The sequence below is a fragment of the Grampus griseus genome (genome assembly GCF_964374135.1).
Source record: "Grampus griseus genome assembly, chromosome: 2".
In the NCBI taxonomy this organism is placed as follows: Eukaryota; Metazoa; Chordata; class Mammalia; order Artiodactyla; family Delphinidae; genus Grampus; species Grampus griseus.
This window is the reverse complement of record NC_139018.1, coordinates 34,408,051-34,477,769: the sequence shown is the minus strand read 5'-3', so window position 1 is coordinate 34,477,769 and position 69,719 is coordinate 34,408,051. Positions and strand designations below refer to the sequence as shown.

The 69,719-nt window shown below is 49.3% G+C and overlaps 1 protein-coding gene across 2 annotated transcripts; it reads right to left on the bottom strand.

Moving 5' to 3' along the window:
* Nucleotides 1-33,072: 33,072 nt before the first annotated feature.
* Nucleotides 33,073-44,839, bottom strand: TMEM229B (transmembrane protein 229B; the record flags this gene model as incomplete). Of its 2 annotated transcripts, none has more annotated exons than XM_082648340.1 (2): nt 33,073-33,590; nt 44,713-44,839. In XM_082648340.1, the coding sequence occupies 2 exons, from the start codon at nt 44,837-44,839 to the stop codon at nt 33,073-33,075; spliced, it is 645 nt and encodes a 214-aa protein (XP_082504466.1). The 2 variants fall into 2 exon arrangements, with proteins under 2 accessions (XP_082504466.1, XP_082504467.1); XM_082648341.1 differs by having other exon boundaries at nt 33,073-33,594; nt 44,783-44,839.
* Between the last annotated feature and the right edge of the window lie 24,880 nt (nt 44,840-69,719).

Below are 69,719 nucleotides of genomic sequence, written 5' to 3'. Positions count from 1 at the left end.
ACTCAGTCTGGGGCAGACATTTACCCTACTCAGCGATGCCTGTTCCTTTGGAACTCAGACTCTGTTTTTCAGGTAGACTTCAGGGCCTGGCACTCCTTCCTTTAATATTGATTATCTACCAGGCTACTCCTACAGGCAAACTCCCCACAGCCCTTCCTGCCGCCGCCCTGGGATCTAGGCCAGGAGACAGACAGGCTTTGGTTTGAAGAAGCCTGGTAGACTTTTGGCAACCTCTCTCATCTGATCATCCTAACATTGGTCCCCGTGGCAGGTGGAATTACCCCATTAGGGTCAAAGGAATCGTAGGATCATGGGGTAGGAAGGAATACAAGGCTCAAGACCCATCCTCTCATTTTATATAAAATAAGAGCCCACAGAGGTGAAATAATTTGCTCAAGTTCACCAAGCTCAAGCTATCACTAGAAACTAAATCATTTCATTAATAACAACAACAAATTAATATTTATTAAGTGCTCACTACATGCCAGGTACCAACAGTTAGCCCTTTATATGCATTATCTCATTTCCTTCTTTTGACATCCCTGTAACCTGGCTCTATTTGATCTTCATTTTACAAATGAAGAAACTGAGATTGCAGGAGATTAAGTAACTTGCTCAAGGTTGCATGGCTTGTGAACTGTGGAGCTGGGATTGAACGAACCCAGGTTTGTCTTTGACTCCAAAGTCGTTGCTCTGAACCATTATAGTGTATAAGGGAATCACAAGCATCCTTGTTAAACTCTTACAAGAGGAGGGCAAGCCTGGCTATGTCTTGTTTAGAGCTGAGGCCCATGGAGACAGGCCACGGTCATACATGCCAGCCCCCTCTTATGCTCGACAACCCCACACCCTGGATGGCAAGGACCCAGGGCCTCCTGGGACAGAACCTGAATCCTGTACACAATCTGAGCTCACTTAGGTACAGTCAGGGCTTGGGAAAGATAGGTTGTGGGGAATAACATCAGGGCACTGCTAACGTGGGGAAGGATCCTCACCTGGTGGCTCCAACTCAAAACCAAGGCCCAAATGGTTCTGGAGAAAGGCTGCGCTGGCCCCGCAGCTGGTGCCGTCTGAAATGTCAGTGCTCCGAAGGAGAGGGCTGTGTGGCAGAGCCGAAGGAGCCTCCGTACTGGGGGCTCAAGGGACTTTGCTCTAAGCCTTATACCCCCGAAGCAGGATGAAGAGGGGGCCTTTATTGGCAGAAGGCTGACCCAAGTAGAGTGTCACATTGACCAGCTAGTGCTGATGGTGTCGAGGGGATAGAGCTTTCGAAGAGGCCAGTGGTGACAACTGGAGGAGTGGAGTCTTGGCAGCGAGCGGGCTGGTGCGAGTGTCAGGCATAGCCCTGGGACATAGAATCAGGGGGAAGGACCCGGATGAGCCCTCAGGACCTTGGAGGACCTGCTCATCACCTGGCAGGGGGTGGGCAGAGAGCTTCATTAAGTGGAGGCAAGGCTCTGCTTCCCATTCTGATGCCTCGGGGACTCTGATTAAATCACCTCTTTTTTTTTTTAAATTTTATTGAAGTATAGTTGGTTTACAATGTTGTGTTAATTTCTGCTGTACAGCAAAGTGACTCAGTTATACATATATTCTTCTTCATATTCTTTTCCATTATCGTTTATCACAGGATATTGAATATAGTTCCCTGTGTTATACAGTAGGACCTTGTTGTTTATCCATCCTATATATAATAGCTTGTATCTGCTAATCCCAACCTCCCAGTCCTTTCCTCCCCCTCCCACTTCCGCACTGGCAACCACAAGTCTGTTCTCTATGTCTGTGAGTCTGTTTTTGTTTCATAGATATGTTCATTTGTGTCATATTTTAGATTCCACATATAAGTGATATCCTGTGGCATTTGTCTTTCTCATTCTGACTTAGTGTGATAACCTCTAGGTCCATCCATGTTGCTGCAAATGGCATTATTTTATTCTTTTCAATGGCGGAGTAATACTCCATTGTACGTGTATATACCACATCTTCTTTATCCGATCATCTGTCGATGGACATTTAGGTTGTTTCCATTTCTTGGCTATTGTGAATAGTGCCGCTATGAACGTAGGGGTGCATGTATATTTAGAATTATAGTTTTGTCTGGGTATAAAGCATTTACTTCTTGCTGTGCCTTTGGGATGAGCACAAGACCTCAAAGTGCTCTGGGAAAATGCCTTCCCAAATATGCCTTTGTCTTTACACACAATTCTATAAGTTGCCCAATCACTTGGCAAGAGGGGTCCCTAGTCTCTCTAGATTTCAAAAAGGTAAATCAGACAATGTGAAATCCATGGCAGGGCTGGACACCCAATTCTATTTTCCAAACTGTGGATTAACACAAGCAAGGAAAAATGGTTCAGGAGATATGAGCTGGGTCGTGTCCCAGGAGCTCCTGCACCGGAAGCTCCGGAGAGACGGAGGTTCCTACCTGAGGGCCATTGGTGCCCACATTCTAGATGTCTTCGCTGGGCGACGATGGAAATGGGCATACAATTCTATTTACATTTTCCTCTTCATTACACATTAAAATATTTTTAACATATTATTTTCACTATATGCATGCAACAAAAAAAGGATACAGTGAGAAGTAAATGTCCCTCCTGCCCCTCCTCTCTGTCCTGCCCACCCCACAGGCAAACACGAATTGATAACATCTGCCTGATGCTTTACAATTTAAACAATGATTTCCCATAAACTGTCTCATCAGATCCCAGCAATAACTCCCTAAAATATGTTAGGTATAAATTTTTATTGTCTCCTTTTACAGATTGGGAGTCCAGCTCAAAGAGATTAAGTGACCAGCTCAGAGCGACACTTCTGGTAAATGAGAGTCGAGATTTAGGCCCTGGTGGTCTGAGCCCAGTTTCCGAGCTTTTTGAATTACATCACACTGCCTCCCTTGCAAAAGAGCCCTGGGTTCTTAGAACTTGGAATATGCCATAAATAGTTCACCTTCTACAAAGAGAGACTTGTGGTTGGTCAGGAAACAGGAAAAATCTCATCATTTCTTGAGTATTTACATTCCAGAGTGGACTGTTCATTCTCTGCTTTGGGGCAGGCTCACAAGGAGATTTCTCTGTGTTTTAGATAATCCTACAATGAAAAGTCAGCACTGGGGACGATCTCAGGTGAGACCAGGGATCCTGTGTAGACTAGCTTCACAGGGCTGCCGTAACACAGTACCACAAAATGGGTGGCTTAAGTCAGCAGAAATTTATCTCTCACAGTTCTGGGGGTCAGAAATCAAGGTATTGGCAGGGTTGGTTCCTTCTGGAGGCTTTGAGGGAGAATCTGCTCCAGGCCTTTCTGCCAGCTTTTGGTGGTGACCAGCAATCCTTGGCCTTCCTTAGTCTATAGATGCATCATCACCCCAATCTCTGCCTCTGTTGTCAAATGGCATTCTTCGTCTGTGTGTCTGTCTGTGTGAGTGTCTGTGTCTCTGTTTTCTCTTTTATAAAGACAACAGTCATTGGATTTAGGGTCAACTCTAATCCAGGTATGACCTCATTTTAACTAATTACATTTGCGAAGACCCTATTTTCCAAATAAGGTCGCATCCTGAGGTTCTATATGGACTTGAGGAGATACTCATTCAACTTACTACACTGTATCTTCCTGTTTTGTTCAATAAATAGGGATGACACTTCTGGAATACTCTAAGTCTTCCTAACCAGCTATGTCCTAACCCAGGAAGGTGGTGCCGGGACAATTCTGCCCATCTTACAGGCAGGGGAAGGAAAAGGGAGTAAGACAGATGGAGGTGACCTCAGAGCAGCTCACATACTGCTGCTGGCTGCAGCCAAGAAGCAACATACGCTGGGCCTGGGGTGGGGGTGGGGGTGGGGGAGTGTGTCATTTTATTGGCATGGATTTTGGGTCAAAACACTTATATTTTAGTGAGTATAAGGATAAATTAAGAGTGGGGCAGAGGGAAGGAAAAAGGAAGAGGGAGAGCTGGCTTAGTCACAAAAATGATCCTCCCTCCCTCCAAAATAGTTGGGAATTCATTTAACTTGGAAAAAATGATATATATATATGTATATTTATAAATTTTTATTTTTTAAAATTTATTTTTGGCTGCGTTGGGTCTTCGTTGCTGCGCGTGGGCTTTCTCTAGTTGCGGCGAGCGGGGGCTACTCTTCGTTGCGGTGCATGAGCTTCTCACTGTGGTGGCTTCTCTTGTTGTGGAGCACAGGCTCTAGGCACACGGGCTCAGGAGCTGTGACTCGGGGGCTCTAGAGCGCAGGCTCAGTAGTTGTGGCACATGGGCTTAGTTGCTCCACTGCATGTGGGATCTTCCCGGACCAGGGCTTGAACCCGTGTCCCTTGCATTAGCAGGCAGATTCTTAACCACTGCACCACCAGGGAAGCCCCTCAATGATATTTTTTCAAAGAAAATTTTAAAGTGGGAAGAGTAAAGGAAAACATGAATGAATGAAGAACTCTCCTCTTGATTATAAAGTCTAAATAAAGTTAAGATTACAAAAGAATATAACTTAAAAACACAATGAGATGGATCACAAGATTTAACAAATAAATTCTAAAACTCAGCTGGAATATGAATGGGCAAAATGTCAAAAAATGTTTTGGGGGAACTTAAAATAACCAGACAGCCATTACTGTATTTTCTTGGAGTAAAGACAAGAGAATCTGCCCAGGGGAATAGAATAGACTCGACAGAAAGAGACTGAAGTTATTTAAGGACTTGATGTAAGATGAATGAGCATCAACACAAGGCTATAAGAAAGAGTCACTATTTAACAAATTTCATCTAAGTCGTGGTACATCATGGGGACTTCCCTGGTGGTCCAGTGGTTAAGACTCCATGCTTCCACTGCAGGGGGCACAGTTTCAATCCCTGGTCGGGGAACTAAGATCCCACGTGCCACACAGCACGGCCAAGAAAGAAAATAAATTAATAAATAAATAAATTTTCAAAAAAATCATGGGACATCAGCATGGATCAGAATTAGCTTATATCCATATTTTTTCCCACCGTGCACTACAATACATTTCAAATGGGTCATAAAAAGCCAGAGAAGGAAATGGAAAAGCAAATGCGTTTCAACTGTGATGAGAAAACATTTTGACTACTGCTGAAAGAGATATCAGAGACAGGCCGGATGGACCCAAATGTGTTGTTAAAAGCCTTTTGTGCCACAGAATGTAATAAAGCCAATCCGAAAATGAAAGCCACAGAAGGGGGAGAAATATATGTGGCAAATAAAGCTTTCTATCCAAAATAGCTAAGGAATTGATACAACTATAAAAGGCCAGGATCCTGCTCCTTTTTTGAGAAGTAATCAGAGGAAATGAGCCGATAGTTCACACACAAAGCTTTATATAGAAAAATGACCAGCCCTATTATAAATGTTGAACTTGCAATATGGACAACTTTTATACTGTTATAAAAATCAATTTAAATGCTAAAACTTAATGTTCAATTATTCAAATTCCCTTGAGACTACTTTGGCAAACGCTACGAAACAATTCCGATCCTTTGATTCCGTAATCTTTATTTTAAGAAAATGTCTAAAGAAAATAAGGTAAAAGAAAAAAAAATCATCTCTACAACGTCTTCATGGCAGTATTATTTAAATAGAAAAGAATTGGAAAGCAATCAATTGCACAGTGATTTCTTAGTACTTCTCAAAGTGGGGTCTTAGGATCCCCTACGTCAGAGTCACCTGCGATGCTTGTAGAAATGCAGATTCTGGGGCCACACTTCTGACATAGTCAATGAGAATCTCTGAAGGGTGCCTGGGAATATTCATTTTATCAAGCAGGTCAGCTGACCCATAACAACACTGAAGTTTAAGAACCACTAACCTCTAAGCAAACCGCAGACCATGGGAACATTTAGAGGACTAGACAGCGTTTCAGGTGACAGACCCTGTGCCTGCATAGAACTGGACAGAAGGAATAGTGATGACTGCAGAGAACGCCAAAGCCCATGGGCAGCCCATGCCCCATGTGAGATGCCCACAGAGCAGTGGCCACAGCAGGGTAGAATCACTTAAGTCCTTGGTGCTTGTTATGTTGTATTTTGCTCTAGAGACTGTTTAAAAAATGCCTCATGGTCATACAAGTTTTCACTGATTTGTCAGAATCCCAGGAAGGGCACTTGAAAAGTTAACAGAACACTTACAAATAATCTCCAGGATCCCTGCCTCGAGCCAAACCTGCCTGGATGTCACCCCCTCCCCTTTCCCTCCATTGGACCCCCAGTCTCTAGGCGGTAACAGGCCCTTTCTGCCTTGGATTCGATCCAAGCCCTCGCATCCCTTTACGTGTCACCCCACCGCGTCTTTGGCCGTGTCTAGCGTTGGCGCCACTGTGTGGGATGTAGTCCTCTCATTAGGAGAGTTTACTGCCCACACATTTTTGCAATAAACTGGGGAGCAGGGAGAGCTTAGCAGGCAGCTTTCTGGAGACTGCTGAATATTTCCTTTTCAGGATGAGAAGGGGAGACAGGTCTGATAGGGTGTGTTGCTAACGCAGTTCTGAGCTTCTGTGGCTCCCAGAGGGCTTACTTCCTTGCGAGCCGATCCCTGAGGTACAGAAATGTCACCATAGCTCTGCTTCCCACAGAAGCCTCTTTCCTGGAACGTACAGATCCATTCTTGCCCAGAGCCTTGGGGCTGCTTGCCAGGATCTAGGGATGTCACAAGAAACTACTGTCCTGTCAAGGTTGGCCAACCTCCCTTAAGAAGGTTGGGCAAATGCCCAGGACTCCAGGTGCCTGTGTGGGATGGGAGAGCCCACCCGCTCTCTACATGGAGCAGCGGGGGGTTAGTGGGGGAGCCAGACCTTGCCCAGCGACATGCCCAAGGTTTGAATCTTGATGTTCTGCAGCCCTGAGGGAGAGTACAAATGCTTCCTTTCAAACTACCACATCTGTTTTCTGGCCCTGAAATACCAGATCTCACCCACTCCTGGCTGTTTCACAGCTGCTCCCTCTAGGTGGTACCCCGTCTTCGGCATCCTTGTGTGGTCCAGCAGAGGGGCTTCTTTTCCACGAGGGAGACCAGGCTGGGGAAAGAATCTCCTCAGGACACCAGAGTGGGCGATTGGGAGTTATCACTCTGCTTCCAGCCCCCATCAACACCCTAGAACCTCACTGCCGCTTTCAGCCCTTTTGCAGGTTTTTCCCACGGGGTCAGAAACCAGCCCAGAGAGCAGATTCCTCACTTTCCCAGCCTCCGTGCAGCGGGCCACCCCCTTGAGGAAGAGAGCAGAGGAGTAGAAGCAGGAGGGGCAGGAGAGACACTGGGCTGAGATCCTATTGTGACTTTTGGAATGGACTTTTAATCTTTCATCCAAAAGTATGTGAGTGCCAGTGCTGTGCTAGGGAGCTACGACGTAAACAGACAGACCCCTGCCTTCAGGGAAATTACAGTCTGATGGAGGAGGCCAAAAATAAACAAGTAAGCAAAGCCATGAAATGACATGTTTATATTGTAGTGAGTGCTCAGAAGGAAATAAACGGGTACTGTGCTAGGATATAAGGTAGAATTCTGCTTCAGAAAAGATGGTCAGGGACGACCTCTCTGAGCTGAGCCTGGGTGATAGGAAGCTGTTGACCGGGAACAGCATTCGGCTGAGGGACCAGAAGGTGCCAAAACCCTTTGGAGGAAGATGGATTCTAGGAACTGCAGGTTCATCGGGATTGGGGTTCACTGAGTGAGGGTGAGACCTGTGGCCTAAAACGGTTGGATGGGCGGGGGCCAGACCAGTCAGACCAATTCTAGGGATTTTGATTTGTGTCTGTGTAGAATGGGAGATCATCGAAGGCTTTTAAGCAAGTGACATGATCTGGTTTAAATTTTCATGCATCACTGTGGCTGTAGGTCTGGGAATAGGCTTTAGGGGAGGAGTGGGGGAAAGGAGAGCATTCAGGAACCCCTGCAGTGTCCAGGTGAGAGAGGACGCTGCTTGGACTCGGTGGTGGAGTGGAGGGGAAGGGGTGGAGCTTGAGACATATTTGGGAGGTTGGACCTGGAGGTTTGCTGATGGGCTGGAGTGAGAGACAGGGAGGAATCGAGGCTGAATCTCAGACTTGCAGCTTGAGAAGCCTGATGATGGACGGTGCCAGTTACCAAGGTGGGGAGGACTGGTGAGACAGAGGGGGACAGGGAGTGGGGGACGGGAGCAGAACAAGGTCTTCAGGCTTGTCCTCACTCCAAAATCAAGGAAGTCATTATCTCATGTTCCTTCCCAGCCTCTTGAGTAAGCCTTGTGAACCCCATTTTCCAGGCTGAGAAAACTAGGTTGAGCCCAGCAGGTCAAGAGTCGGGGCTGAGAGATGACACCAGGGAACCAGTTTGCCATTTGGGAACTTCTGCACCCAGCCTGGTGCCCTCTATCCCAGCCCAGCTATGAAACCCCCTCCCAAATACCTCGCCAAGGCCGCTTTGAGCCATGTTGGCAAGAGCTCCAAGGACAGCATGCTCTGGCCCCAAGATATTTTGTCCTGTCCCTAATCTCCCCTCGAGTCTCCTTCCTTTTCTAAAAATGCCTGTCCAGTGCCCTCTCCTGGTCAGCGTCTAGAAGGTGGGGTGCTCGTGGGCTTGGACAGGAACCTAGGAAGCATGGAGATTTAGGCCTGATGCTGGTTTCAGCTCCAACCTGGTCTGGGACCATTACTTCCCTTCTCTGAGCAGTTTATATTTCTAACTGCAAAATGGGACATAGTCTCCCCCTTTCTTTACAGGGTTAGGAATAGGGGCTTTAGAGTCAGGAAGACCTCAGTTCGAATCCCAGCCAGCTGTGTGACCTTGGCAGGTCGCCTCTGTAAGCTGCAGTTATGTCACCTTCAAAAGAGAAACAATAAACCCCTTTCCTATGGGAGTCTTGTGAGGATAAAGCGAGATCATGGAGGCCAAGGACCTCATCCAGAGCATCAAGGTAAATGGTAGCTGCAGTGATTGTGTTGTTGTTGGACCCTGACTGAAGGAGACCATCCAGACAGGGACAGGGACAGGGACAGGTACCAGTTTCTCTCTGGCAGGTGGGAAATTATAGGATCCGGGACAATGAGCTTTGGTCTACATGTCCCAAGGCTTACACACACACATACGTTTAATCTGACCTTTGCAGAGTCAGGAGAGTCCAAGGTCAACTGAATATTATTTTGTGACGTCATTATTTTGTCTGTGCCTTAATGTCCTTATCTGCAAAATGCAAATAATAATCATTTCTACCTCATGGGGTTGTTGTGAAACTTGAGTTCGCTTTTTAAACTCTGAATATGTACGGTGCTTATAACAGTGTCAGGAACAGGCTGTTGTTCGTATTTTAGTAGCTGTAGTAGCAGTAATGGTATTCGTAGCAGTAATGGTAGTAATAGCAGCAGTAGTAACAGCAGTAGTAATAGCAGTAGCAGCAGTAGCAGTAATGGTAGTAGCCGTAGCAGTAGTAAGAGCAGTAGCAATAGCAGTAGCAGGGGCAGTAGCAGTAGTAATGGTAGGAGCAGTAGGTTTTCATCGGCATGGTTTGGGGGAAATGTCTCTTTACCATCGTAGATGTTTCCATTCTCTCATCTGCAGAAGGAGGAAAGGGCAGCTAAGGGCTGGGCTACTGACCGTTCACAGACTGATAATTCTGGACAAAGGTGCAGAACTGAAAGATTCATCCTACCACATTACAGCTTGAAGATGGACCTGGGAGTATGTGAAGTTTAATAGTCACGAAACTCCAGGCACCAGAGCAGTACATCTATGGTGCTCTTTTCTCCTGTCTAGGGCAATATTGGGAAAAAATACAAGCTAGTGGATTTTTCTTAAATCTAAATTTACCCCATTTTTCAACTTTGAGATTTTGTCCTTTGTACCTTGGGGGTTAAAATAGTCTTTCTTCCATAAAATGTTGGTGATCGTTGCTGGTGATGTGGCTACTTATGATGATTTAAACTGGTCCATGAAACCCAAAATCTGAAAACCACTGGTCTTTTGACAAATGGGGAAACTGAGAGCAGGGGAAGGAGTGACTTACCCAAGGTCACAGCCTGGTTTGTGACAGAGCCAGTGCTGGAACCTGGGTCTCCTGACTTTCAGTCCAGTGCTCTTTTTACTGGACTCTTCTATTGTTCACTTAGGGATCTTTCCACTGGCTTAAGCAAAAAGGAAATTCAAGAAGAATTTCAACTAGAAAAAAGGAGAAATAGATTCTTGGCAGGAAAAAAACTTCGAGTGCCCATGAAACCCCTGGAAATAGACCCCCATCTCTGGTTCAAAACCCATGACTAGACTTCCCCAGTCTCTCCCTCATCCTCCACCAGACCCTTTCCAACACACACACAGACACCCCATACACAAACACACACGCAACACATTCATTTCCCCCCAACACACGCACACACCGTACATACACACACATTCTCCTCATTCTGAGCAGCGGCTGAGGACCCATCCTTTGACTCACTCACCCTGACTCAAGCCTTCTCTCAGGATGCACAGGCCAGGAGTGTCTAATCCACCCCACATCCAACACATCTCATTTCTTCCTCAGGGACAGAGCTACCTCCCCAGCAAAGGTCATCAGAACACACTGTCCCCAGGAGCCTTTCATCCAGGATTTATTAGCTGGGTAATTATGGGAAGCATTTTCCTTTTCTGCATTTTCTTTACTGCGTTGGTGACGATCTGCACACGTCCAGAGAACTAAAAATAAATAGCAGGAGGTCTGACTTGTTTGAAGCTGGGTCAGTGTTTATTTCCTCAAAGATCAAACCTCCTTGATATGGAGGTAAAGCAACATGAAATGGGCCTTAGGTGCATAGACTGCGGTCTATGATTTGAATATGCAGGTGGGGAGGATTTGCCCTGAAAATCTTAGCTGTGAACTCTCTGTCTCTCTCGCCTTGCCCCTGCTCCTTGGTCAGGCCTGGGGCATGGGAGACACGCTCCATGGATCTCCCAGTTTGCCCTGGTGTTGCCATGATTCTATTTCACCACCTGCCTTGACACCCTGAGCAAATGGGTACTCTTCTCTAGGCCTTCTCTAGGCCATCCAGCTAATGGGCCAATGGAAGAGACGGCAGGGAATGATGGCAGAATATTGATCTTAACTGTTGTAGCGTCCTAAGGATAGAGATGGTTTGTGACGAAGGAAACATGAAAACCAGTCATCCGAGGCCTTGGCCCTCTTTCTTTCCCATTCCTCCCAACTAGAGATTAAAATGCCTGGGTCCCAGTCCGCAGGCCCAAGACCCTTGGCAGTGAGCCCAGGTAACCACTGTGTGCAAGAGCCATCTCTTCTGTGGGTCCCATTGACAAAGTGGTAACTCCAAGGAAAGGGCCACATCTAACCTACTCCCTGACGCTCAGGGCCAACTTCTCCAGGAGGCCCAGCAGACGAGGCGCCTGAGGTCCTGGTTTGGTTAATTTTCTGTGTCAGCTTGACTGGGCCATAAGATACCTAGAAATCCGGTTAAATATTACCCTGGGTGTGTTTGTGTCACATGAGAGTGACATTTGAATTGCTGGACCCGTAGGGCAGGTTGCCCTGCCCAGTGTGGGCGGGCCTCGTCCAATCTGTCAGAGGCCTAAATAGAACAAAAAAAGACAGAGCAAGGAAGCATTCAAGCTTTTGCCTGGCTGTCTTCAAGCTGGGACATTGATCTTCTGCCTTCAGACTCAGACAAGAACTTGCACCATTGGCTTTCCTGGGTCTTCAGATTGTCAACTGCAGCCTGTGGGACTCCTTGGCCTCTGACGCCACATATGCCAATTCCTTACAGTAAATCTCTCTATATTTATATATCTATGTATCTATATCTATGTATCTCCTACTGGTTCTCTTTCTCTGGAGAGCCCAGTCTAATACAGGCCCACGATACTTGTAGGGGCCCATGAAAGTGTTTTAATTTTTAAAAATCAGAAGTAGAAGATGAATATAATAAAATATAATATAATAAAAATGAATATATAAAAAATGAGTCAAGGCTGAATTATATTTGTCTTTATGACAATGTAGTCATAAAGTATAACCTAAAATATATGTTTTTAGAGGAATGGGCTATGAGGGCACAAGTGCCTAAGGCCCATGAAATGCATAAGGTGGTCCCACTCCCCCTCCACAGTGCCCCATCCTTGAGGGTTGGGGGTCTTTTTATCTGAGAACCAGTGTCCACCTATTGGTTCAGCGGGTTGACCAGGATGGTGTTTCTATGGCCTCGCACTGACCTTGAAGAAGAGGTTATTTCTGAAGCTGCTGTCTTGAGTTGTATCTATTAATAGAAGCGTGTGTGTCTAGTGGGGGTGGATCTAGCAGTGCAGAAGGCAGAGTAAACCAGAACCAGACATTCAAGAGCAATAGCTTCTCCTTCCGAAGAGGATAGCTGTCAGGGAGCGCCCTCCCTACCCACATCACCAGTTTTCCTCTGTGTCCTGTCCTGGATCTTGTCTAATTAGGTTACCCTCTCTCTCCTATAGACCCGGACTCAGTATTTAGTGAGCCTTCATGATGTGTCAGATACTGCTCAGGGCAGAGATCAACGACCTGATGCTCACAGCCTTTGCAGGCAAACAGCCTGTTAACAATCTAATGGAGCAGAGTACAAAGTGCTATGGGAAGACCTGTTTTAATTCTGCCTGGATGAACCACGAAGGCTTCATACGGGAGGGAGTGCTTGAACAGGGCTTGGGAGGATGGCTGTGATTTTGACCACAAATGTAGCCTCAGGGAAAAGGGGGGTGTGGGCGTGTGCCCTTGCATCTGCCCACAGGGAAGAATTTGTGATGATCGGAAATGTGATAGAACCAACAGCAGTGACGTGAAATGAGTGCTGTCAGTTGTGAGCCCCAAATTACATCTCTGTTCTGTGACAGTGTAAAATGATTTCTTCTAGCCAAAAAAACAAACGTACATTAAAAGTACCCTGTCATAGAAGACCTACCAACATCACAAAGCATTCTGTGCCCTACATTTTTGATCACCTGCAATCTGACAGGAAAAGAAGGGAAAGAAGTTCATTCCAAGCAGACGACATGGCACAGGCAAAGGGGAGGAGGGCCAGTGTCCTGGGAATGGCAGGAAGTCCTGTCCACTCAGAACTGGGGGCATAAGAATGACATGGCCCCAGTCGATCCCCTTACCCCAAATAGGGAAACAGGTACAAAGAAAGGGAGCATCGTTTTCTTTCATGGGAGGAGGGTGGCCTCTTAATGATGAGCATGATAAAGTGCATGTCCAGAGTGTGTTTTTAGGGCTCTAGCTATAAACATCCTAGCTGATTTAGGAACTCCATAGTATAGTGTAGTATAACAACAACAACAAAATTGGTCTTTGTCCTAGGTTCCTGGCACAGAGCTTCCTTGGAAATTCCTGATAGGAGTGTCTTTTGCTATTCATAGCAGGCCCTTTTGAACACATCAGAGTTTATGCTAATGAGGTGACTCAGGATGGGACCCCTAGAGATAGCTTCAGGATGGGAGCTGGTCACCCGAAAGACCAAACGTGGTAAGAGGGTGGGAATTTTCAGCCCCACCTCCCAACCTCTGAGGAGGGGAGGGGGGCTGGAGATTGAGTTATAAAAACTCTGGAACAGCAAGATATGGAGAACGTCCGGGCTGGTGAACACATCGAGGTGCTTGGTGGGTGGTGTGCCCTGAGAGGGCATGGAAGCTTCACCCCTGCATACTTGGCCCTGTGTATCTCCTTCATTCAGCTCTTCCTGAGTTGTATCTTTTACAATAACGTGGTCATGTAAGTAGAGCACTTTCCTGAGTTCTGAGTCATTGCAGTGAATTATAGAACTTGAGGGGAATTGTGGAAACCCCCAGATTTGTGGTTGGTCAGGTAGAAGTGAGGGTCATCTGGGGATTCTACTTGCAGCTAGCATCTAAAGCGGGGGAAATCTTGTGGGACTGAGTTCTTTAACTGGTGGGATCTGATACTAACTCTAGGTAGGTAGTATCAGAATTGAATTGAATTATTGGAAACCTAGTTGGTGATAGGGAATTGGAGAATTGATATGGAAAAACAACATGTATTTGGTGTTGGAAATACGTGGAATATACGGAAAAAACCCATGTGACGTCAGAAAAATAACCCATGAATACAGAAATGGTCATTCACAAGGAAACATCATCAATCTTGTTTAAAGGAGACAATTTGCAAAGCCGCTCATGCAGTTCACAGTTTGCTTATAGCTAACGCAAATTCCTTTTGGCTTTAGAGCCAAGCTTGTGAGAGACGTTCACAAAAAACAGGGCTTCTCAGGGAAAAACTAGATATTCTGTTCAATTTAATGGCAAAGTGGGAGGCCCAGATAGAAGAACTGGAATGCACAAGTTCCCGGGTCCGTGTCCTCTCTGTCACTGGACTGGTACAAGAGGAGGGCTGCTGGGCCTTCATGACCTGGAAGCTCACCTGAGGCAGTTCCTTCTGGAAGGATATGGAAAAAAGCAGAGGGACCTAGGGTTCCAGTCTGGCTCTTCCACAGATGCCCTGCATGCCTTGGGCAAGTTGCTCCCATCTCGGGCTTCAGATTTTTCATCCGTAAAATGAGGGATACTGGGCTTGATGAATGCCTAGGTTTATCCAGCCTGAAGAGTGGGATTCCAGGGAGGGTGCCCCAGAGATTGCTGGAGGACACAGCAAAAGAGCGGGCATGGGGGTTATCACATTGAATAACAATGAGTGTTGAGTAAAGGAATTTTTCAGAGAAGCGAACAGCCTCCAGATGACTCCTGGCCCGTCCCTGAGCCAGAAAATCAGAGAAACAGAGAGAGACTGGGTGCCGGTCAGCAGAGGCTGTGTGATTAGAAGGCCGTCCGGTTAATCACCCTACCCTCGGCGGTCCTGACTTCTCCCTCGTGTGTCCTTTCCCAGGATGGGCAGCACGGCACCACCTACTGCATTTTCAAGGGCCTGCTGCTCTGATGAACCATGAAGACCCCGAAAGCTCATTTCAATATGCACGTGACATAGAGCAGGGAGGGAGAGCTGCTGTGCTGGAAGGTAGAAACAGGATTTAAAACTATGCCCCCGGGGCTTCCCTGGTGGCGCAGTGGTTGAGAGTCCGCCTGCCGATGCAGGGGACGCGGATTCGTGTCCCGGTCCGGGAGGATCCCACATGCCGCGGAACCGCTGGGCCCGTGAGCCATGGCCGCTGAGCCTGCGCGCCCGGAGCCTGTGCTCCGCAACGGGAGACAACACAACAGTGAGAGGCCCACGTACCGCAAAAAAAAAAAAAAAAAAAAAAAACTATGCCCCTGGACTTGAAAGATGGGTTGAAGCTAATGAGATTATGTTTAATAAGGAGAAATGAGAAGACCAGGCTCGGATCCAAAAAAACCAACTAGATCAAGGGTTGGCAAACTACAGCCTGTGTGTGAAGTCCAGCCTGCAGCAGTTTTTGTAAAATTAGGTTGTATTGGAACACAGTCACATTCATTTGTTCACATGCTTTCACACTACAATGGCAGAGTTGAGGAGTTGCTCCGGGATCTTATGGTCCACAAAGTCTAAACCATTTGCTATCTATCTGTCTGACTCCTGAACTAGACAAGAAAGTTGAGAGGGGGAGATTCGAATTTATAGCAGCTCAAATGAAAAAGAGAAAGAGAGAGAGAAAATTAGTGTGTGATTATTTAGTCTGCATTAATAGTGTTGTAATGTTAAGACAAGGAACGTATTAGACAGATAGGTCTCCTTTAGCTGTAAGCGACCAAAAGTAATACAAAATTAGCTCAGCACAGGAGGACTGTATTGGAGGGAAGCTGTCAGAGGACCCTGACAGGTCTGAGCTATCAACTTGGCCCTGGGCCTCTATGTCAAGGAGGCTGGGTTGGGTCCAGTTGCCCCTTTCCCTGGTTTCAGGTGTGTATGAGCCTGTCAGCCATTGCACCAACGGAGCCCCTGATGGATGGACCAGGAGAGCAGGGAGGGGCAGCACCAGGGAAAACATCCTGGCATCCAAGTGAGATGGGGCATCTGCCAGAGGCTCCAAGCCCTGCGTGGGATGTTGCACAGGGACCACGCAGGTCCCCGGGATGCTGACTAGTTGAGTCCTTAACCATCTTCTCCTAGATTGAGCTGTTGCCTTCCTGCCCATCAGGGATGTATAAATAGATTTTACTTTTTCCCCCAAAAGTTGCTTATGGATTTAGCTGCTCCTAATTTCGTGCCAGGTCGAGATGGTGTTCCTGTCTCTGTAGTGGTGGGTTAGAGGCTCAGAGCTGGGATGGGAAACTGCGGAATAGAGAAGGTGCTGCTGAGTCAGATACGTACACGGGGCACTGCATCTGCCAGGCCTTGGCTGGGGCTCCCACGCTGCAGAGGGAGTGGCCTACGACCCAGGTTAAGAGATCAGTTGAGAGCATCAGGGGGACATGGGAGACAGCAAGAGTGGCTGTAATCATAGATCCTGGCTCTGCCACTTACCAGCTGACTGGCCTTCTGCAAATTAACCTCTCTGAGCCTCAGTTTTCTGATCTGCAAAATGGGGAAGAGTCATACCTCCCTCTCAGGAGGATCTTTAAAAAGATTCCAGGGCTTCCCTGGTGGTGCAGTTGTTGAGAATCCGCCTGCCAGTGCAGGGGACGTGGGTTTGATCCCTGGTCCGGGAAGATCCTGCATGCCGCAGAGCAACTGAGCCCGCGAGCCACAGCTACTGAGCCCACGTGCCACAACTACTGAAGCCCGTGGGCCTAGAGCCCGTGCTCCGCAACAAGAGAAGCCACCACAATGAGAAGCCCGCACACTGCAACGAAGAGTAGCCCCCGCTTGCCGCAACCAGAGAAAAGCCCGCGCGCAGCAAGGAAGATCCAATGCAGCCAGAAACAATAAATAAATAAAACAAAATAATAGAATAAATAAATTTATTTTTTTTAAAAAAGCCAATTCCTCAGTTATACCAGCAAAGAGCAAGGGTTGGCTTGAGGGCAGCACGGGGTGGGGATAAGAGCCTGGCTTCTGGGCCAGAGTGCTTGCGTTCAGAGCCTGGCTGCTTGGCCCTGAGAGATGTATTTAACATCTCTGCTCTTCAGGTACCGAATCTGTAAAATAGACCTAGTCACAGTTAAATGCTTCATGCAATTGTTTTGAGGATTTAAATGTTAAATACCTGCAAAGAACTTAGAACAGTGCTTGGCACGTAATACATGAGAGTCTGCTAAATACCCAGCGGCCGTTCTTGCTCATCCGTTTAAACCCATGCAACTTCACCTGGCGAAATTCCTTTCGCATCTCATAAGAAAATCCTCCTTGACACTGTCATCCCTCCTTCCTTTTAAGGATGGCACTGTATATCCTTTTTTCCTTCATGTGGTACTAACTGCACAGTTATCTTCTGACCTTTCTTTTTTCCAGCCTTCTGGCTCCCTTCCCCTCCAGCACTCAGCAGAGACACCCCCATCCACACTCTTCTGTTAGCAACACAGGGCTTAGCTGGGGCTTCCTGAGTGTATAGAAATCCAAACACCTGTCCAGCACCACCATGACCTGAGGGCCCTCCATCCATTCATTTATCAAACGCTAAGGGGTCATCTATCACGTCCCTGGCTCTGTACTAGGCACTGGTGGCACAAGATGAATAGCCAAGGTCTCTGCCCTCAAGGACCTCACAAATCGAGAGGCCAAAAATAAGAAAACAGATCATTAAAGTAGACTTTTGTAAGTTAAATGATGAGAGGAAGCCCTGGCCTCTTGGGAGCACAAAGGAGGGGACTAACCTAGGCTGGCAGGTCAGGACCAGTGTCCTGGAGGAGGTGACGTCTCCTACAAAGGGCACCTGCCCTGGCCCAGGGCCCCTATTGAGCACATCTGGATGCTGCTGGCCATCTGCTCTGCTCAGGCCTCGCCAGGGGGGTGACCCAGTTTCATCCTGACCTCCTCACTCCCTGGCTGTCCTCAGTTTCTCCTTCTTGCATGCTCCCACCCACCCCCAGCCCTTTCACGCGGCCTCCACTCTTCCTGTATATCCTTCTGTCCCCACTCTGACTCCCAGTCTGTGACTTTCTTCTTTTAGCTCTTGGCTTCTATGCACCTTCCTCCAGCAATCTTCCCCTGACCTCCCCGACTAGGTTAAATCCCCCACCCCTGGCCCATCATAGATGCTTGTAGAAGTTGGTACCCGTATTTTGTACCCCGAAATACACATTGTGTGACTGGATAATTCCAATCTCTCCTACAGATCAAATATTGGGTTGGCCAAAAAGTTCGTTCAGGTTTTTGTAAGCTGGTATGAACACCCGAACGAACTTTTTGGCCAAGCCAATATAAGGTTGAATGAATTAATGAATTAATTAAAATGAATAAGGCAGGACAATGTGTATGTTAATTTTGAGAGACTGAAAGTTACTACTTCCTTTAAAGTAATTTATTTTTTATTTTATTTACTTATTTATTTATTTATTTTTTGTGGTACGCGGGCCTCTCACTGTTGTGGCCTCTCCGGTTGTGGAGCACAGGCTCTGGACGCGCAGGCTCAACGGCCATGGCTCACGGGCCCAGCCGCTCCGCGGCATGTGGGATCTTCCCTGACCGGGGCACGAACCCGTGTCCCCTGCATCGGCAGGCGGACTCTCAACCACTGCACCACCAGGGAAGCCCTATTTTTTATTTTTTTTATTTTTGGCTGTGTTGGGTCTTGGTTGCTGTGCGCGGGCTTTCTCTAGTTGTGGCGAGCAGGGGCTACTCTTCGTTGCAGTGTGCAGGCTTCTCATTGTCATGGCTTCTCTTTTTGCATGCAGGCTTCAGTAGTTGTGGCACGTGGGCTCAGTAGTTGTGGCTCACAGGCTTAGTTGCTCCGCGACATGTGGGACCTTCCTGGACCAGGGCTCGAACCCCTGTCCCTTGCATTGGCAGGCAGATTCTCAACCACTGCGCCACCAGAGAAGCCCTAAAGTAATTTATAATAATTACTTATTTATACTAGTTATCACTTATCACATATAACAGACATTGCAAAAGAGTTCATTTGTTTGTTCATTCATTCATTCACGAATATTAATTCAGCACCTGCTTTGGGTCAGGCACGGTTCTCACACTGGGACGAGAAAGCAGTGAAAGGGTTAAACATGCGCCCTACCCTCTGGACCCTACATTTGGATGGAGAAGACAGAGAATAAAGAGACAAACACACAAAGAAACCAGACTTCGGAAAGTGACTGGTTGTCACAACCCCACAGCTGCAGACCTTCACAGCTTGTCCTGTCCTTGAGGATATCACAATGAGAAAGATGACATTGACTCAAGAAATACAGGAAACCTTGGGAAGGTCAACCAGTTGTCCAGACTCGAGCCTCTTTGAACTCCTTAGCACAGGCCAGCCAGGAGTTGTGGGTACCAAATGCCCCAGGAGCAGCAGGCGGGCTGGGCTAGGAGATGATGGAACACCTGAGGCCCTGGCTGGTGGTGCATCAGGCATGGCTGCTCTCTGGTGGTGTCCTTCTCAGCTGGCCAGAGAGCCACTGTTGGCTGCTGACTCCTGTGGCCCAACATTCCCTTGCCTCAGCAGACAGGAGCGGGAAATGAGGGCGAAGCTGGCCAGTCCCTTGTGACAGAGTGCTGCAGCCTGAAACCCGAGGAGATGGGCTGAGGTCAGTGCTGGCCTCTGCTCCCCAACCACAGGTGAACTTAAGGCTTTGAATCTTTGCTGCCCTGAATGAGGGACTCCTTATAGTGGATACAGGGTGACAGAATCAGGATGGGAACTGCTCTGGGGAGGATGGATGTGGGGTTGAAGGTGGAGTGGCGTGAGTCTCCTCCACAGGCTCAGAGTTGATGGAATGACGTGCGGTTCTCTGCCCTTTATGGACTCATGATTACACCTGCCAATTCCCTCATTCACTCAACAAATGTTTATTGAGCTCCTACTATGTTCCAGACCCACACTGTATAGGTGCTTGGGATGCGGCAGTGAGCGAGATGTGGTCCCCAGCCTCCCCCAGATCATTTGGGCAACATTTTGCTCTTTTTGACACATTTGTCAGGATCTCAAGTTGTCCTCGTTACAATCCTGAGTCCCATGAGAACATTATTGTCATTCCCATTTGATGGATGGGCAAACAGAGGCAGAGAGAGGTTAAGTAATTTGCTTAAGGAGAAGCTAGATAGAACCAGCAACCAGATCTTGCTTAATCCTTTTGCTGACCCCCCACCAAGGGGATTCAGGGAGGTGGTACTTTCGATTGATTTTTAATGATTTGTCCTGACCGTTAGAGTCTGAAAGTAAAACCTGGTAAATTAGGGAAGGTTTCATGGAATACCTGACCTTGTTTTCCTCATTCACTGTTTCATTTTTAGCACCTTCCTCCTGAATGGAACCAAAGCCCTTGACAGGCAAGGGAATACATCAGAGACCTATTTAAAGTTCTTGCTTTCATCACTCACATCACACCCTGGTGCCCATCTTTACCAGGCCTGCTTAGAAGGCCTCACTGGCTGGACTCAAACCCATCTCGGTTTGAAGTTGAAAGGCCTCCTGGGTTACACATCAGCCTCTTAAGGGTCAGAGACACAGCTTATGCTTCTGTGCCCCCTCCCAGCACCAAAGAGCTCCCTGTTCCCCATGTAGGCGTTCAATAAACCCTAACTGATTAGTTGATTGGGAACAACAAATATATGGTGGAAGTGCCTGGAAATACAATCTCCCAAAGGCTACCAGCCAGCCAGGGGCTCAAGGCACAGGTGTTTTCAGATCAATGTGCTTGCTCATCCCCAAGGCAAAGTTTAAAGTGAGTGACTGAGCATTATTTTAGAAAAGTGCAAAACTGGAAACATGCAAATACCCTGTTATAGGGGAATAGCTAAGCTAACTGAGTTATATTAAGATTCTGGAAGACTGTATAGTTTTTAACAATGACACTACAACACAATACCATACAGAGAAATGTGTACCAAGCACCAAAATGGGAAAAGCGAAATATGTGAAGAGTGTAGAAATATACACACATCCACTTAGAAAGACGAGAAGAAAACTTGACTATTTAGTAGCTGCTTTTTTTTAAAGTTCACTAAGCAAAGGGGATGATTGTAGCAGGGTGGTGTCTCTCACAGTGTGTGGTGTGATGGGAAGAGTCCCTGGGCCAGGTGACCAGATGACCCAGGGATCCTGGTGCTGCCAATTATAGACTACGTGCTCTTGCACAGCCCACTATCCTGAACCTTAGTTTGTAATCTGTCAAGTGAGAATGTTAATACTTGCCCTGCCTGTCTCACAAGGTAAGAATTTATTTACCCCACTTAGTATGATATTCATAGGTTTCCTATAGAAATAATAATGTGTTTGACTATGGGGTGCTGACCCATACCTGGTTCAGGAGTCACAAAATATACATCATATAAATGTTATTTTCTGAAATCCAGAAAGTCTTGCAAAATCCCATGGGTTTGGGGTAAGGAATCATGGACCTGTACTAAGCATCTAGACATGTAATTTTATTTAACTTAACCTTCACAATAATCCTATAGAGTAGGTTTGATCATTCTCGCTTTACAAATGAGAAAACTAGTGTGTACAGAGGTTAATTTGCTTTCCTATTGATAATAAGTGGCCCAGTTCAGATTGGGAGCATTCAAAGCCCATGATTTTGGCCACCATGACCACATCAGCAGGAGTCCAGAGATGCTTGCTGGAGTGACATCTGCTTGCATTTTGACTTATGAGAGTAACAAAGGAGAATATTTCTCCTAATACCTGATATTGATTGCATGCCAAGCACTTGACAAGCATTGTCTCATCTGATCTCCTCAACTCTGGGAGGTGTGGACTAATATTAACCCCGTGTCCAGATGGGAGACTGAAGCTTAGACAGTTTCCATAACACGCCCAAGTGAGTCAGGGACCTGGGATTCAAACTCAAGTCTAATGACTCCAAAGCCTGGAATGTTGCATCTTCTGTTGAACAATCAAGAATTTGCCAGGGGAACACAGAGTGTAGATGGCCACATTCTGGAAAGACTGAGAAAGGGGCTGGTTACAAATAGCGTTATAAATGTGGAACAATCTGGTCCTTCCATTTCCTGGTTCTGTGCCTTCACTTCCCCCTCCCTTACCCTCATCCTGCCTCCTCGTGTACAACAAGGTTAGCTGGCATCTCAAGGACGTGAAATATAAGCTAGAATTGGGTCCCGAGTGCCTTTAGCAGACTCACAGAAAGGAAAATATATGGATAACTAGAAGGAATGCACGGATATGTCAGTCAGAAGGAGAAGGTGAGTCGTTTCTTAGGATGTTCAAGGCCTACACACAGGCCAAAATGATGAGATATTCCCGCAAAAGGTGCCACCTGGTCCTGCTGGTCAGCAGGCCTGAGGCCCTGGGGGAACAGATAGAGTGAAAGTCAGCAAAATAACACCTAACATCATTTTGTTCTCATTTCTAAAGTGATTCAAGGAAGACACTTGTTCTTTGGTGTTGAAGAGGTCTAGACAAGGTTCTGCTTCCTGCTTTGACCCTTGGCTTTGGTTCAGCAGGACAGATTGTCCCAGGGAGCAGCCCGTGGGCAAGCCAGGTAGGCAGTGGGCATTAGCTGTCCTTCACTGTCCACCCAGAGGTGGTTAGCAGACTGCCTGCTTCTAAAGGATTTAGAGAGCTTCAGTTTCCCCATCTGAAAATGGAGCTAATATTTGTTCAGAGCTCTATAGTTTTCCTGGAGACCCTACTGCAGAAAAGGACAGCTCCTAAATCAGATTACTTGGGAACTTCCCTGGTGACACAGTGGTTAAGGATCTGCCTGCCAATGAAGGGTACATGGGTTCGATCCCTGGTCCGGGAAGATCCCACATGCCACGGAGCAACTAAGCCAGTGCACCACAACTACTGAGGCAGTGCTCTAGAGCCCATGTGCTGCAACTACTGAGCCAGTGCTCTAGAGTTCGTGTGCCACAACTACTGGGCCAGTGATCTAGAGCCCGTGTGCTGCAACTACTGAGCCCACATGCTGCAACTACTGAAGCCCACGTGCCTAGAGCCCGTGCTCCGCAACAAGAAAAGCCACTGCAATGAGAAGCCCACGCACCGCAATGAAGAGTAGCCCCCGCCTGCCACAACTAGAGAAAGCCCGCACACAGGAAGGAAGACCAAATGCAGCACACACACACACACAAAAAAAATCAGATTACTCCCAATTGGATCAGGTCTGAATCCTGGAATATACACAAATTTTTTTAAAATAGTACCACATACACATTTACATATGCATGCATTTTTAAAAAAAATATTTATGGGCTTCCCTGGTGGCACAGTGGCTGAGAGTTCGCCTGCCGATGCAGGGGATGCGTGTTCGTGCCCCGATCTGGGAAGATCCCACATGCTGCGGAGCGGCTGGGCCTGTGAGCCGTGGCCACTGGGCCTGCGCGTCCGGAGCCTGTGCTCCGCAGCAGGAGAGGCCACAGCAGTGAGAGGCCTGCGAACTGCAAAAAAAAAAACAAAAAAAAAACCTTGCCAATCTTAAAATGTCACACAATTTTCCTTTACCATAAGAAACGTTCCAAAATTGTTGGTTTTCTGTGATGACAAGTGGTTATTGGCAAAGAAAAAAAAATGTACTTATTTATTTGGCTGTGCCAGGTCTTAGTTACACCATGAGAGATCTTTTAGTTGTGGCCTGCATGCGGGATCTAGTTCCCTGATGAGGGATCAAACCCAGGCCCCCTGCATTGGGAGCACGGAGTCTTAACCACTGGACCACCAGGGAAGTCCCTATACACAAATTTTGAAAGGTCATGATTCGCACTTCTGGGTGCTTTACAGTTTATAAAGGAAGGGCCTAGTTTGGGGCATTCCCCTGTTGGAGCTTCCTCAGCTTTCAACAGTCAACCTAAGGCTCCGCACAGGTGCAGGTGTGGCAAGCATAGACTGTAATGGGTGAGGTCTCCTAGAGGTGGGGTGCAGACTGGGTAGAGGGTATTAGCTCAAGGCATGAGCAACATCTCATGAATTAGGAAGGAGGAGCATGAGGGCTAAAGATACGATCACAAGTGATGGCTGGATGCTTAAAAGAAGTCAGATATGTAGCAGGGATCTGGAGTGTCAACACACAGAAGTGAAAACACTGCTGCGCGGAGAGTGGGAGAAGGGTCGGTTAGGTTACAAGCAACGGAATCAACTGACTAACACAAACTAAGAAGGAATTCATCGGAAAATTGTGAGGGGCACCTCAGGGTGTCTAAGGAAAGGCCAAAGAACACTCTGAGAAAACAACAGGAACCCAAAGTCCTGTGGGGATCCACGTGGCAGGAATGATTTATTGGACAGTCCCTTTCGGCTTCGTTTTGATACTCAAATGAAAGAAAAAAGGGTTGATTGTCCTTCCTTGTCCTTCCTTGTCCTGGGAGAGGAGGACCCGCCAAGATCATGTCGAGGGGGAGAGGGGTCATTCTGCAAAGCAGGAACTGCATTGTATTGTATTTGGTAAGGATACTGTAAACGCCCACCAGCTAGGGTCACCAGTTTGCTCTGGTTTGCTAAGACTTTTCCCGTTTTGGCACAGGAAACCCCTGAGTCCCAGGCAAGCTGGGAGGGCTGGTCTCCCTACAACCGGTGATGGGCCAGAGCTGGCCAGTTAAAACTCCCTGAGGGCAAGGCCCACAGACTTTTAATAATAGGGGTGGCAAATAGTCCACTGTAAGATATTTGCTGTGCTGAACTGGACTGTAATGCCCCCTCTGGTTGCTCCAGACCTTCAGCGTGGTTACTTTTACACTCAGCTTTGCCAGGAAGGCTAGGATATGCTCCCAGTGAATCAAACTAAACTAAGTGTGAACTAAATCCACTGAGCTAAATCTCAAAGGGGCTCAGTGTCTTATCAGAAGTCATACAGAGAGTAAGTGGCAGAGCCAGAGTTAGGCCTAAAGTCTGTCTGATTCAGTACTTATGCTGTTCCCCACCCTTGCCCTGCTCTGGGCTGCCCCAATCTGCCAGGGCCCTGAGACCCCAAAGGTCTGTGGGTGGGATGGGGGTTGGCTCACAGGTAGCTTCAGGACAGCTCTGCAGGCCCATCTCACAAAGGTTGAAGCGTAAGAGGTGGGGTGAGATGAGGTGAGATGGGTTGGATGTGTGGTGGAGTAGACACCCCTGGCCTGTGCATCCTGAGAGAAGGCTTGAGTCAGGGTGAGTGAGTCAAAGGATGGGTCCTCAGAGGCTGCTCAGAATGAGGAGAATGTGTGTGTTGTGTATGTGGTGTGTGTGTGTGTGTGTGTGTGTGAGAGAGAGAGAGAGAGAAGTTTAGTTTGTTAAGCCCTGCAGGACCCAGCCTGGAATAATCTACCCCAGGGCAGGAGTGCTTATATAACAGGTAGAGAGAAGGGTTTGCAGAAACCAAACACACCCACGTCTCAGTTATGCTGACCCCAATCCATGACCCCACGTCTAGGAGGGCAGGACAGATGCTAGGGCATGCGGGACCCCAGGCTCTACCTGCAGTCTCCCCTGCCGGGCCCCACCCCCAGAAAGGGATCCCTGGCCGGGGTTGGGCCAGGCCCCACGAGTCTCCTTCCTTGAGATCTCTCGCCTCCGTTTCTCTTCCCCCCCGACCCAGGCCTCCAGAGCCCCACACACTGTGACGCTCGCCTGCCTCTCTCACCTCCACACTGTCCTCCTCACCCCCTTTCTCAACAAGCTCCAGCTGCACCAGCCTTTCATCTGTTCCTCAAGCTATCCAAACTCATTCTCACTTTTTGGCCTTTGCACCAGCTGTTTCTTCTGCTTGAAATACTCTTTCCCCATCTTCGCGTGGCTGGTCCTCCTCATTATCCGGATTCAACCTAAATATCACCTCTTCCCAAAGGCCTTTTAGGGCCACCCGATCTAAAGGTGCTCCCTATTCATTTGCACACCACTCTGTTAATGTATTACAGCCTGTTGTTTTCTTGTTTGTTTATATCTGTCTCTCCCTGACTTGGTTTACAAGACATTTCCTGATCTAGCCTGCCTTCCTGTGGACTCCATCCTTCACCCTGGGAGCTACTGCAGAACCACAGGGGCCCCTGCTCTTTCTCTGAGTTCCCAGTCTCTGCCTGTGCTGTCTTTTCTACCTGGAGTCCAGCACTTCACCCCCTCCTGGCTATCTGACACAGACATATTTCCTGACCCCTAAGTCTAGTTAATTCCTTTTCCCTAAATCAGCCCATCAGCGTTCTCTGCACCCCACAATTCAAGTGAAGCCATCAGGCAGGGAGGGCAAAGAGGAGTCTGCCTTGTTCACTGCTGTACACAGGCCCAGCACAGGACCTGGCGCTTAGTAGGATGAATGAACAAACGAAGGTCGGCTGCATGGACAGCACTGGAAGAACTTAGCTACTGCTGCTGGAAGCTGTCACGCTGAGAGTTTCCAGGGAGACAGCTTCCATCCTGAGTTTGCCTGAACTAAATCGAGAGCTGGGTCCAGAGAGAGCTCGAAGTAAACAGAGACCAACGATGCTGGCTATAATTGAGCTCATCCGTCTCTAGTTGGGCTAAGAGAAGGAGTAAGAGTGTTTCAGGAAGAGGAAAGGCCCAGAGGCAGTGAGCAGGGAGCTGCCAGGGAAACCACAAGTCATTCTCCCTGGATTGTGCAGGACTGAGGGGGAGGTGAAAAATGAAGCCAAACCACAAAGGGCTGTGTAAAGCCTTGCCGAGGTGGTGAACTTGATCTTAAAGTTGGTGGGAAATCACTAAAGAGTCTGGAGTAGGGAGTGAAGGAATCAGATCTGCATCTAAACAGAGAAACCATTGCAGCTACAGGACGTGTCTTGGGATGGAGAGCTCCAACCCCGACCTAAATCCTTGAGTTCTCTCCCAGGTTACCCCACACTGTACTTCTAGCTCTCGCTCTTAATGGAATCCCTAAATGGGTATAGGATGCAGGGCTTCAGAAGACATCTCCCTCCTTAACACCTGAGCGGCTCCCCAAAAGAGACAGCCACATCCAAATCCCTGGAACATGTGAATGTGACCTTATTTGGAAAAAGGGTCTTTGTAGATGTAATTAAGTCAAGGATCTTGAGATGAGATCAGCCTGGATTATCTAGATGGGCCCTAAATCCAATGATAAATGTCCTTAGATGAGGCAAAAGAGGAGAAGACACAGACAGAAGGGGAAGAGGCCACGTGACCATCGAGGCAAAAACTGGAGTGATGCCACCACAGGCCTAGGAAGCCAAGACATGCCAACAGCCACCAGAATCTGGAAGAAGCGAAGAATGATTGTCCCCTAGAACCGCCAGAAGAAAGCCCTGCTGTCACCTTGATTTCAGACTTATGACTTCCAGCACCGTGAGAGAATAAATTTCTGTTGTCTTAAGCCAGCTAGCTTGTGGTAATTTGTTACAGCAGCCACAGGAAACTAATACATCCCCATGCTGTAACTAGGAAGATTCAGCCTCAGGACGCTTCACCATCAGTGGACCCTTATGAACCAGAACCTTCCTTTCTGTTTAGAAGGTGTGACTGTAACAGAGGCAAGAAGCCAGGCTAGACCATCAGTGGATCCTTCTTCTTTGTACCGCTTGGCGTTGAAAGGACACCTTTGCCCACACCTAGAAAGCATATCACCAGAATGAAGCATTGGACAAATCAATGGAGCTGGGTCTTTGGCCAAGGTCCAAGGACTCTGAGAGTGAAGCTAGAATGCTGCCAGGGCTGTGTGGGGACTAATGGTTTGGGAAGAGCAGGGAGGGCGGTGAGTTGTTCTATGGTGGTGGGCACAGATATGGCAGGGAGGATTGTTGTTCAAACAGGATTCCTAACTCCAGTTTCCCAAAGGGGACTGTGGTGCTCTGGAACATTCAGCTTGGCTTTTAGGGTGGGCTTACTAGGGCTGACATACTGTGAGACTTCATTCACCAAGAGTTCCTTAAAGTACCCACTGTATGCTGGCTTTGTTCTGCACTCTACCCATCTAGGTATCTCCCAGAGCACAGTCAATGTCTACATTTCCAGACAGTGAGAAGCCAGCCCACCCCTGAAAGCATCAGTACTTGACCTTCAGGTTTGCACTACGTGTCTCTTCCCTGGGGAAGCCTTACGTATATCTGTGGATGAGTCAGTTTCCTCTGTTAGACTGAGGCTTCTCTTTTGGAGGCCTGATCAACATTGTACTGTACTGATATAACTATCTTCATGAAAGAACAGTCCACGCCTTTCTGCTGACTAGTTGTGAGCACCCCAGTAACCAGCCTGGTCCCTGGCTCACTGTAGGTGTCCAATAAGTAGTTGAAGAACTAACCAGATCAATTCTCAGGCCCATCTGAGTTTTCAAAAGGAGAACGATTTCACCTGGTAGTTTCAAACCCTCTGAGAGCACCAACAGCTAGGGGCCCAGGCTTAATCTCAAGAGAAGGAAATAGGATCAAAGGTGAAAGGCCCGGGGAATAAATAAAGCTGCATGTGGGAGGTAGAGAAGATGGCACCTCCAAACCCAGGGTTGTCAGAGGCCAAAATTTCACAACCCTCCCTCCGTGAGGAGGGATCCTTGTGCCAACTGGTTTAAGTCTTGGCCAAGATGGCATCCCATACTTCCTTTTTTATAACCCCGTCTCTCCTCCCAAAAACCTCCCCCTCCTGAACATTAATTTCACGTTGTGAATAGCATTTGGAGGGACTGGACTCTGACAACATCCAGAGTCTCATCAAAGTACAAAAGGACACGTGACTCATCACAAGTTCTCCCCAAAGGGTCTTTGGCTTACGTTTTAACAAAAGAGTGACATGGTAAATCGGGATTGTAGACTGGTTGCCACCAGACCTCCTCTGTAAAATAGGGAAATAACGGTGCTCACCACGGATGGGAGAAAAGTTGCGAATGAGGGCGAGCAATCAGTGCAGTGCCTGGCCGCAGTCGCAGGACCAGCAGCAGCAGGGACCACAGTTGTTCTTCTAACCTGTGGTGTGATGAGTCAGAAGGTCTCTTTGAATCGGGTGAGGGTGGGGCAGAGGAGGTGAGGAAGGAAAGTATCAAGAAAGAAAGGTACCCATTTAGTAGAGTACAGAAGGAGCTGGCCAATGAAGAAGGGTCTCAAGTCCCCCCCAAGGTCTCAAGCCTCCTTGTTTTGGGTCCTACCTCTTGCCTCTTGTCTGAAGCTCCATCAGGTAGACCCTGTTCCATTATGCTTGCCTCTTTCTTTTTATAAACACCTGCTCTAATGGACTAGCCTTATAGATTTGTTTATACTAACATGTAAATGACTGTTGGGGCTTTGCTCATTTGCATAAGGGGAAGGGCTTTCAGTTGAAATGAACACCATCGAGTGAGTGGGGGAGGCAGAGGGCTTTCTCAATGATTCAGAAAGCACAATGCCTATTCCATCTGGAAAACCAGCAGGTATTCTACAGTCTGGCTATGCCAGGGGGGCCAGGCCATTTTGGTTTTGGTTAAACTGGCTGAGCAAATTCTGAACCCTCCATCCTCTTCCTGGAAGCAGGAAAGTAGGCAGGACCATGGTGGGGGGAGAGGCGGACAAGGGATGCTAGACAGAACAGAGGTACACAGAGCAGGAAGGGATGACTCCCTCCAAATGTGCTTCTCGGGGAAAGCAGCACTGCCAGGGGGAGAGCAGAACTCTAAAAAGCATGACTTTCAAGGTAATGACAAGTAAGGGGTTCTAGCCTTCCAGCTCTTTGGGGTACCCTCAGACCCCTTCCATGGGCCCTCCCGCCCCATGAGACATTGCAGGTCATGGCTGGCATTTTCAAGAGAAGCCCATATCATGGGAAGATGCAGTAACCCACAGTCAACCTGGATACTGCCTGGGCCTCCCCATCTGCCCTGCAGCCTGGTCCCAAAGTTAGGACTGGACCAGATTATGATGGGGAGTCGGGGGTCGGCTGGAGAATTCAGGTTACCAGAGGTGGTCAGCACAGAGATCGTGGAAAGGACTGGTGGAGAATGCCACCTGCCCTCCCCACAGCATGGCCCCATCCAGCATGCTTCAGGACAGTGTGATGCCAGAGTGTGAAGGGCCTGGCCTCCAGCAGCTCCTAGGAAAGGGGCTCCAAAACAGAAGAAACAGAGATGGGTCAGAGCCAGTCCTGGAACACAAACACCGGTATATTTTGTGTGCATGAACGTGAAAAGAAAGAGACAAAGAGACCGATGGAGACAGAGCAGGCAGGGTGCACAAACCAGGCATGTATCCTTCCGAAGAGGTGTCATAGCTGGGAGACAGTCCCACCCGCCTCAAAGCCCCTTTTGTAGAGCAGGGACCTGCCGCTCCTCCAGGCCTGGGGTGGCCTCAGAGTGGAAGGTGCTTTCCCTGCCTTAGCCATAAGCCCTCCAGGCCTGAGCCTCCCAATATTCTGCATCCCCTGTGGTGGTGTCTGCATAGCCCAGAGCTCTATAAATACAGGTTCTCCTAACTGACCCACTCAGTGGCTGCCTCCCCAGGAGACCCATGCAGAAAGCGAGGGACCAGGACAAAAGGACTTCATGGGCACTCCCTAGGTATTATTGCTGTGAATAAGCATAGACCATTGTGACTCACTGGCATGGGGGGGGGACACGGCACAAGGGACAGGATGCCTAGCAGATGTCAGAAGCGATTCAACCATGCAGGGCAGCAAATGGCGATCTGTGACTCAGAGATGCTGCCATGTCCTGTGGAGAGAGGCCCAGGACACCAGAGGTTCATAAAAAGTGAGCAGATTCTCTGCTTTGCAGGGCTGGGATTACTCCAAACTTTGAGTCCTTGGGCACTATGGGATTGGGGCCCTGAAGACACACAGATCCTGTGGTCAAGCTCCAGGTCATCACCTCCCTTTGCTAGGGGCTCTGTCCCCTATAAGGGAGAATAGGAGCCTCAGGGCACCTGGATGAAGCAGAAGTACAGTGCTCTGCACGTTGCCAGGCAGGCAGGTTTACTCGGGGACCTCTCGCACTTGGGAGTTTTTGTAGGGCCCCGAGAGATAGTGCCAGGGAACAGACAGGGCAACCTCTGGAGTGGCCAGACCCAGTGGGCCACCCAAGGGCTTGCCCTGGCAGAGAATCATGGAGGCCTTGGGCTGGGAGACATCAACAAGCTGACCACCAAATTCTGTCGTGGAGGGGAGAGCAAAGGTGAGTAGTGTGGTCCAAGGGGCTTAGAGGGGTAGTGGGGTCCAGGAGACAGAGATAATGTGGATCAAGGGGAAAAGACCGAGGAAACAATTACTGACAGAAGCGGGAACCAGACACTATTCTTCCTCTGGAATCCCCTCCACCTGTAGATGGAAAGCAATTGACCCCCACTGGAAGGCTGAACCCCTAGAAGCCCCAAAGCCCTGGAATTGGGGCCACAGTAAAATCAAAGGTAGGGTTAACCCCTGCAGAATGTAGGTTGTGCCTAGACTGGAGGAGCCTGCCCAGGACGTAGAGGCTGGGGATCGCCCTTCAAACTGTCCTGGACAGGGTCACTGCAGAACACAACCCTGCCAAAGGCAGAGTCTCCCAGCCTTTCTCCCAATCCAGGACACCACCCCTGCCCACCCCCCCCCCCGCATCCCCACCCTGGCCTGTGCCCTAGCTGGTGCTGTCTGCACAGTCTAGGTGGAGCAGTACAGCAAGAAGAGGAGATTCTCTCCACAGGTGGTATTATCACTTTTAATGTTCTATAAAAAGGGAAAGGCTGATTTCTACCTAAGAGTCATAGTGTGGTCAAGAAGAGACCATGTACCGTGGGAAAGGCTGTGTTCTGATGGACCCCTCCACTCAGGGAGGGGGCAGAGCTGGAAGTGGGCTGGAGTTAGGATTTCACCTGTCTACTGCCAGCAATGGACCTGTCACTGAGGAAGGCGGGGCAACCGAGATGACAATGCCCATGAGCACGGCAGGGTTAATACTGTTTAAGGAGCAAGCTCAGTGGGTCAGCCTTTCTGGGAGGGCTGAGGACGGGGTAGCCCTGAGGAGGTTTTGCTGCAGGGCTGGGGCTATGGCAGAACCAGTACTGACCCATTCCCACTAAGGATGCTTCGAAGACCCTCCCAAAGCTGAAAGGCTCTTTCTCCCTCCCTCAGTCTCCATGACTCTCCACCACTGCATACCGGCTCCTCCACCACCTAGAAAGCTAGACTGCCCCGGCTGGTTTGAAAATAAACCAGTCAGGTACCTTTACTGCCCAACTTCCCCCCTTCACACTGATTAGTCTCTAGGTCCCCACTGTGGATCCATGGTGCTCATGATGGCCTGACTCTGCATTGGGGGTATCATTCATTTTTAGCCACTGCAAGGAGGTGAGCACCAGGGGCCCTGCCACAACCCCCCAGACCGGGGCAAGTGGGAAGGCATAAGGGGGGACTTCTCAGGAATCGGGCCATCGACAATAGTGGAGGGAAGGCTGCAAGAGGGTGGGAGGGGTCTGCTCAGGGCTCTATCTCTGGCAGCTGCTGTGTTGCCTAGGGAGTTGTGGGTGGGGCAGGTGGGGTGCTTACATGGATAAAGGGGCTGCTAGTGGTAAAGGCTTTGAAAATAAGAGAAAAGGGGGAAATGCTGCCGAACACACAGGGATTGAAACCTCCAAAAGCCCAAGGTTGGTGGGAATCCAGCACCAGGGGGGGAGCCCCCGAAGGCCAAGGGATCAGCGTGGGACCCTGGGGGAGGGGAAAGGAGCCAAGGGAAGACCTCCCAGCCCTTGCAGACCAGCACTCCTGCCCAGCAGCCTCCTGGCTGCCCAGTCTCTTCTTAGGCTGCAGCTCAGCAGGCCCCTGGGGGAGGTATTGGTTGCAAGCAAGCACCTGAATATTGCCTAATGGAACCAGCTGAAGCCCAACTAAACCAGGTGAGAGGGAGGCAGGTGGCCCCCGCAGCAGCCCAAAGCCTCCTCAGGCTTTGCCTCCCACCTTCTGCTCCACTCTGTGTCCCTTAGTCAGGACAGGGCCTGCTGCTTCCAAAGTCACCCACGTAGTCCCATCCCTGTGTAGCCACAGGCCTCCCGCCCCTGAGCTGGGCTGAGATCCACAGACCCTACCCGAAGTGCCCCTGCCGCCTCCACACCCCGCCCCCAACGCCTGACCACGCCCCCAACGCCCGCCCACGGTGGCGGGGGGTGGGGCACGGGGGCTCCGAGTGCCCTACGGGGCAGGGCTTGTGCTGTACAGAGGGGGCAACCCTACCAGCTTGGTACCCTTGTCCACAGGATCCATGAGAGCCTCCCAGCCCACCCCCCTCCCCCAGCTCAGTCAGTCTTGACGTGGCCGTTGGCCAGGGCCAGGGGGCCGCTGGGCTCCCCGGGCTCGGCGTTCTTGTCAAAGCGGAGGCGGAGGGTGTTGCGGATGATGAACTGCTCCATGATGAGGGCCCCGCAGAACCAGGGCACGGCGTACTCCAGGGTGATGAGGCCCATGAAGTCAAAGTCGAACTGGGAGTAGTCCCAGGGGCAGGCGTTGAACTGGCGCAGGATGAAGCCGGTGGTGAACTCCCACAGGTAGGTCCAGAGCGTGTAGATGAGGCAGCGCACCAGCAGCGGGCAGCGGCCGCGCAGGCGCAGGTACATGCGCTCCACGATGAGGATGGACGTGCCGTAGATGAAGAGCGCCCACACGCTCGTGACCCCCGGGAACTTCCAGTTAAAGTTCACCACGAATTCCCAGGCCGCCGTGAACATCACCTCGCAGAAGTAGCCATGGATGGCGTACAGGTACCAGCGGGACAGCGCCGTCAGGGGCTCGGCGGAAGCCATGGCGCTGACTGGGGCTGGCTGTTAGGGAGGCAAAGGAGGCACAAGTGAGGGAGGAGGCCCACAGACTTGCCCGCCCCAAGTCTCTGGAGTGACCAGGCCGGAGGGGATGTCAAACCTGCCTGTACCTTTCTCTTTTAGTTACTCATCATACTCCTAACCCTATTCCATGTTCATTACTTTATTTCATATTCCTTACCTGAGCCAGGGAGGCATGAGAAATAAAAGGAGGAAAACAAACAGCCCCACTGGCTTCCTCTGAGAAACGCTGCTCAAGTGCTACTTGGAGAGAGGTGTCTACTACCCTCCCTATAATAACTTCTTAGGATGATTGGTAGTGAGTGGAAGAGTACCCCCATTTCCAGGCTACTTGCTAATTTTTCACTAGGCCCATCCACTGGGGTCCCCATCTCTTCCCCCACTTCTTCTCAAACTCAGGTGAGTTCCACATCACTCATGCTTCAAGTGAGCTCTTTCTAAGCAGCCCGTCACATGTGTCTTTTATGTGTGTGTATGTGAACCTATACATAACATAAAAGTTACCATTTTAACTGTTTTAAAGTATACACTGAAGTGATATTAAGTACATTCTCATTGTTGTGCCGCCATCACCACCATCCATCTCCAAAATGTCTTCATCATCCCAAACTGAAACTCCGAACTCATGAAACACTGTCTATCTCCCCATCCCCTCTCCAGCCCGCGGCAACCACTATTCTACTTTGTCTCTATGAATTTGACAACTCTAGGTATCTCGTTTAAGTGGAGTCATGCAGTATTTGTCCTGTTGTGACCGGCTTATGTCACTGAGCCTAACGTCTGCATGGTTCATCCATGTTGTAGCATGTGTCAGAATTTTCTTCCCTTTTTAAGGCTAAATAATACTCTGTTGTGATCTACCTAGATATATTTTGTGTGTCAATTCATCCATTAATGGGTGTTTCCACCTTTTGGCTATTATGAATAATGCTGCTCTGAACATGGGTGTACAAATATCTGTTCGAGTCCCTGCTTTCAGTTCTTTTGGGTATTTACCCAGAAGTGGAATTGCTGGATCATATGGTAATTCTGTTTTTATTCTCTGAGGAGTGGCCTTGCTGTTTTCTACAGCAGCTGTACCATATTACATTCGCACCAGCAATGCACAAGGGTTCCAATTTCTCCATATCCTTGCCAGCACTTATTTTCTGGTTTCGTGACGATGGCCATTCTAATGGGTGTGAAGTGGTTGCGTATTGTGGTCGCATTTGTCTTTAACTGCTCCATTAAGTGGGGTTTTGGTGTTTAGTTTCGATACTGAGAGGAAACCAGTGGGCTGACAGAGGAGAGAGTCCTCTCCTTTACTTCTCATTCCCTTCCGATCCTCTCTTTTAAACACCACTGGCCTTCAAGGCCCCATCATGCTTCTCCGAAGACTGGCCTGGCCCTCCACCAGCGACTGTGTGGACCACTCATTTGACCCTTTACTCAATGCCACCCCTAGTTCCTATCCAACCAGCCTGTGTACTCCTTGATGGCAGCAGCTGTCTCCCGGTCCTCTGTTCTGTGGCCTTGGTACAGTCCTCCCCTGAGCAGGTGTTCTCTAAATGACACGTCATTTATGTGGAGGGTGGGATGGGAGAGTTCAGGGTTATATCAAGAACGGGCAGGCAGAGCAGGAGAACATGAACCCCAGCGGCCAGTGGACTCCAGGCTGACACCTCTGGCAGTCCTCTCTCCGAGGTGGTAGAAGGGACAGAGGTTAACAAGATGACATTTGCAGTCTGCCCACCTGTCTGGGAATCCCAGCCTTACGTTTCAGCTAAAGCAGACCTAGTCACAATAATGCCTACCCATGCACATTGCTTGCTGGTCTTCCAATCACTTTCATTCACATTTTGTCATTGGTTCTTACTAAATTAAGACTCGTGTGAAGGGCAGGTAGTTTGACTTCCATTTTTTAAGAGAGGTAGTTGAAGCTCAGAGAGAAGTCATTTGCCCCATATCCCAGGGCCACTGAATGGAAGACGTGAGACTAGAATCCGTATCTTTTGATTTCGACTTGAAAACTCATCATACTTCAGCCATCTCCTAGACATGCGTGCCTAATGTCACTCCCCTGCTCAAAAACATTCAATGGTTCCCCATTTGCTAGTGAAACACTGCAGTGTCGTTGGCCTGGCATTCAAGACGCTCCCTGATCTCACTCCAATCTACTTTTTCAGCCTAATTCTCACAGTCCAGCTCTCCGCATCTTACCATCATCCCATCTAATGTGTTTTATGTGCCTTTCTCCTCTTGCCTCCACAAGTACAGACCCAGCTTACAGGTTACCTTCAGAACAAAATCTTTTTCATCCTCCCAACCACAAATCCTTTCTTCCTCCCCTGAATATCCACAGCATGTACTCTGTCTCCCTTTGGTACAGATGATTTTGTTTCACTGTTGATGACTTTCAGTCCCCAGCCAAACAGCTTTCCTGTGTTCTACACCTATTTACCCCACTCCTTCCCGAACACCTCCACCTGTCACATAGGCACCTCATATTCCTTTCCCAAATCAAACTCATTATCTTCCCTCCCAATATCTCCTATGACCCCCATCATTTGTTTTCTTTTTCTTTTGGAAATTAGAACACTTTGTGCAATGTTTTGGTCCACGCTTAGCTTCTTTTTTTCTTTTTACATTATGCAATTAAAGGAGCACACAGCACACAACTCAACACAGAGAGTGTGGGAGGACCGGCCAGTGATAGGAGCCCAGGCCTCTGGCCTCAGGCTCGAGCTCCCCTCGCTGCTCCGGCCATGGCACCAAACAGCAGCCCCTCAGGGCCCGGGAGGGTGAAGGGGGAAGGCAGTTCCAGCCCCAGCAGCTTTCCCGTCCCTACTGGTGCCCAACTGTCAGCGTGTCTTGTCCCACACCTGTGGCCGGGAGGGGACCGCTTGTCCTCTGTCCAGCAGAAGGGGTGGTCACCTTCCCTTGCTGCGAAGCGAGTACGGAGGGCCTCCCACCAGAGGTGCCGCCTCAGGCCAGGTCACCCAGGTCCACCTCAGGGATCGTATGACCCCCATCTTTTTTTTTTTTTTTTTAATGTTGCCTTCACAAAGGAGGTAAAGCCTGGGCTGTGTTTTGTTTTGTTTTTTAAAGAAGATGTTGGAGGTAGGAGTTTATTAATTAATTTATTTATTTTTGCTGTGTTGGGTCTTCGTTTCTGTGCAAGGGCTTTCTCTAGTTGTGGCAACTGGGGGCCACTCTTCATCGTGGTGCACGGGCCTCTCACTATCGCGTCCTCTCTTGTTGTGGAGCACAGGCTCCAGACGTGCAGGCTCAGTAGTTGTGGCTCACGGGCCTAGTTGCTCCGCAGCATGTGGGATCCTCCCAGACCAGGGCTCGAACCCGTGTCCCCTGCATTAGCAGGCAGATTCTCAACCACTGCGCCACCAGGGAAGCCCTGACCCCCATCTTGATTAATGGTACCACCATGCACCCAGTTAGCAGAGAGAGGTCATTCTTGCTTCCTCTGCCACTTCCCCCCTTTAATCTGAACTCCCTGACAGTAAGGACTTTGATTCAGCACTGCATCCCCAGGTGCCTAGAATAGTGCCTCGCACACAGTAAGCATTCAGTTCAAGAGTGAAGACATTCTTGGGACTTCCCTGGTGGTCCAGTGGTTGAGTCAGTCTTACTGTGCAGGGGACACTGGTTCGATCCCTGGTCGGGCAACTAAGCCCATACGCGCAATGAAGAGCCCGTGCACTGCAACGAAAGATGCTGTGCGTGTCACAACTGAGGCCTGACGCAGCCAATAAATAAATATATACATTAAAAAAAAAAAGAATGAAGACATTCCTATCACTCAGCAATTGCTACATAACAAATCATCCCCAAACTCAATGGCTTAAATAAACTCTCATTTATTATTACAACTCACGTGCCTATGGGTTGGCAGATCTTGGCTGGCCTCAGTCACAAGGCTGTGAGTCATCTGGGGGCTCTGTCCTATGCTTGGCTGGGATGGCTCTGCTCCACTTGCCTCTTGTCCTTCTTCTGGGCCTAGTGGACTAGCCCTGGCAAGGTCTTCTCATGGCAAGGGCGGAGGCCCAAGAGCAAGCAACCCCACTGCACCGGTGCTTTTCAATACTAGTTAAGTTGTTAAGTCACACCCACTAACATCTTGTTGGCCCAAGCAAGTCACATGGCAAAGCCACCAAGTCAGCCATTAACGCCTATCCTTTCTACCTCTTAAACATCTTTGAAATCCATCTCCTCCTCGTCATTCCTGTTTCTCATTCCTGCTCTAGTTCAAGCCCCATCATCTCTCACCTGGATGACTCCAATGGTCTCTTACTTAGCCAGTCTCCCAGCCTTGCATTGCTCCTTTCAATTTACTCATCACTACTGTGAAAGCGTGTATAGAAACAGCAGTCTTTCTAAAATGCACATCCAGTGTTTCTCCCCACTTAAAGCCCATTAGTGGATCTCTAACATCTACAGAGTAAGGCTCAACCCCTAGGCATGACTGGCAAAGCCCATCGTGATCCACTTCTGCTTCGGAGCCTGTCCTCCCGATCTCTCCATTGCGATGTTTTTGCTACTTGGGGTGCCCTTCCCCCAACCATGGCCTGCGAAGCCATAATCCTTCTTCAAGATCCAGCTCTTCTGTGAAGACTTTCCTAAACACCTGCAACCCTGGAGCTGTCCACTGCCCTGTCCACCTCTGCACCCCGTTCACTTCTGTGATAACAGTTAGCGTTCAGCTTTGCCATGATTCTTCTGGAGGCCAGCACCAGTAGCCACCTGATGAATGTTTAATACAACATTAAGAGAAAAAAGCAGGATTCAGAGTGGAATGCTGAGTATGATTTTGAGTTTGCAAAGGCATACACACATGTAAATATACAAAAAATTTAGCCACAGTCATCTCTAGATGGTGACATCATAAGTGATTTTTATTTCCATCTTTATACTTTTCTGTAGACTCTAAAATTTTTTTCTAACTAGTATGTATAACTTTTATAAAAATAATGGTATCTTAAAAACATTTGTTTTTTTTGTTTGTTTGTTTTATTTTCTTTTTTTGGCCATGCAGCATGTGGGATCTTAGTTCCCCAACCAGGGATCGAACCCGCACCCCCTGCAGTGGAAGCACGGGGTCTCAACCACTGGACCACCAGGGAGGTCCCTTAAAACTATTTGTTGAATGACTATATATCAATCATCTTAGCACCTTGTATATAGAAGATGCTCAGTAAATTTGCCAGACAAATGAACTTAAGGAAACCTGAAATTGTGTAAAATTAACACCCATTCTTCCCTCCTGAGCCATGCCCAACAACAAACCATGACTCACAGGTGTGAATGGTGTGTAGGGTTAAGTGCAGGGGCTCCAGATGCTAACTGCCTGGGTTTGTGTTGTGGACGATAATACCCCCCACCTGTGGGATCTAGGGCACATTACCTGACCTCTCTGTCTCAGATTCCTTATAAGTGAAGTGAGAATAAGAGTAACCACCTCTGAGGGTTACAGTGAGGATGAACGAGCCAGGAGATATCCACTACTAGGGATACAGCAAATGCTCAAGAAAAGATGGCTTTCATTTCTGGCACAGAGCCAGGATTCCTGGTCAGCTTCTCCCTCCCACCTGTGGCAGGGTCCTTCTGCCCCTGTCCTCACTAGCAGCCGGGCAGCCTTCTGTGCCAAGCAAGTCAGGTCTTCACCTCCACCCAGAGCACTAACCCGGCAGCCAAGCTACCCGTGAAAACAGTAATCACACATACAGCCCATGGAACAAAAACTCAGCTGAGGAGAATCGAAGTGAGCTTCCAGCTCCCGTGTGGCTGAGGAGGTGTGATGAAAGGGGAGGGGTCTCAGAACCAGCCCTGTGAGGGCCTGGCTTTAAAAGACGCGTGAGTGAAAGGGCCAGCATTCCTGGCACAGTTTCTCAAGCTCTAGTTTTATGCTGAACTCCCAACAGGTTGCTAAGCTCTGCCCAGAACAGAGCTTGGGCTCCAGGGAAACACAGAGCAGCGAGGAGGGGTCTGCAGTCCGAGGTGGGTGGACAGTGGTGGCCTGGAGACCCCTCTGCCTCCTGCCCGACTCAGGGTCCTCTGAACGCAGGTCTGTCCACCTGACAGGCACACGTAGCCCTGGCCCCTCTGTCCCCCAGGATCCGGAGAAGGGACTTCTTCAGATGTGCACGTCAGCAGGCTCATGTAACTGGTGGAGTCATCACTCTGGTCAGTCCCCTCCTTGATGCTGATTTTAAAACCCTACTCTCCTTGCCTCTTGGTCTGATCTTTTGGGGCAGGCCAAGAATGGTTTCCCAGTCGGTTACAGATCAGAGGCTCCAGCCACGCCCACACCCCCGGAGCAGGTGACTTGGAAGAGTTGGACGCCCAAACCCTATGGAGCAGAAGCAAGATTAAAGGAGTGGCTGTCAAAGGGAGAGAGGGCAAGTGCCGAACAGAAGAGAGGGTGTGGGGAGAGAGAACAGGGCGAGCCTGAGGCCTGGATTCTGGTTTTAGAATCTCTGTGCCTGGAAGAACACGGGTAGGTGGAGGGGAAGCATACCTAGGTGAGGTCAGGTCGTGTCTGAGGAGACCTGGACTGGTCCACGGAAGATGAATGGGGAAGAGCTGGCGGGAGCCAGGAGGCGGGGGTGAGGACAGGGGCGGGGACGTGAGACAGTGTCGTCAGGTGGGATGGCAGCTCACACTGTGATGGGACAGATGCTAAAATTAAAGGCAGGCATTGGCCTGGGTGGATTTTCAGAACTCCACTCCCCAAACCCACTTCTAATAGTCACCGGAGCTGTGCCTGAACTTTGAGCTAGGACAGGCTCCCCTCCCTCTGCTGGGCCCAACAGCCTCCATCCCTGCCTGGCCTCCCCCAACCTGAGCCCGTTGCCCCAGACCCTTCCAGTACCTCCTTGTTCAGCCCTGGGATCGGAGCCCCGGGTCTACCTGCATCAAGGGGAACCAGCAGTTCACGGGATGTTGCTTCTTTCTCCTGGTGACAGACATAACCATCCTGAGGACCATGACACAAAGATGGGACAGCCCAGGAATGAAAACTCAGGGTGGAGTAGAGAGGAGAGCGTGGGCAAGACTGAAGGCAGAGAAAAGAATCTGCAGAGCAGTGGATGGCTTCTCAAGCGGGATTTTAGGGAACAACACTCAAGTACAAGAGCCCTCATGTGTGATGACAGAGCCAGGCACACGGAGTCCCAGCAAAGGGCCAGAGCCCAAGGCGAGTCATCAGGACACGGCACTGCCCCTCCAAGGAGACAGGTGGGGCAGGGGGAGGGCTGGCTTTCAGAGCCCTGCTCCCTAGGAGTAGCTCACCTGCTGCTCTTGGAACCCGCTGGGCTATTCCTTAGGGTGACAGAGAGCAGAGTGAGCAGTTGAGAGGAGCGAAGAGAATGCCATCAAAGTCCAAGACAGGCTGGAGGCAAAACCGGATGGGATGATTGCTCTTGGTTTTGCCAAAACCCCCCATCTTGTAGCATCTTAACTTCCTGGAACAACACGACAACTCTGGGAATTTTTGTCCAGAGGAGCGTCTTGCTAGAAAATCAGGATTCCCCTTCCATGCAGACAGGCTGGGCAAGCCTTCCTCTTTCACCTCATTTACTTCCCAAATTTCACTTCCCATCCCCAGGCAACAAAACCATTACAGTTAATTAATACCACTGCACTGGGGAGATGCACAGGCCTTCCAGGGGTCTCTGAGGACAAGGCATTGGGGACACAGCTTGAGCAACCCGGAGTGCAGTCTCCTGGTGGGGTAGTGGAATTAATGAGGGGTGGGCGGTCGCCCTTACCTCTGGGTGCCAGATGCAAGTTCTGAAACAGTCCTGAGCCTCCCCTGTGGTCATCAGGTTGAGGGGGAGGAAAACATGGGCTTGCTTCAGGGCCAGAAGGGAAGCAGGTGGGAGAAGATACCGGTGGTCACTGGCTTGTCCAAATGCCATAGAGTTCCACCCTCTCTTGCTGTGGGCGTCCCCCCAGGAAAGCTCCCTGGGCTGGTCCTCCTGCCACTTCCCAAGTCACAGTAATAATCAGGCACTCTTCTCAGTACTTCCCATGTACTAACGCAGATAATCTTCAAGCCCATTTCACAGATGGGGAATTCGAGGCAGAGAAAGGCTAGAAAATTAGCCTAAGTTCTTACAGCTCCACGAGGCAGAACTGGGATTCGAACCCAGCTCCAGAGCCTTCACTCCCAGTCAGCACATCGCACTGTTCTTGAGGCTGACTACAGGCTCCTTTGAGGGCACTACCGTTTTCTGAGTTTCTGCTTGTGGAAGGCTGAGATGGTATATGGGGAGACAACAGGAAGCAAGAAGGATGTGAGCTTCTCGGTAGGTCATCAGCGAAGCCCAGAACCGGTGTCAGAGCTCCTGAAGGCTCTCAGTCTATTCTGAGAGGCCAAGTTCTGTTCTGAAGCCACGTTCTGGCAGCGTCCACACGAAGATCCTCCAGGGTCACGGCTGACCCTCACAGGACCATGGCAGCAGCCACCCCTTTGGACCTTAAGGCACGTGCCATTCAAAGACCTCTCACCAGGACACACGTTACCCAGAGTCTCCCCTATGGCCAGCCTGCCCCAAAGCTGCCGGGAATCTCAGACGCCCCAGCCCTGCCACGGAAATGCCAGCCAAGAGCAGCGGCCAGCGTGCAGGCTGCCCAGAGAAGCCCTGTGCCTGCAGCAGCGACAGCAGCCGGAGTAGCAGAACCGTGCAGGGCAGCCGGCCGGGGAGGATTTCGGACAGCCTCAGATGCTGAGCAAATCCCAGCTGGCAGGTGCAGCGGGGGCAAGTGGGCTTGGGGAACGGAGTCAGCCTGGCACCGAGGCTTACCGGGGCTCAGGCAGCAAAGGGCAGCCTGCGGGTGGGGACTGCAGGACCCTTCCCAGACTTTACACGGCTGCCTCTCTGTTGTCATTCAGATCTCAGCTCAACCAACACCCCTCAGAGGAATCGCTGATCCAAAATAGCCTCCCCGTCACCCACATCATCCCATTTTAGTCTTAGCGCTTTCACTTTCTGATATTTCGCTACTTGTTCATTGTCTGTCTCCCCCAATTAGAGTGAAAGTTCCACAAGGGCAGGGCTCTGCCTTGTTCACTGCTGGGTAAACTAGTGCTTAGAACAGTGCCTGGCAGTAAGACCCACTGATACCTGTGAATGAATGGATTGATGAATGAATGAATGAATGGGCCCAAACAGGCGCAGGCCCTTAAACACTGATGAGAGCAGGTATAAAGAGCTAAAGAGCTCAGCCTTTCTCTTCTCCTCTTTCTTAGGAAATATAGCCTTTAAAATTTTTTTATATCTAGCATTTTAAAATGTCTTTCTTTTTCCTGATTACAAAAGTGACATTTGCTCACAGTTGAAATTTAAACACTGCAGAAAGGAATGATATAGAAAGCAAGTCCCCCATCATCCCACATCTTAGAGAAAATCACTTTTAGTGGTATGTGGTGTACTCATTGAGATTTAATTTAGTTTTAAAAGAAACAAATCCATGCATCATAGAAAGAAAAGGCATTCATAATTCCAGCAAACTAGCAGCCATTATCATTTCCCCTTTGCGATCTTTTCTCATGTGTTTATTTTACAAGTTACCATAATGTACTTATCCTGTAACCTGACACTTTCACTCATTACATCATAATCAATTTTTCCAAGTTGTCATATAGCCTATGTTCTCCTTATTATAATGGCTGTGTAATATTCCACCAAGTGGAAATCTATAATTTACTTAACCTAGGTGTTCAACAAAGGGAGAACAACTGTTTCCCATTTCTACTCTGACAATGACACCACAAGAACATCTTTCTTATGCCTGTAACAAGAGAATTCAGCGCTTTTCTTTGCTGGCACTATTTCCTAAAGAAAGATTTCTTAATGAACAATTCTACACGTGGTATCACTGAACAAAAGGGTACAACTGTTTTAAGGCTGACGATGTAGGTTGTTCTGGGGAATTCTGTGTAATGCAGGGAATAGGTCTCCGTCTGAGTCACCGCGTTCCCACAGTGGCCTCCACGACCATCTCTCTACCCCCCACCCCACTCCCACAGTCCAGGCTCTCTCACACCACCCCGGCTATAAATCAACTCGGTAACACGCTTCCTGAAAGACCCTCCAATCACAAACTGATTTTGCAAGCCTCGGTTGACTGAAAAATAGATTCTAGCCTTGAGTTTTAAACTCTCAACTAGCAGTGGAGTCAAGATCTATCTAAAGCTGAGAAGTACCCGGTTACCCTTTCCCTCTCTGCAAACTCCTACATAGAAGCTAAGGGCTCTGGGCTCCCATGGACCAGGCCAACAGCTCCTAAAACTTGTCCGAGTACAAACCCACCAGCGCTCCCTGCCCTGGTTTCTGAGCTCTCTGCCTGCCGGCCCCCGGTCCCACAGTGGGACTGTCTGTCCTCTTCAGACAGAACAGCCTTTAGGCCGGACAGCCTCTGGGGCTTGGGAGAGCAGCCAACTGTCATTTTTTTAAAGCATCATCAAGGAAAAGCCAGAGGCCGAGGCTGGAAAGAAAGGCTATGTGAGGACAGGTGAGACTCCCCAGCCAGGGGGCCCCTCGCCCTACATGCCGCTCCTCTGGACTGAGGAGGAGATATGGCTGAAACATGGCAGAAGCAGCAGAGAACTTGCTCCTCTTGACCCCCTGGTGGCCACGCTTATGGCAGCTAAGGCACCACAAAGCCTTCACCATCCAGTGCCCTGGATGCTCTACCCAAGGCCACACAAACCACTCATGGCTTCTGGGCAGAGTCTGGAAGCCTAGGTGAGATCTAGTTCCCAGTGCACAGAGGTGAAGCCCAGGGCCCAAAGCACCCATGAGCATACAGATAAGAAAGAGAATTGGGGAAGATGCCATCTCCTAAGTGCTGGGTGTCTCACATCACTCATGTCAGCCCACCTGGGTCTGACCCAGTTCTTAGAGGCCATGTGGCTATACAATGGCTCTAGCATGTGACACGGCCTGAAACTGCTGGAAAACCCCCTCCCATTCCAGGACCATAGCCCTGTGACAGGCCCTTGGACTGGAAGCAGGCTCAGGACTGGAACCTTCAGGCCTGTGCCCATGCTGCTGAGGCAGGAAGGGCCAGGGATCCCCTGGGAGCCAGTAACGTACTCACTTATCACACCCTTGAGTGCGCGGCTCCGACCAGACATCAGGATCACTGTCCAGGAGTGTCCCGGGTTAACCTTTGTCCCGGTGCCTGGCTGGGCCTCGGTGCCATTCTCAACAGTGTGGGCAAGCATCAGCCCCAGGGCTCAGCTGATCCTCGGCTAGTGGATGGGTGGCTTCCATTTGTCCCTGGAATTAAAGAGGAGGAGTTCATTAGCTTAAACTATCCCCAGCTCCGAGCCACCAGGCCAGCCAGAGAGGCGGCCTCGAGGCGAACACCACAGCTCCGGGCTCCAGGCTCAGCGCCTGACACTCATCACACCCAGGCCATGGGGCCTCTCCTGGAGCCTGCCACCTCCTCTCTGCCATCCTGCTTGCCCAGGTCTGGTTAATCCGGAGATGAGAGCCTGGAATGGATCCCAGGCAGTTCACATGGGGGCTAGGACTCGGTGCTTCTTGTGCCATGAGTGAAGTGTGTGCACACTTGTAAATCTGAGCAGGGATATAATTTTAGAATCCAGCTCCATTCTCAATTTAGCTTCAAATTACACTCTCACCTTCCCCCTGTAGTGGGTACATCTGTTCTCAAGGGCGGTCAAGAACCTCACGGAAGACAGACGATGTAGAGCATTTGTTTGCATTTGGGGAGCCAAGCACAACTACACGTGCAAAAACAAGCACACCAACAAAACGTGTGCTAAAACCCTCTACCCGCAATCCCACTGCCCTCCTATTTATTTCATTTTATTATTTTATTATTGTTGTCGAGACCCTTCCTATTAACATCGGTAATTGACTATAAGCTGATATAAATCTGACTTTATAATGCCCCTTGCCACATACATATTTTTAATAGAGCCCTAAGACTTGACCATCTGATAGAGACTTCGACATTGTTTTTGCTTTAATATGAAGGTGCTGAAACTTCCCTGAAAATCCCTTGGATAAACTGTACCTTCTGCACGAGCCCAGGGACAGAGATCAGATCCAGCCCAGCCCTACAGAGGGACGGACCGGCTGCTCAGAAGCTGAGAATAGTGTGTGACCGGCGGAGGGAATTGCCCGCATCCCCCAGTGGACGACCAAGCAGGGTGGGCCACAGAGGCACCACCCTGCGCTGATGCCCATGGCCACCCTCCTCCCTCCCCCAACCCCCCAGGCTCTCTGAGCAGGGGTGACTCGGGCCTTTGCTCCCGAAGGTGACAACTTGCGAGGCAGCAGGGGAGCCAAGAGAAGTGGAAGTGCAGGGCTTGGGGACCTGAAATTCACTGTGTGCACCTGTGCTTGCAGGCAGGGAGGGCATGCACCCCCGGGTCTCTCCCCTGGGCCTCTGCACTGAGAGAAGTGAAGGACAGAGTGGGTGAAGTGCTGCGGGCTGCTGTGCTCTCCTGGCCTCTGTCCCTCCCCAGCTCCTCCACAAACAGGAGCCCCCAACCCTGCCCCACCTGTCCCCACCCCTCCCTTCTCCCAGCCTGCCGGGCCATGGGCAGGGATCACCCTGGAACATACCTATCAGGGGCATGTCCAGCGCGCCCTCCATCTCCAGCACCACCGTGACCCTGTGCCTGGGGAGTTCGATCCCCCCACGGGCACTTCCCCTTCTCTGGGCCCTAAGCAGGCCGCATTAACAGCACTAGTCAAAACCCAACAGAAACAGAAACCAAAGCCCACATCCTGGCAGCACAGCCTGCTGGTCGCCACGGTTAGCCCTGGGAGCCCGAGGCTGGTTAGGCTGCCGCCCTGGCAGATGAAGCGTGGCAGTCAGAACAGGTTCCCTCCTGGGGCCAGCCTCATGCTGGACACCTCCTGCTTCCTGGTCTGCAGGCTCTTCCCCCAGGGGAAGAGCTGGACGAGGAGGTGATGGGGTCCCACCTCTGCCTCCAAGTGCACAAGCTGTCCCCAGACCCCTCTGACACCCTCGGGCCCCTTAGACCGGGTCCCACGGTGTAGAGGGCATGAGGCTCCCTTGAGGACAGCATGACCTGAACCAGAAGTTTTTGGAGTAGAGGAATGTGTGAAGAGCCCTTATACAACTAACATGTGGTAGTACTTGTACTTTTTCAAGTATATGACCTCTCATAATTCTCCCCAGACTCCTGCAGGGAAGGCAGGAATTATCCTACCTCCCCACCCCCACCCTGTCCCCAGCCCTGCTGCATTTTAAAGATGAAAACACTGAGCCTCAGGATATTAAGAGATTAGGCTAAATCCATACATTTGATTCAAACCCTGGTCCTCGGGCTCCAGAGTCGCCCCTCTTGCCATATAGCATACCTTCAAAGTGCTTTCCATCCCAATCTCATTCTCAAGGCACACATCTGCATGCACTCATCCTTCATTCGGTGTAATCTACTTAGTCCATCCTGTAAGCAGCTTATTTGTAAACGTACAGCCAAGTCCGTCCAGCTTCTCCTTCAACATGTCCCAATGCCCCAGAAGCTTGAAGGGGCAGAGACTACCGTGCAATTTCAAGACCTCTCTAACTGCCCTCCTCTGCAGCCCACCATACCCACTCCTCCTTTGAGACCCTGCCCCCTCTTCATTCCTTTGTGATGCCATCCTCCCACAGCCCCCCAGGTATTCCATCACTGATGTTCCCACAGGACTCTGAACAGCCTCCTATTGAAACATATTGCCCCATCTTAAAATGATTATGTGTCTGTTTCCCCCTCCACATGATGAATTCCTTGAGACCATGAAACTTCTGTTGGATGAAGGGAAAAGCAAGGTAGAGAAGGATCCAACTAAATTACTGGGTGATTGCAACATCCAGTGTTATTAACCAAACATAATGATGTCTGGTGTTCTCTAATTTTTAGGCCACCATCATGGAAGGGTTCTCTCCCACAAAGCACCATAAATGTTGGTTTACAATGGGCAGGGCTGTCTCCGGAGACCAGGGAAGAAAGGAGGGTCCTCGCTATCCTTTCTCCCACCTCCAAGAGCCATCACCCAGGCTGAGAGGTGAGGATAGATGGGGTGAGTGCCTTGGGTCTGGACAGTACAGAAGACATGTCACATGAGGAGGGATGGGGCAGGAACAGAGCGTCCAAGGCATCCCGGGAGACACCGCAGGCTTTCATATGGGCAAGGAGCCAAGCTCAGGCTCAGGTCAGAGAATAACAGTGCCTATTCTGTTATTTCTACAATGTGCTGGCACTCTCCAAAGAAGCGTCCAGTTTCCATATATGTAGGATTCATTTCCCAAAGAGGTTTAACCAGCAGCTGCTGGCAGGAAATTCCCTCTGCATCATTCTCTCTCCTCCCCTATAACTATTTAAGGTAAGCTGGGCTTGCAGGATTGCATCTCTGCTTCTCTGACCGGAACCTCAAAATCAAATCTACCCCCATCCACCACCCTTCTCCATGGCCTGGAACCTAAGAGTGAAGCCAGGAAGTGGCAGGCAAACACTATCCCTTTTTCTCTCCTATTCTCCTCTTCCCCAAATCACCCCACCCAGGTGCCCATAGAGTAAAGAGAAGATGCCCCAGAGACCCACTGGGGAGCCCTCTGGTTTTTCAAATCCTCCCCAGTTCCTCCCTTTTGACCCAGAACAACTGCTTTTACTTGTCCTGTAGTAAGACCAGCCCTGAACACAAGTGGATTGGCAACTTCCCAAACCAAGGAGTGACCGTGCTCAGCTACAGATGCAATTGGAATGCCAACCCCCCCCCCCCCGACCAGGGGAAAGGCTGTATCTGGTCAGCTCCCCCTTGGGAGCAAGGAGACCCAGGCCCTGGGGCCTGGCTGGCATGCGGAAGAAAGGGTGTAGATAGGGGATGGACCCCCCCCCTCCCCTCCACTTGGCCATGTCCTTCCATTCCATGCCCCTCACTCTGGGCTTGGAATCTGGGTTACCCTGCCTGCTGGACATCTCATCACCCTCTCTTCTGTCTCACCTGTAGGCTACCCTGTCCTGACAACCTCCTCTTCTTCCTTCCTCCTCCCCATGCAGCCCACTCCACCTGACACACCCCTCCCAATGTCCCCCCCTGGAACCAACCCCGACCACCCACCCCCTACGCCTTAGAGGGTGGCCTCTGGCCCTGTGCTCCTTTCCTTTCCCTCCCATCCCACCCCCTGGCACTGTGTAGCTGCTGCTCACTGCCTGAAAGGCTGGACAGCTGCTGGGCTCTCTAATTAGCTGCCTGGCTGCCATCCCAGAGCAAGGCATGTGTTACTGTAAAGAGCTGCCTCACCTCCCCTTCATCAATAATCCCCTGTGCAGATCCCATCAGGCGGCAGCTGAGGGGCCCTGGAATCCTCATCACGTGAGACCAGCAAGGCTCCTTCTGTCAGCTGGACAGGAACAGACAGCGGACTCACAGCCTCACCCGCAAAGTGACCGGGAATTTATCTGCTTTCTCCCTATGGCGGCCCACATCCTTCGGGTGTCCCACAGGTGAATCCACCGCACCTGCCCCTTCATTGCCTCCCCGGTGGAGGCAGAAAGAAGCCCAGTTGGTCTTTCGGAGGACAAATCTGGAGCATCTCAACAGCGCGACTCCCAATGCCCTACTTTTCACAGCTTGCTACAGCCAAGCCACCCCCAGAGATTTCTAAACAGCCAGGGGACCCGGTCCCAGAAGTCCTGTGGAGGCTGGTTTGTTTATACGAGGGGTTGTATTCCAGCAAAGATTGACTACCTGGTGAAGGCCAGGCACTGTACCCCGTGTGAACAAGACAAGGTTCCTGCCCCCTTGGTGCTCACAGTTCTGTGGGGAGACAGACCATAAGTAAGCCAGCCAGCACATACTGTAATGTCTGGTATCAGGCCACGAAGGAGGGCAAAGGCCTGGAAGGGGACAGAAAGAAATTAGATGCAGGAGGGCGAGTCTTAAACTTCTCTAAGGATCTAGCATCAGGGCCTACATCAGAAAGACACAAAGAAGCTTAGCAAAGAGCTTTGGGAAAAGCATTCCAGGCAGGGGGAACAGTAAGTGAAACAAGCTAAACAAGTTTGAGAAACAGCCAGGCCAGAGAAGCTAAAGTTTGTGTAATTAGGGGTCAGACATTCTCTGCCCCTTATCGCAAGGGTCATCTGGTGATCCCTACAGGGCCAACTAGGTCAGGGCAAAGTGCCCAACTGCCAAATAAATGTAGCTAGTCAACTGAAGACTCTTCTTGCAGGCAGGGGCTGGAAACCGTGGATTCCTCATCAGCTATTGCTTGGCAATTTTATTAACACATGAAGGGAAGGTGAAATCCTTTAACACATGGTCTGGAATTTCCATCTGTTTCTGATCAAAAGAATTTAAGTAACTTCACCAGGTCCTCTCTAGCCTGGGTGTTTCACCTTAACAAGAAGGTAAATATTCCTTTTTACTCCAGGTAGTTTGTTGGATTTTCTGTCACTTACAATCAAGAAAATTCTAACTAGCACAGATGGTTTCTCCTCACCTGGAACACACCTAGCTGGCACGAGAGTCACATATCTGAGCACCACCTACCCATCTCTGCTGCTGTGAAAACCAGTGGCTCTGCCCTTTGCAGACAGTAAGGGGCAGAATCTCAAATAAGAAAGTCGGATGCCTGGCGTGGTGGGTGAATCTCAGCGGGATGGCTATAGCTCTGGGGGCTCCAAATCACCCTCCTGGTCACTGATTTTGTCAGTTCCCCTTGACTTACCTGGTCCTTGCCAGCAACTAGCACACCTTGACTTCTGAAAACAGGACATGAGAAAACTAGTAGCCTAGAGATGAGGCCCAAGCCAAGATCAAGAAGTGCACAGAGAGATATTTTTCTGAAAACTGCAGAACTGCACTACCCAGTTTGAGAGCCACTAGCTACATGGGACTCTTTCAACTTTAACTTTAAAAATGAATAAGATAAAAAAAGTCAGTTCCTTCGTCTCACTAGCCACATTTAAAGTGCTCAATAGCTACATGTGGCAAGTGTCTACCATATTGGACAGTGCAGATGTAGAACATTTCCATCATCACAGAAAGTTCCACTGGACATTGCTCTAGAACTTACCAAGGGTGACGAGAAGGCTGCCAAACACGTAGACCTAAAGCTGAGCTGAGCTGAGCTTCCTTGCTCTTGGAAATCCTCTTTCTTTTCTGAACAGACACCACTGCCCTCATTCTCTCCCTCAAGCCTAGTTAACCAAGGCTGCCATTGTGAGATGGGGGAGGATGAACCCTTGTTCCAAGAAAGTCACTGTCTACTGTCTGAAGAGTGACTTTTATCCAAGAGGCCAGGAGAGGGCTCTGGCCATGGGTAAAATGAGGCCAGCCTCTGAGTCTCTGGCTATAACTCAGTGTAGGGGGTGCTGCTTGGACTATTTAAAAAACTCCAAACCATTTATTGAGTACCCTCTATGTGCCAGGCAGGTGTCACACAGGTCATCTCATGAGTCCCCTCCATGAGCCCATGAAGCAGGCATTAACTCTGATTGACAGGAGGCAAGGGAAGCTCAGAGGTTAAATGACAGCTAGAAAATGGGAGGGCCAAGGGTTTCATCAGCACTTTCCCCCTGCTACACCATTCATGGGAGGTGCAGATGTGCAGACAGGAATTAGGGGACTTAATTTACCTATGGCAGTGGGCCACCTAGAGCTGCCCTTTTTTCTCAGGGCAGACAATCTCATGTAAGCTGTCCCTTCCAGCCTACTCAAGCCCACCCAGGGGCTTGGGAGAGCTGCCTTCCAAGGGTCTACCCATGAAGTCCTGGTTATTGAAAGACACCACATCAGAACAAAAGGAAGGCCACCAAAGGAAGTACAGAAGATAAACCCTGGAAGGGGGCAGGGGTCAGACATGTAGCATTTCTCCTGGCCAAAGAGGAGAAGGGCATGATCAAATTTTTTGTTTTAGAAAGCCATCTGGACCACGAGTTCCTTACCTTTGCATCCTCATGTCCTGGATAAAATTTGACATACGGTAGGGACTCAAAATCCAAGTGTTGAACGGAGGGAAAGGCACGGGGGCAGGTCCTGCAAGAGCGAGGGGCCTGGCCAAGAGGAGCTTGAAGGGCAGGTGGGTTGGGGGGGAAGACCGAGAAATGAGTTGTTCTGGGGGTGCCGTGATGGGTGCTGTTTGCTCCATACATGACCCAATCTGACTGTCCCTTTTCTTTAAGTAATGGCCCAGAGGAAAGGCCAGCATACACCGGGCTGGGCACTGACTGCAGCAGGCCCCTCCACCGTGGGCCTTAAGCCCAGCAACCCTGGCCCCTCACTCAGCCTCTCGCCAGACAGCTGCATCTACTGTGGAAGTACCGAGCCCTGCAACACTCTCAAATATGGCTCCAAACAGCACTTAGGCAAGAGTAATTAAAGGGAATGTTATCTCAGTCAGGCTCTCATTAGGCACGTAATGAGACTGCTGAAAATAATTAACATTCCTTTTGACAAAGGAAGCAGAGGACCCATTACATTCACTAGGACGCCTCAGACCAGCCTGAGGAAGGCCGAGAAGAGAACTCATCACCTCCCAGGCCTGCACAGGACAGAGTCAGCATCCAGGAACCCAGACCAGGTGGCGAGTCCTGCCCTGGGCCAGGCTCCTGGGTGAGTGGACACAGATGGAAGCGGACGCCTTCATGTATGTATTACAGATAACAATAACACACTCATACAGGCTCACAGAGAAAGAACTTGAAGGAAATGTATGACTATATCAAGATGGCAGGCCAGGGGCAAATGCCTAAATCCCCCAAGTCCTATAAAATGACAGAAAAGACATTTTCTAAGAAGAATAAATCCATTACAACACCAGAAAGCGAGGGAATTATATGGGCTCCCTGAAGATGGAAGCAAATGAGAATAAACAGATACAGAAACCACAACCCCCAAAATAAAATCATGGAATAATAATAATAATGACACTCATACAGGACATATATGTGCCAGACGCTGTTCTAAGCACATATTATCTCATCTAACCTTCACAAAATTCCTTTGAAATACAGACTATTATTTTCCCTGCTTTACAGATAAGACCCAGAGTTACACAGCTTTCCCAAGGTCATAGTGCTAGTAAGTGCCAGGGCTAGGATTTGAACCCCAGCAGTGCGGCTGAGGATTCTACACTCAGTCAGAGGAGTGGCTCTGCAGGGTCCAAGTTTGGAGAGATTAGGGGCCCAGGAGACGCCCTGAGTGGTTGGTCATAGGATTTGGAGGAGCCAGGCAAGCGGGCTCCTGCCCCACCTCTCCACCCAGGCTCCTGCCGGGACGTTAGGGTAGGGAGGCAAGGGGACACGTAGACGGCTCCTGCATCCCCAGCAGGCACATCCCACCCTCCTGTCCACAACCAGGGGCAGCTGGCTCTAGAGCGCGGAATCAGGTTTCACACAGAGGTGACTAAAAAACCTGAAAATACAAAGGGAGAAGAAACACAACCAAGACTTAGCAAACATTTGACAAAAACCAAAGCAACCAAAGAAGCACCGAATTAGAGAACAGAAGTTCCAGCTGGAAAACAAAATCAATAAAGTCACCAGAACGAAATGTTTTCCAAAGTATGATTAATATCCTCTGAGGGATAAGAGGGGCTACTGAGTCTATGAACCCAAACGAAGCTGTTGCCAGAAGGATGATGAAGATCTCAGAAATGACGGAAATACACCATGGTTAACCACTTATCTCTGGATGAAAGAATAGAGCGACTTCATTAAAATGTTTCTTTATATAGAAAAACTATTTTTCTAAACTTCCTATATCAAACATGTGTTACTTTCAGAATCGGGAAAGTTATTTTTTAAAATGCCTGGTGCGAGGTAGGTGCTCAGTGAGGGGGTAGATCCTGCCCCCTACACCAACCCTTGGCCCCATCCAGACTGGTACATAACTTGCTGTCCCCCAGTTTCTCCATCCATGCTCCTGTCTCCGGGTCTCTGTGCACACTGTTCCCCTCCTGGAATGCCCTTATCTATCGCTATTTACCCAGATTTGCCTGTCCTTTAAGGCCCAAAGATTACCCTTGTTAATGAAATGTCCCTTCATCGTACCTAACCCACTCTGATCCCTCCTCCCCCAAACTCCTAAGGGCACTTAATTCTCCAGGGTCATAGGACAGCTCTCACTGAGCTGTCCTGTGGGGTCACAGTACTGACAACTTACATGTCCTTTACCTTTCAGTGACCAAGTCTTGTCTCCCCAACTCAATGGTAGGCTCCTTAAAGACACCGAGAGGGAACTAGCTTTCGTCCCATACCCCAATGTGCCCAAATAAAGCTGAGAAGCTTTCGTAAGAACATTCTTATGTGTCAGTTGAATGAACGATGAATTAGCTTCCGATCCTGGTGGGAGTAGAAAGAGGAAAACTATTGTGGAAATGTGGTTTCTCAGCAGGGCTGGGCACAGCACAGCAAGGTCCTCCCATGTGGGTGATGCCCTCGAAAGTGGGTCACCTGGTCGCAGATAACTTGACCTCCCATGCCTTGCCTGGGATCCAGAAATACCTGCAAACCCAGGGTGGATGACTGGTAAATCTCGGGGCAAAATGTGGATAAGGAGTAAGACATTTATACGGTCTTAGGTTGTCTCCCCACAGATTGCTTATTAGTAGCGAGGAAAAATCAGTAAATGCACAGTGAAGAGATCGGACACCTTGACGAAGTGATCCAACTTAACATCACACGTAAGGGGCGAATGAACATCCGGTGCCTCTGGATGTAATACAATGAAAAAGATACAACATCACTCATGTGTATGCTAGCCAGGAGGGTATAACTCAGTCTAAATGTGAGGCAACAGCAGAGAAATCCAAAAGGAAGAACATTCTATTTTTTTTAAAGGGGGAGGAGGAGGCGGCTATATTCTTAAAAATGTCAATGTCATGAAAGACAAAGAAAGGCTGAGGAACTGTTCTGGATGAAAAGACTAAAGAGACATAACAACTAAATGCAGTGCTGGATCCTGGACTGGAGAGGAAATAAATGCTGTAAAGGACGTTATTAAGTCAATCAACAAAACTGTAAGATAACCAGCAGATTAGATAAAAGTATCATATCAAAGTTCAATTTACTGAAGGTTCTGTGAAACAATATCCTTATTCTTAGTAATCCACACTGAAATATCCAGAGAGAAAGGGCCATGATGTAGGCAACTTACTCTAAAAAGGTTCAGGAAAGGACCTCCCTGGTGGTGCAGTGGTTGAGAATCCACCTGCCAATGCAGGGGACATGGGTTCGAGCCCTGGTCCGGAAAGATCCCACATGCCATGGAGCAGCTAAGCCCGAGAGCCACAACTACTGAGCCTGCGCTCTAGAGTCCGAGAGCCACACTACTGAGCCTGAGTGCCACAACTACTGAGCCCACATGCCTAGAGCCCGTGCTCCACAACAAGAGAAGCCACCTCAATGAGAAGCCTGCGCTCCACAATGAAGAGTAGCCCCCACTCGCCGCAACTAGAGAAAGCCCATGCGCAGCAACGAAGACCCAACGCAGTCAAAAATAAATAAATTAAAAAAAAAAAAAGGTTCAGGAAAAAGAGGGTGAAAGAGGGAGAGAGAGAAAACATAAATGATAAAGCAAATGAGGCAAAATGTTAAAAAATACTGGATCTGGATAGAGTATATGCGTGTTCTGTACTATTCTGGCAACTTTTCTGTAAGTTTGAAATTACTTCCAAATAAAAAGTTTGGAGAGGGACTTCCCTGGCGGTCCAGTGGTTGGGACTTTTTGTCTTCCAATGCAGTGGGTGTGGTTTGATCCCTGGTTGGGGAGCTAAGATCTCACATGCCTCGTGGCCAAAAAAACAAAACATAAAACAGAAGTAATATTGTAACAAATTCAATAAGGACTTAAAACAAAAAGTTTGGAGAAAAAAACAAGAACAAAGGGGTCCCTTCCATTAGACAGGGTGGGGTGGGGCGGAGCAGACATGGAGGGTGAATCCAGGGAGGACATTTGTCCTCACGTGTCTACACCAGCCCCAAAATTCCAGCCCTGTCACAATGTCCCTCACAGACACATTTCCTCTCCAATGGGGCCCTCCCCTTTTCTTACTTCTCCACCTATTTACTCCTTCCTCTACCCAAGATCAGCAATCTTCCAGGAGGCCGCCCTGTCAGTACCACAGGACAGAACTGGTTAACCTTTTGGATCTATTCTTATATGTAGTTAATATTTTCTGGAGATGTTCTGACACCTGTTTTGTCCACAAGCCCATACTAACGAGTCAGGTTATATTTTTTAAGCCACAGCCTTCTAGGTGTTTCATGGTATTTCATTCCCCCCCGCCCCCCCCCCCCCCCCGCAAATGTGTGGTCAGTCCTATTCATTCTGTCTGACTTTAGGCCTTTAGACCACGTTCATCCCTTCTGAGATCTCATGCAGGCTTTCTAGGGTAGATGCTCTGTTTCCCACACCCCACCACCATCACCACCACCTAACTCCAGAGTAAACCCCCTGCCCTCCCCTCCCCTCCCCACACACAAGCACAGCCTCCCTCCCCAGGTACTATGAGGAGGGGTAGCCACTTTAAATAATGCACCTCTTTAAACAAGAGGCAGCTGATGGAGTCTCTTTAAGCAGCCTCACTGCAGGAAAGGGAATCGAGCAAACCATCTCATTGCACAACTTCATTTATTTATTAATTCAGAAATCCTTCTATGCATCTTTTATGTACAGACTACTCAATGCTAAGTGGGTTGGAGTATGAAAGCTGAAGCACGACAGTGGAAATTCGACTGTAGCGTCAAATAGCAGAAGCCTGCAAATAATAATAGCCTCCATTCTGACAGTGCCTTTTACTTAAATGAACCTACTTCAAGTTTATCTCATTATTCATGCATTCCTTCACACGCTCCTTAAACAATTACCCAGGATCTATGTCATGCCACCAGGTACACGCAAAGACCCAAGAGGCCAAGGGCCAAGCTCGGGCCACAGGTGGCTGACTTTCTAAGTGATCCTGGATTGGCCCACTAGCCACACACTGAGGGCACCAGCCACGACGGGACACCAGAGGAAGTTATTCTAAAGAAGAGAAAATGAGTGAGAATCAGAAAGAAGCTACTGTGGCTTCAGCGCACAAATAAATGTTGTTTCTAAGTACATGATTTTATATTATAATTTAGAATTATATTAACTTATTTTTAATTACCTAGGGGACCCTAAGCCTGTCAGTGCTGAGAGCCTCTGAAGATCTTAATCCAGACAAACAGTAAGTAGAGGTCGCAATCCTAAATGCCAACAAGGGTCAAGCAGCCACCGCGAATTAGCGAAGACTCCAGAGCTATTAAGAAAGCAGGACTGGGCTTCCCTGGTGGTGCAGTGGTTGAGAGTCCGCCTGCCGATGCAGGGGACGCGGGTTCGTGCCCTGGTCCGGGAAGATCCCACATGCCACGGAGCGGCTGGGCCCGTGAGCCATGGCCGCTGAGCCCGCGCGTCCGGAGCCTGTGCTCCGCAACGGGAGAGGCCACAACAGTGAGAGGCCCGTGTACCGCAAAAAAAAAAAAAGAAAAGCAGGACTGACAGGAGAGATTTATTGTGGGTGGGGGAGGAGAGGGAGAGAGAGAGAGGGAGTAGGGGAGAGAGAGGGGGAGAGACAGAGAGAGAATGGCATCCATACTTCTGACTTGGGCAATAGCGGGCTCATTCCCTGACAGAAGAGGATGCCAGCAAAGATGTGCATCGGAGGTGACCCACAATGAACTGCATTTCAGATGCTCTAAGTGTGAGATGCCCACAGGACTCTAGGCTGGAGGCAGGTCTGGGACCCCCGCTGGATGGAGCAGCAGAGGGGAGGACCCTCTGGGGAGAAGGTGCAAGGGGTGACATCTGGGGCTGGCAGAGGAGGAGGTACTGTGAAGGGGCCTGTGGAAAGGCCAGGGAGGGAGGAGGACACCAGGAAGGGGCCCCGCCAGGGAAGTGGGGGCAGGAGAGTGTCAGGGGTCACAGTCAACGGCAGAGGCAAGCCAGACAGGGACCGAGGAGGTTTAGCAGAAAGAGCTCCCTGGGGACCATTTAAGAAGGAGGTGTGACTGCAGAGGGAGGTGACTGAGACAGTGTGGACAGATGACTCTTTTGAGAAATTTACTCGTGAAGGAAAGGAGAGAGAAAATCTGCTGGAGATGTAGAGATGGGGGCAGGGGGAGGCATTCCTTCTCCCTTTCTCCTTCCTTCTTTCCCAGGTAAGAGAGACCTAAGGATGTTTCAAGGCCAAGAAAAAAATAAAAGACACACACAGCGACGGAGAGCTTGTGGCTGGGACATACATTGTGGGGCACACATGGCTGCTCTGGGCTGTCCTGAGGTCATGGGGAGAGCACAGCAAGCCACAATCCCAAAGGCCAAGGACACGTGTGTCATTATAATCCCTTTACAGGGGCTTCCCTGGTGGCGCAGTGGTTGAGAGTCCGCCTGCCGATGCAGGGGACGCGGGTTTGTGCCCCGGTCTGGGAGAATCCCACATGCCACGGAGCGGCTGGGCCCGTGAGCCATGGCCGCTGAGCCTGCACGTCCGGAGCCTGTGCTCCTCAATGGGAGAGGCCACAACAGTGAGAGGCCCGCATACCGCAAATAAATAAATAAATAAATAAATAAATAAATAAACAAAATAATAATAATAATCCCTTTACAGAGAGGAGACCCAGGTAGCCAGAGTTAAGGTCATACAAGTACTAAGGTGCTGTGGCCCAGACCCAGAACACAGATCTCCCAGTTCCTGGTCCTGGTCCTTCTTCCAGACCAGTTGTTCTCAATGGGGCCACCCCTGGGATGGCGGGGGTAAGGGCCTTCTGTCAGCACCATGGTGGGTGGGGAGTACCACAGGTACTTATCAGTGGGGACCTGGAATGCCAGACACCCTGCAGTTCCCACAACAACCCACAAAAGAACCCCCCCACACAGATAACTTTAGAACATTCCACTAGGCATTCACAGAGGTGAAAAGCCCATTCATAATTATCGGCATCTAGAACAAAACTCCCTTTCTGAAATAAACAGAGGATTTTTGCATGGTTTTAACATATACTGACTTGTCCAGGAATGCCACCGGAGTACAAGTCGAGGGGATACTGTACTGTGTGTTTGGAACTTTACCAAGAGTGGTCCACCAGCTGGGAAAAAGCCTCAGCGTCACCTCTCCTGGTATTTGAGTCACCCACACAACACACCTGTATCTTGTGGGCATTTGCAGCTGTTACATTCTCAGTGATTCTATGTACAGGTTCAAGCATCTGACTCCTTCCTTCTGTTTTCTGTTGTCGTGCCCAAACAATTACATACTGGAATATGTGATATTGTATTATAATTAACTTTTCCTTTATTTCTCTTAATACAGTTTAGGCATATGGATTTTTTTTTAATTTACGTATACAGGTATGTCATATTATCTATGAATTTTATTCGGGGTAATTAGGAGGCATTACAAATAATTGTTCTAATAAAAAGGGGCACCATCCCAGATTGTGGGATGCAAGGGAAACTGCAGTGCTGAGGGCAATGGAGGGGTGAGTAGAATCAGGGTGGCTTCACACGATCAATCCCACAGAGTAAATTCAATGATCTTTCACAGATATGGACATGAAGTTCCTGAACGATGGGTACACGACGTGGTCAACCCATGGGGCTTAAGACAACTATTCAGTTGGGGACCTTTGGGAAATTTCATCTCCACGATTAATTTAAATTATACTATACCTCAGCATTTTCCAGCACGTAATGACAATAGGTAGAAGACCACACGTCATCTGCAGGGCCCAGGGAAATGACAAATGCTTGACTATCTGGAGGCAGTGATGTGTTTAGAAGAAGTCAGAGAACTAGGTGCCAGGCTTGGTCTGGGGAATCTCTTCTTAATGCATGAGAAGATGAGTAAACAGTATGTAATAGGTTAAAAAGGCAGGCCAGAAATACTTAGGGCTCCGAATCTGAGAGGGGCTGGTTATTTAATGGGAGGGGAAAGGTGGCCTAAATTCCCATAGGCATGCCCGTCACTGCCAAATAGGGATGAAAGGTTAAAAAAAACGTGTCCTTCAATCAAGATGGGATAGCTAACTGATTCATGTGTCCTCCCCATCTGAGGACACCTGGGGACTGGGAAAAAAGGAACAGCACAGCCTGCTGGCTTGGATGCTAATGGGAGACCTGGAAACAGGGCTTTCTGAGCCTGGCTCTTCCACTAACCCTCACAACTCTATTACCTCTCCTCTTGGTTTCCTCATCAAAAAAAAATGAAGAAAACACAATAGAACACTTTAGATTCCACCACTGTACATTCTTCTGTTGTTCTCATGTTCTTCCAGGAACACTTGTATGTGTGTGTGTGTGTGTGTGTGTGTATCTTTTTTTTTCTGTTTTTAATTTTAAAATGTCAGGTTGAAGCAGCCGTAGGGATTAACAAGCACATTGACTCTCAAATGAGTTACTGCATCCCTTCCCAGAAGGAAGTAGAGGAACCTGGCTCACTTGGGCTCTGAAGAAACACCCAGATGTAGGACATGCATCTAGGAACGAGTTTACAAGTCCCTCTGCAGAGCTGACTCAGCCAGGGGGCCAACAGGGCCCTTCCCCCCACCCCCAATCCCAGGATTAAAGTGACCGTACATACACCCAGCAGTCACTCCCACCCTGAGGACACATCAGTTCATCCCTGAGATGCCACAGCAGCAACAGGGAAGCCTTCTTGCTTTAGGAGTCAAGCAGGGCTGGGACTAGGGTGAGGGAGAAGTCACACTTGCCTCAGCACAAAACTTAAGGAGGTGCCAAGAAGACTTACTAATCAAGATAAATTATATCATAATGCAATATTTTAAAAAAACAGATTGGAAAACCAAGGCGTGGGCTATCATACTGGAACCAGGGCCAAGATTAGAGCAAGGCCAAGGAGGCGAGGTCACGTGAGGGTCTGTGATGTTAGCACAGTCCCGCATCCCAAGGACCTATCCACCACTTACTGCCAATAGCATCTCTGAAGAAATACCGCACAGAACCACAATCTCTGGTCCCAAACCCTTGGCATTCAGAATTGTTTAGATTTTTTTTTTAAGGTAATGTAGAGCACATCCAGTAGATTACATAATCCCCACAGCAGGGTCTGGGGGCAGCACCCCCAAACACATGCACATTTCTGCAGCCAGATCTATGAATATTCACACTCTGCCTAGTAAAGAGACTGCCGGTGGCCTCATGTTCGTCCAGGTCAGGATTTGTCATCACACGAGTTAAAGAAAAGCCTTTTGGTTTTAGAATGTTTTGAATTTTGAAACTGCAGATAAAAAAGTGTGGGCCTGAATAGCATTACATTACGTCTCTTAAAGAAAAAAGGCGGCAGATTGGACCCAAAACTTTTGTTATAAACTTGTACAGAAAAGAGAGCTGCAACGGTCCTCAGCAGTGATCACCCAGAGGAAGGCGATTTCTAAAAGTCAGTCAAGCCCAGAGCAAACGTAAAGCATTTCCCACCAGCCAACCAACCAACCGACATTGTTAAATACTGTATGTGTATAAAAGCCTGTACAGAGTCCTGGGCTGTACTGAGACATACTAGACACGGGTCCAGCCCTCAAGAGCTGAAAGGTTAGAGGAGACTGGAAGGTGACCAAAAATCATTGAATATTGGAATCTGAAAAGGGCTAATCCACACCCACACTTTAAAAATGATGAAACCGAAGTTCAGAGAGGGTGAAGGCCTTGCACGAGTTAGAAACAGGAAGTGAGTGGCACAGAGAGATCAGACTCAGGTGTGCTAAAACTGCTCTTCACTGCTCTCTGCATAAAAGCACATCATAATTGCCAGTTTAGTGAGGAAATGAAAAGAGTTGTAAAAGGTCCCAGCGGAAGTGGTTTTGGTCAAACACACCTTTGCAGCAAAGATGGGTTCCGACTTCTACAAGGACTGTAATTTGGGGAGGCAGCAAAGCAGGGGAGGGACCTCCTGGCAGGGAAATAATGAGGTATGGGGCGGGGCGGGCGGCTGCATGGCGGGTGAGTTGGGCATGTGGGTTAGGCTCCGGTGAAGGGCACAGAACGAGCAGTTAGAAAAGCAGGTAAAGAGCAGGTAAAGGTAGAGAGCTTAAATGCCAGAGTGAAGAACTTACAATTATGTCCTAAGGCCACATTTCCCAATCATTTGGGTTCTGCCTTCATGATTTATGGCTGCCCACAACCCTCTAGGAAGAGGCAGAGCATGGCTATTTAAATGAGCCCACTCTGGGGTCAGATTCTTTCCATCTGAATCCGGGCTCTGATGCCAACTGTGTGACCTTGGACAAGCTGCTTAATCTCTCTTTGCCTCAGTTTACTCATTTGTAAAACAGAAATAAAGAAGTACCTCCCTTGTAAGAGTTACATGAAAGAGTGTTTACTGTCCTGAAAACAGTACCTGGCATTCATTTTAAGTATTCAATAAATGTTAGTTGTTGTTAATTTAAGTTAAATTTGTAGTTATATAGGTACTGTAGCCTTATCCTAAGCTATAATATCCATGAAATCCTGGGCTTCTTGTGACAGCTGTGGTTTTGATGATACGTAACAAGAGGGTCCATCAAAAGTGTTAACTAAGGCAGTGAATACAACAGGTAGGACGCTCCCAAGCTGGTAAGAGGGCCTCCAAAAGAACCACCCAGGAAATCTGATATCTGACCTTGCAACTGAAAGGACAGGGTGGACTGGCATCTGACTATACCTGAGACACACAAGGTGTGAGACAAAAGCTGGCCATCTGCTGTGGGCGGAGCCAAGGGAGCCGGCTGAGCTGGGGGATGGGCCTGCATTCCCAGGTTCACTGCGCCAGAGGATGTGTGATTGTCTCCTTGGGCTAAAGTGGGCCACAAGCAAGTGAGGGCTGGCAAGAGATCAGAGCAGGTCTTGTCCAGGAGGGCCACTTGGACAGACAGAAGGACCTTAGCCGGAAGAGGCTGGAGGTGAATCGCGGATTTTAGGGGCTGAGGAGAGAACAGTGATCTAGAATAGTGGATAATTTGCTCTTTTCAAGACAACCAGGAGTAAATGGTCCCAGCAAATGTGGGGGAAGAGTGTCTGAGAAACCCATGAACGTGGCCACAAGAAGAGACTCAGCATTAAGTACCTGCCAAGCCCAGGAAGCTGGGAGCTGGCAGACAACAGTGCTGGCCAAGTAAGCCCTTTCCTGTCCCTCTCAGGCCAGTGACAAAGGACTGGATGTATTAAGTACTGAATTGAGACCGTTTGTGACTTAAAGTGACCACAGGACCTCCTACCGCCTAAGAATGACCCAGAAAGTGATGGGGCCTGATTGAGTTTTCCTCCCACGGCAGGGAAACAACTAATCCCACTGAATCAACATAAAGGTCCAGCAGGAGACACAATTAAGTCGTGTTAGTGAGTTAAGTCATCCCAATGTTTCTTTACATTCATTAGAAACATAGCTATTGAAATGAAATGTTTGTCCCTTTACCAACTAAAATCATCTCTCAATATTCCCAGTGGTATGGTAACCACCATTAGAAATCACTGCTATAGGGCAATAAGGAACTCAGGAATAAAGCAAGGCAGGTAGGGACAGAAAATATGGGTTTGGTGGGTTCAATGGGAACTCATTTGCTCCCCAACCTTGAATACGATGAAATTAAAACAGAAGACGTACCGATGGAGAACAGAATCCTTGGACAAATGGCTTGCGCAAAGGGAAATCAAGGCGGCCCAATTTCATGAGTTCCTAGGCTGAGCTCATAGTATGATCTTGCTCTTTTAAGTGGAGCTAGGGCAGCAGGGGGAGATACGTTCTCATTGACTCTGAGTCAGTCGGAAGGCATCAGTCAAAGTCCTCCGGTCCTGGAGCCCTGGAGGATCCTGGACTGAACCAGGCCCTGGCATCAGCCACATGTAAGTGCAGACTCTAAGACATACACCAGGCACAACTTCCCTGCTGCCTTCACTTGGGGAAAGCGGAAGGACGGGGGCGGGGTAAAGTTGAAGTTTTAAGACAAGATACAAGGGGTGTACCTCATCATTTAGGAGATGGCGTGTATAAGGGTGAACAGACGCCACCTCTCGGCTGCCCCCTTTAAACAAACGAGGAATGATCCAACCTAGTCCCCCTTCCCAAGAAGGGACTTGCTCCAACTGTATCCAACTGTGAAGTCCCCTCACTTCCAATTTGGCTTCTTTCTCCTTCAACCCCACCTCTGCTCTCCCAGCTGTGACTTCCTCCAACTCCAGACCAGCTGAGTTATCGTTTGAGAAAAAACCAAATTATCCAGATTCTACTAGATGACCCAAGCATGATGGCTGCAGGAGGTGTTAGAGAATATCTCTTCCAACATTCTCATCCTACAGACAAGGAAACGAACTCATGTCACATGAGCTGAGACAAGAACCAAACAAAGTCCCCAGACCCCAGCACAACGCTCCATTATACACCGTCATGGTAACTCTCAAAGGAGGTCAGCTCCCCTCCCGCAGGCCACCACCTCAATCTTCATTCTTCTTCCACAAACACGTCACAGTGGTAGGAAAGCCCCAGAGTTAACTTGCCTAGAACAAACAAGGATAAAAGAGTTGAGGACCATCCCGATGAACTGGCCGGTCACGTTTGAATGGAGTAATCAGCGGCCACAAGTACTTCCTCAGAAGAACAGGATGGTCCAATGCTTACCGTACTTTGCAGAGTATACCTGGGACCAGGAGTCATAATCAGGGTCTCCACAGCTGGACCATAATGACGGGCAGGGGAAGGAAGGCCCAGAAACTAGGTTGGAGGACGAGGCCTGGAGTCAAGAATCTGCTAAGATGAACAACTATGACTAGTGGAAGGAGGGTGACAGAAGGCAAAATGCTGCCCAGACAGCCTATCAAGCAAGAGAAAAATCTGGCATCCAGATGAAATGGGGTTTATGAGACATATCCCTATGCCAAGCAGAAGTCTGGTCCTCTTACAGCAAATCCCAGGCCATCTGGTCTGCTTCCCCAGTGCAGGGTACCGACCCCTCTCTTCCCAAACATTCGTCAGGATATTGTTTTTCAAAGAAGAATCTCAATTTTCATCTCCTTTTAAGTAGCTGTGTTTAATCCACACCAGCTCTCCTTCCTATACTTTAACTAACACCACCTCCACTTTACTTCCTCCCCAGCGTTTGTTCCACCATGCTATCCAAGGCTACTGAACACAGTAGCATCAGACAGATCTCAGTTTAAATCCCAATTTGGACTCTTGCTAGCTGTGTGACATGGGCAGTGACTTTATTCTTTATCAAGTGCTTAGCCCAGTGCCTGGCATATAGTAAGTATTCAATAAACAGTGGCTGTCGTCATTATTATTGCTATGTTCACTGAAGCCAGCTGAAGTTCCCTGTGTGGAATTAAATCCCAGAGGGCTGACATGGGCTGTCCAAGGTCACACGAGTGAGTCAGGGAGGGATCCCGGATTTCCTAATTCCGGAAGCCTTCGCCAACCATCAGCTCCTGCACAAACAACAGCATTGCCCAACAGCCTAGAAATCTGGGTCTCTGATCATATCCAAGTACCACAGCTGATGATGTAATAGGTACTCGCCATGTGCTGGAAACTGGGCAGGCTATATGAAAGCTTTAAGGCATCTACAGATCAGCATAGGAAGGTCATCTCCTTGTTTGTGGCAGGCAAAAACACAATTACAAAATGAAAGTCTGGAGCCGTTGCTTCTGTTTCCCACTGGTGACAATATTTCTCGTCCATATTTGCTTTCAGAAGGTAGATGAAAGTAAGACCACCGACCTGGCTGCCTTATTCCTGGCTTTAGAAAGGCTTTTTTGATCGGGAATGAGGCGGGGTGTGGGTCCTAGGGACTGAAGACTAAATGGAGTCTGGCCAAGGATAGCTATGGAAAAGAAGATGGGGGCTGGCAGTGGTCCCCAACGTTGCTCCAAAGAACTCCAGAACTCCAGAAAAGAATCCTCTCTTTGTGGCCCTTTAATCTCCTTCTTGGCTGGCATCCCTAGCTCGGGGCTGGTGTCAAGGCCTTAGGAAAACTCAGGGTAAGTGACCTTTCTGATGAAAACGGACCATTCCAGAAACTCACGTGACAGGAGTGCCTCTTAAAAACTGAAAGGAGGGCTTCCCTGGTGGCGCAGTGGCTGAGAGTCCGCCTGCTGATGCAGGGGACACGGGTTCGTGCCCTGGTCCGGGAAGATCCCACATGCCGCGGAGCGGCTGGGCCCGTGAGCCATGGCCGCTGAGCCTACGTGTCCGGAGCCTGTGCTCCGCAATGGGAGAGGCCACAGCAGTGAGAGGCCCGCGTACCGCAAAAAAAGAAAAAAAAAAATGAAAGGAAACAACAAATGAATGAACCAGCTAGAAGGCCTTCGTCATTCAAGTCCAACTACGAAAGCAGTCAGAAATGGCTAATCCAGTGTGTCCTGAAGGCAGGGCTTCTGACGTGGAAAGGAATGGCAGAAAGAGCCCTCTCCAATTACGCCCCCGATTTATTAGATCTCCCTATGGTAAGTTAGGATTTAACAATGCAAGTCTTACTTTGTTTTAACTGCCATGCTTCCAGAGTGAGCAGCAAAAAGGAGCGATCTGAGGACCCAAGTCCTGCCCATGTAGACTGTCTGCCCTAATTCCAAGGATGCTGTCCCTCTATAATACCAGCCACACTGAGAGCCAAGAGCCCTCAAAGGGTATCAAACTCCCTGTTGGGGAGCAAGCAGAGTAAAGAACAATGGGGAGCTGGATGTTCAGAAACAGGAATTGGCAATGACTTTGGTTACTCCTCGAGTTGCCAGACTTGATGGTGACCGACCCCAAAGGCAGAAGCACCAACATCCGGGGAGGGTGGAAAGTTACCTTTCAGAACCATCCTCTAAGGGACCAGGGGGCCAATGGCACTCACTCTGTGACCTCGACCCCACCAGATCTATACATAAAGGAACTGATGTTAAAATGAACATTGAGGATAGCCTTAGGGCGAAGCAGAGTGGGAGTTCACACCTGCAGGATGGATGTGAGCAAAGGGAAGGGAGCAGATTCTCTTTTTCATCTGGGAATGGGACAGAGAATGGGATAGATTCCTTATTCAGCCTCAGTTCTATCTATGGCTGTGAGTTGCAGGGGTGAAAACCCCTTCCTTTTCCTTGAATCACAGCAGCATGACACATCCCACAGCTCAAAGTCTGAGGCAAATGTACATTTGAAATCAAACACATAGGTACCTAAATTCTATCAGTGCATCTTTATCTCATGATGGAAAAGTGTAACCAGTGGATCTCCTCCGGTACTTAACGGTAAACATTCTTAAATCCCAGGAAAGGAAAACTTCCCCAACACAGACATTCACACACACCACAGCCAGTGTGCTAACTCTTAGTGTGACTCAGTTTCCCTCCATGGAAGCCACAGTCAAAAGTACCACCTCCCAGCCCTTCCCCAGAAATCAGCTTAGACTTTACTTTTCAAATACAAAGCCTCTGACTTCTGAGAGGTGGTGGTGGAGGAAGCAGAACACCTGGTCAGTAAGGCTGAGTTTCTTCTTGCTCAGAGCATCAGTATCCCTTCCGACATTCCCTCCTTAGCCAGGTGTTGCCACAAAGGGAGCTGAGAGTTTGACAAGTCAGAAATTATCCACACTTTAAAAGGAATGTTCCTGGAACAAAAAGTAAAAATAAAAAAATAACCCAAACCACCTTGTCTGTAAATTGGGGGTGGGGGAGGAATGCGGAGGAAAGTAAAGAGATACAAATTTGAAAACAGTCAGGCTGTGCCAGGGTTAGATTTCCCTTCCCTCAAGGACAGCCAGATCTGATACGGCTGCTGATAAGGTCAAGCGGCTTCACTTTACTGCCCTTACCCAGGTCTCAATTTATAACATCAGCGTCCCCAACATCATCAGAGACCCTTCTGAGAGCTTGGAGGGTGACTGTCACCGACATCCAGGCTGGACACCATCTACCAGAAAAAACCCTACTAGGAAGTAACCTGAAGGTATCCAGAGAGCAGAGGCAGACAGAAAAGCACTTGCTGCCCGCAAGCGCCTTTCTGATTAAAAACTTACACTTTTAAAACCAACACTGAGCTTTCCCTATCACAAATGCTGTAATGTAGCCCTTTCCTGCAAAATGACACCTTTCCCTTTAGAAACAGTATGTGAATCTGATACAAGTGAAATTAAACACAGTATAAGGCTCCCTAACTCATTTAACATCTTTCATTCAAGAACCCAGGGCACTTAAGTCACTTTATAAATGTAAAAACTCATGCTTCATCACTTTAAAAGGGGGAGTCGGAGGGAGTATCATTTTCCCATCTATGGTCAGTACATTTGAGTAACAGTCCATGGAAAAGCCCCTCTCTCACCACTGGAGGTGGGGAGGTCAGGCCTCTATACCATTATCCTCAGCTCAGAATAGCTTGGGGATTAACCCAAAGGGGAACTGAGCCATAATCAACCCTGCCCATTTAGAGGGGAAAGGGCCCTAGAAGTGGGGCGGGTGGTGCTCTCCGGTCTAGCACCTGCATCTGACTTCAGCCACAAGGTCCAGGGCCATATAGAGCTATAGCTCAGGGGACTTCATTTTTTCCTGCTATCCTTTACTGCTCCCTCCCTCCTGTACCTTTAAGTGACCAAAGTCAACACTAAATCAGCTTGTAATTTCCCTCCAAGGATGAGATAAATAAGTTGGCCCACTCTCTACTGTCTCCCCAGTTACTCAACTCTGTCCCCAAATATAAAGCCTAGGGGAGAAAGGCCAAGCCTCATCTCAGCCCACCCCTCCATTCCTCTAGGGTGTCCTGGGAGGCCCACCTCTGGCCCAACCACTCACAGCATTAGTTCAGTCACAGGAGCAGACAGGAGAGTCACCCAGCAGTTCAAACCCCCCCCCCCCACACACACACACACAATCCAGTGCCTTCTGTCTCCACAGGCAAGCAGATGTAGCACTGCCTTGCAACCAGGGGGAAAATCCGACTCTCAGAGGGCTGTCTTTTCTAAGAGGAAGAAAGGCAATGGGCAGTCCTGCCACAGGATGGAAGCCGGTGGTCACATGCAAGCCAGATCAGAGCTGGAGGCACCTTGTTCTTGGAGACACAAGGTCGGGGACTGGGGACCTGGAAACTGGCCCATTTGTTTTCTAGAGAGAAAGACACTGTATCCCCCATCCCTGCCCCGGGAAGGCTCTTCAGCCCTCCCCTTGACCCCTCTTCCTGGTTACAGCAAAGAGAAAAACCCAGGCCCCCTGATGACCCAAGTCTGAAGGCCAGAATAACAGCTCCTTTGCTACTGGGTGCTGAGAACGCAGGAGAATTGGTGAGCTGAGCCCCCAAGGTTATGCTGGCACAGCTCCCCAGGGTCCTGCTCTTTTCCTCCTGGGAGGGCTCGAAGTGGCGTCAGAACAACCTGCCACCCTAAGCTCTGTACCTGAGGCAAACAAACAAACATACCCCCCAAGGAAACTGTGGAGAAAGAGGGAGACATAGTCCAGGGCAGGAAGGGAAGGGGATCAGTTTCTGACTGGGCACAGGAAGAGGGAAAGGAAGACACCTGGGAAAGAGGCCAGTATCGCCTTCCCCTTGCTGTAATGGTCCCCATCCCAGCCCCGCATCTCCCACAGAGGACCGGAATCAGGGTGGGCAGATGGAGAGCTGGCAGCCAGGGGGCTGGGAAGGGGAGGACGCCTAGGTGTGCAGTCCACCATCACCTAGTTTTTCTATGCACCCTGGAGAGAGGGTTCATCTTGGCACGGTTCCCTCCCCTTCAGAAAAGTCCTCAGCCTCAAACTCAGGAGGGTCCGTGGTTCCCACTCCCAAGCCTCTCTAGCTTCCACCCAGCCTGACGCCCCCTCCGCTCCCCTGAGGCGGCCTAGGGGATGCTCTCCGCCCGGAGGAAGAGGGGATGTCAACCTTCCGCTGCCGGAGATCCCCGGCTGACCCCTTCCCCTCGCATCTCCCCAAGCCCCCTTTGTTTCAGGCGGTGAAAGTTGCCAGCGTGCACCCCCTTCCCCAACACGCCCCCCTGTGCGCCCATCCCCCTCAGGGAATCCAAGCCTGGGCGCACCATCTAATTAGCGGCTCGCTCTCGAGCCGGGGCACCGCTTCGAAACCGAAAGCAAAGAGGAAGCGGGATCCGGCAGCGCCCCCAGCCCGGTCGCCTGGTCTTCCCCATC